Here is a 72,089-nt window from a genome sequence, read left to right as displayed (position 1 = left end):
GGACTGTTGGGGCCGGGGATGATGTCATTGGGGTTGCAGCCTGGTGTGACATGTTGCCGCTCTTGTGTTAAGGAATGGAATTTTGCAGAGTCCTGGCTTCCCTGCACTTTACAGTTCTGGTTACATGCCGCAGTTTCTTCGCCCGCCCCCCCTTGGTCTTTTGCCAGCACTCCTTCGTGCCGCTGGTTAGTCTCTCTTTCGGCCTCAGGGTCCTCCTTCCGGCTGTGTTCCAAGGGGGTGGATCTACATCTTTGCGCCCTTTCTCGGGGAAGAAGATGCTGATGTTTTTCGTGCCAAAAGATGGCGGCAAAAATGGCGACCTCTGAAAATTTTGCAGTGGAGCACCGCTGACAGTCCAGAATAAGGCGCACTACCTCCAGGTAAGTGGATGGGTAAGTATCCTGTTCGTGATGCCACAAGTTGTGTCGCCCAGGGATAGGGGGTACTCAGATCTGGGCCAAGGGGTCACTTCTGTAGGTATCACGGTGGCGTGACCCGGTCTGTGATCCCAGGCTCCACAACAAAAAGGGGATTATGTAAGGGAAATTTGTAAGTCTATGATCCGTGACGCCACTCGTGGTGTGCGGTGAGGTAATGGAACACCGCCGCTGTCGGTCAGAGGATCCCGGGGATGGTGATGGGCAGCAAGGTGGTGATTTTCCCTCCATGGGTAGGGTGTTAATGTCCCGGGACCCCGGTGTAATAGATTGGGGAGTGACGTGTGCAGTCCACATCTTGGACCGGGTGGTGCAGGAGTACTCATAGTATAAGGCAATAACTGACACGAGTCTAACAATTAACCGAGCTGCTGGTAACTGGTGCCCACGGCTGCCCACGGTGAGGACGGGTCCCACACCCGTGTGTGTAATTCAGGTGTTTTTCTCCTGCCTGACCTCTGTGTCTGCTCCGAGCACAGGTCCGGACAGGGTCCCGACAGTCGGCACCAGAGGGCCACTACCCTGTCCCGGTCCACTTAGGTTCCCTACAAGCGTCTGGCCTATTCCTGAGGCCCTTGCTGCCGCTCCTCCTAGCTCCACAATGGAGCTCCTTCCAGACTTCTCTCCTCCTGCAGACTGACCACAGCTCAAACTCTGCTCTGCCCTTCCTAAGCTCCTTTCCCCCCTCCCATTTTCCTGGGGAGGGGGTGAGTAGGGCCTGATTGGCTGGTGTGTATCTGTGTGGGAAACTCCCCAAGGGAAAGTGAGATCTGCACCAAAAAGATGGATGCAGACCTCTGTGACACCCTGCTTTTGCTAGGACGGCACACACACACACACACAAACACACACCCCTGTTCCAATGTATGCGCTTGCCTTTTAGCCTACACTGCTGACGGGTGTGTTCCACCCTGGAGCACATCATCCAGGGCACCTGAGTATGGGCATGGTAGCATGGGTTTTCTGGTGAGTGATAAGGCGTGCGTTCCAGCCTGGTATGCTTGTGTATTCCAACTGCACACACCTGCCTGGGGGTTGAAAGAAAAACCACAAGATGCGTTGCACTAAGGAGCGCATCTTCTCATGCGTCTACATCTATGTACCATGGCGATGGCTTACCTACTGAGCAATTATATTTGCGTTCCAGGTTCGAACACATACACAGCATATGCGCAAGTGTCAACATCCAGGTTATGTAAGCAGCCAATGTCACGCTGTTTAAATTATAATGAGAGAGCTTGGGCACCAAAACTGCCATTTTTGAATACCTCTATTGTTTAATCCTATTATTCCTATCTCTTGTATGGGATATATACACATCTATGGGACATTGTAGCCTCTTTTTCTTATAGCGATATGATGCCCTTGTATCCATATATGCTATTCCAATTGGGAGGTAATATACAGCTCACAAAGGTATCCATATACATATACCTTTTAGCCTCCTGATGAACAGCCATATGGAGAAACACATTAAGGCAGAAACTGGATATGCTATTTATCTTTGGGCAAAGAGTTATAAGCTAAGTACTTTACCTTTTCTTCCCTCTATCGACGCCCCTATATTATGGGATACGTACTTCTCCTCCACAGCTGAGAATTAAAGTAGGAAGATACAATTAGTAGGAATATATACTGTATATCAAATGTTTTTTGAATTATTGGAAAACATATATCCTGCAGTGATCTATACATTAATAGAATACCCATTTTTCTAACACATCACTTCCCCTCTATCCTCCTGATTACAATAGGGATTTTTTAGGAACGGTGAGGGTGAGCCAATGAGGAGTGGAGGCACCATATCACTTTCTAGGGTGCCAACCTATGTGACCAGGCAGGAACGGTGATCAGGCTATTATTCCTGGGGTCAGACAGGTCACTGTTGGTAGTCTGGCTGTATCTTGAGTGGATTAATATCCTTTTTTTTCTTACTTTTGCATAAGCACATGCACTTTATCACAGGTTTTGTGTGGGATGTGATTTTTAATAATAAAGATTGTTTGAAAACAAACCGACTTCAGAAAAACAGTGCAAAGATATAACAATCCCAAAGCCTAAAAAGCAAAGTAATTTATGAAGATGCAATGTAGGCTAAATTTATTGGAAAAAACTAAATTATAGAAAATTGGTGTCCAATAGGAAAATTCTGTTTGCAGATTTAGATTTAAGATAAAAAATGCTATATGGACAACCATCCGCACTCATTTAACATCTTTGTTGATTAGTGAAATGGGTGAGAAAGAAAGGAAGGAAATCTACTCCATGGACAGGCAAGCGTATTTAGGTAAGTATAACATATTGATGCTAATATGAATTGTTAACTTTATGCCCCATGTGTTATACTTACCTAAATAAAGAAGCTTGGATGTCCGTGGAGCTGGATTTCCTTCCTTTCTTTCACATCCATTATTTTCACTAATGTATCTTCAGGTGTAAAAATAACCCTTGAATTAGGTTTGAAAAACATTGACCTCTTTTCAATAGTTTCGTTGAGACTAGATCAAACCAGTAAGTTCATTCACGAGAGAGCATAAAATCCGAAGAGTTAGAATATTAGGTGGTCTTGGATGACATAAGAACAGCCATGTGGAAGGTGTTTTATACCGTATGTCTCCGATTTACACGAGTTACCTGGAGTGTTAATACTAGTTATGTCATCTTGTAAGCCTCTCACAGTTTTGCTGATTTCTCGGCACATCGTTCGGCACATCTACACTTCAGAATGACATCTATATGATAGATCGAAAACACAGATATCTGTTATAACAGGTTTAAAGCATGGATATGTAGATTAATGTTACATTTACCAGTACTTTGACATCATTTTGAGTTAAAGGGGCTACCTGGGACTATTTCTTATTTTACTATTATTTTTGCATTTGAGACTCAGAACTAACAGGCAGGTAGTTGTCAACTACCTTCTTGTTCTCCCCGAAGCCCATCTCTGCCGGCTCATGGCTTCTGCTAATGTCACTATGACAGAGCAGTGTCTTCTCTTCTACTCTGCTCTGTTGATGAGAGTTTTTGCCAATGTCATGCTGATTGTTAAGCTATGTGCGCACGCTGCGTAGTTTTTTTGAGGCTGCGTTTTTGTGCGTTTTTTGCCTCAAAAAAACTCATAAAAATTCACCTGCTGCAAAAACGCATCTGTAAAAATGCATGCGTTTTTGCCGAGTTTCGGTGTGTTTTTGGCTACGTTTTGCTGCGTTTTTGATCACTGCGTTTTGCTGCGTTTTCCCAATGCATTGCATGGGTGAAAAATGCAGTAAAACGCAGAAAAGAATTGACATGACCATTTTTTTTTCAGCTCAAAAACGCAGTTAAAAAAAACCGTTGAGTGTGGACACCAAAAATGAAAACTCATAAGCTTTGCTGGGGAAGCAAAGTCATGCAGTTTTGAGCCCAAAAACACACAAAAACACGCAAAAACGCCGAGAAAAACGGGCTTTGCGCACAAAGCCTAAGCCAACTCCCAGCTGCATAGCTGCAGGGACATGGCTGTCAATCAGTATGATGTCTGCGGTGACGCCATGTTGACAAAACAGACATGAAGAGGCACTGGTGGACACTCACAGAAGAGGGCTTGTTCTGCCTTATGGCAGCCTGATAATAGTCATTCATTGCAATTTCTGTTACAAGAAATGACTTGTGCAAGAACAATATATGGGCCCTATTCAGCCCAATAATTCATCAGAATGCACAATTCCACTTGCTTTGGCGGTAGAAATGGGCCCCATTACCTCTTGGGCCCCTGTGTGGCTACACAGATTGCACCAATGATATGTCAGACCCTTGGAAGAGGAATAGCTGCTGTGTTGACGAGTGGTGGATTGAAAGATCAGAATCCCCGGCTGAGCCGGCATAGATCATTCCCGTGTAGAACCGGCAGGGTGTTATTAACTACCTGTCTGCTAGATTTTAACCCCCTACACAAAAATAATAAAAGTCCTGGATGACCAGTTTGTTAGTGAAAACTGGTAAAATTTAATCCGGTTACAAACAGAGCAAACTTCAGAAGCAATTATGTAATCCACATAATGATATTGTTATTAACTTAAATTAGCATGGAGCATATTTGTGTGAACACAGCTATAATAATTGCCTGTTTTAGTTATGGCTTTAAATAACAAAAATGTACAGATTAATCAATGTGTTATTTTCTCTTTTATAGAAAATCAGATATCAAAATAAGGTAGCAACGTCGAATGCTTTGGTTTTTTTTTTTTGGATAGATCTATTTTCCGTTATATATATATATATATATATATATATATATATATATATATATATACTGTATATAACTTCTAGGAAGCAGTTTACAGTATATTTCTTAGCAAATTTTCCAATAGGCACCTACCCTCCACACTTAAAGCAGTAGGTGTTAACCATATAGATGCCAATATTTAAAAAGACATCTCGTGAGAACTGAACTTTAATGTTAAGGTGGGTATCCAGAAAATATCATCATTGGGATAGTTGTTGTCAATGCTTTATATTTCTTTTGGTTTTTTTTTCTTCTCTGAATTTAATCAAAGTAGTAGCCATGAGTCATTTAACATACACGGCCGAAACCTGTGATCCTTGGTTATTGATGTCAGCTGGATAACTATGTATATTTTTATTGAACTGGAATGGGTATTGGCTTTTTTAATAAGAAAATGGACTTTGTTGACTCCCTGTGGCTGGTATACTATAGTTTTAAAATGAGTGTCAAAACCAGAAAGAACACTCAACCGATATATTCTGTGCATCATAGATGAAAAGTATCACATGTGTCCTACAGAATAGGAAAACCAAAGGTCAGAGAGGAACCATGTATATGTAAAGGCCACTTTACACGCAATGACATTGCTAACGAGATATCGCTGGGGTCACGGAATTCGTTAGCGACGTCGTTGCGTGTGACACGTATGAGCGACCACTAACGATCAAAAATACTCACCTAATCGTTGATTGTTGACACGTCGTTCATTTTCAAAATATCGTTGCTGTTGCAGGACACAGGTTGTTCGTCGTTCCTGAGGCAGCACACATCGCTACGTGTTACACCCGGGAACGATGAACAACAACATACCTGCATCCTCCGGCAACGAGGTAGGTGTGTCGTTAATGCGGCTGGTCTCCGCTCCTCCGCTTCTATTGGCGGGCCGCTGTGTGACGTCGCTGTGACGGCACACGAACCTCGTCCCTTAACAAAGAGGTTGTTCGCCGCCCACATCGACGTCGCTAGGAAGGTCAGTATGTGTGACGCGTCCTAGTGATATTGTTCACCACGGGTAGCGATTTGCCTGTGACGCTCAAACGACGGGGGCGGGTGCGCTCACTAGCGACATCGCTAGCGATGTCACAGCGTGTAAAGCACCCTTAAGAGTTGTGACATAGCATTTTAATGTATCACAATGGGTCTTAGAACTTTGCACCTAAATTGCATTATACAAGGTATATTTAACATTAAAGGGGGGTTTCTCAATATTTTCAGGAGCTCACCCCCCAATACCTCCAGGTTTTCTGATTGTTGGTAGGTGGTGGGAATCTGTCATTAGGTTTTTGCTATGTAATCTGAGAGAACAAGATTTAGTGGCTGAGACCTTGATTCCAGCAATTAGTCACTCATTAAAATGTGTGGCTGTTTCAATATAATCAGTGTTTTATCAGCAGAAACGTATTATTTCAGAACTAGGTGTCTCATGCCTCAAAGTCAACTTTTCTGTGTAACCCCTCCTCCACCACTGATGAGCAGCTTTCTGCATATGAACAGTATACACAGAACCTGCTAATTAGTGATGGAGGCAGGATTATACAGGGCTCCACATTCTGAGCATTGCTAGATCTGCAACAGAGAAAACAGTGATTTTATCAAAATACCAGAATAGACACCAGTAAGTGATACATCACTGGAATCAGATTCTCAGCCCCTATCATGCTGATTTCAGATTACATATCAAAAACCTGGGTTGAATACTACCGTAATTACCTGGTGGTTATGAACACAATGAGGATGAAAATGTAGAATTTGTGAAAATGACAAGAGGAGGAGAGAACAACTTTTGATGTTTCCCCTTTATGTAGGAGCCTGTAAACCAAAGTAAGTAGATTAGTCTGTGTTGACAGTAAGATCCACAGTGTGGTGCTTCCTAAAGGGGGGGGGGGAGAGAGGAGCGAAACCTACCAGTACTGGTCTTTTGAGTGCCTGTGTATTTGCTTTTGGAGGCCTGATACATTAGCGATATTTAGGAAAATGTCCTAGAAATATTAGTAGATTGAAATTAGTACTAATAGATAAACCACAGGAATACAAGTGTTAATGGTGGTGATAGAAAAATACCTGATGATATGAATGCTGTCTGTTGGATATAATATGTGTGCTGGTTTCAGCAACTACATAGGATAGAGATTGGAGTATCACCTGGTGAAAATGGTATAAGGTATTGAAAGAGTATGAATGGAAATGATGTAATCACATGAAATAACCATATGGAAATAAGGGACAGTATAAAAATTGGTAATAGTATTGTATAATAAGTGTAAATACCTGATAGGGTGTTTGGTGAATGTAAAGAGATAAATAGAGAGGATGCTCGTATGATTACTGAGACTGGATAATTTAACTGGTGCCACCTATTGAAGATAGACAATACAGGTCAGATTTGAAAATGGTTAGTACAACCTAGACTAGTGCTGTTAATAAAACTAGGTGATGAATTCAACGTTACCTGACAATAAAACTAGGTGGCGATTTCAAAATTACCTGTCTGTGAGCACTGAGTTCAGCTGTAGAAAATTTAGGCTAAATGGTGAGGATGTAGGAGCTCAGGTGTTAACCTGTAACTGACAGTGTTATGGTTAAATATACGTTAGAATTGAGGGTCAATAGTTAGTATACCTAGAAAATTGCTGTAAATAGAACTAGGTGGTGATTGAGAAAAAAAAAAAATTACCACTCAAGGAGCACTGAGTTCAGCTGTTGAAAATTCAGGTTTCCTGATGAAGATGTAGAAGCTCAAGGGCTAACCTGCAACCTGACTAGTGGTTATGTTAGGTAATGGTAAACAGAGGGTGATCCTAGTCAAAGATAGTGAGGTCAGATAGCTGGCTGTATGAGTCAGCTAAGGTATAGTGAAAAATTGTCACAGTCGGGCTGTCAGCAGGCGGCTTGCTAGGGGCAGTAATTGTCTTACCTAACTGGCTGGGATGTCCGTGGAAGGTGGGCCATCAGGAGTATCGGAGCTGCGTGAAGCGCGGCGTACCAGGCCGCCAAGCAGAAGTGGGTGGGAGGTCCTGGCCGGAAACTCTCCTGTCCAACTACCGTGAGCTCAGGGATAAGTGACGTCACTGTGGATAGTGGGAGGTTTAGCAAGCGTGCACAGATACAAGGGTACTTATTCCGACGCGTTTCAAAGGACTGCAATCCTTCTTCCTCAGGGATAGTCCCAGAGTGTAAAATGGCTGTTTTATATATCCACCCAAAGTAGAAAAAAAAGGGAAACTTTATGTGTAAGTTTAAAGTTTTGGGAGAAAAAAAATAAAACTTTATGTGTAAGTTTTCCTATAAGAAAAAATTGAAACTCAGACAATTGAATCCACAACTTGTAGCAATGTCCCATCCTGGTCCCCTATTGTGCATTTCCAGCGGATGTTCCTGCATTGTCGCGATGGTTACCGGATACACATACCTGCGGACTACAAGAACCAGGTTAGAGGCCGCTGAGGGAATGGAGGGTAGGTGAGCATAATATGTTTGTGTGTGTTTGTTTGGACTGCAAAAGTGCGTCAGAGCGCGGTGAAAGTACAGAACCGGAAGTGCGTAAGTGTGTGCGGTATTTGCTCATACAGCAAAGATTGCTCTTAAACTGAGTTACAAATTTGTCCAGTCCAACACAGGCAATGTTGTTGGCCAGAGCAATTTGAGGCTCAAGTATCTGCAGGATTGCCATGGCGCTGGTGATGGCCACAGAAGTGATGCTCTTCACACTTTTCTCTGCAATGTCACATACAGACTTCAGGTAGGGATGGTTGTCTTTAGTGGTCACATAGGTGGAGGACACCATGTCATATGTAGAGCTCACAAATGGGAGGTTTATCAACCTTACCACCACATTCTGTTGCTGCTGTTCCACCGTCTCAGCCATGTCACTAGGGAAATACCTGCTACAAACCGAAGCCACCACTGAGTTACAAATTTACAGCAAGCTTTGCTCATATAGCGAAATACTCGCACACCAAGTTACTCGTAAATCGAGGTTCCACTGTATATTCTAATATCTATGCAAGCGTTGACTATATGAAATTTAGACTACAGGGGGGGCATTTATATGGATACACCTAAATAAAATGGGAATGGTTGGTGATATCAACTTCCTGTTTGTGGCTCATTAGTATATGGGAGAGGGGAAACTTTTCAAGATGGGTGGTGACCATGGCGGCCATTTTGAAGTTAGGCATTTTTGATCCAACTTTATTTTTTCCAATGGGAAGAGGATCATGTAACGCATCAAACGTATTGAGAACTTCACAAGAAAAACAATGGTGTGCTTGGTTTTAACGTAACTTTATTTGTTCATTAGTTATTTACAATTTTATGACCACTTATAAAATCTGTTCAAAGTGCTGTCCATTGTGTTCGATTGTCAATGCAACCCTCTTCTCCTACTCTTGACAATTGATAGCAACACCGTAGAAGAAATGCTAGCACAGGCTTCCAGTATCTGCTGTTTCAGATGCTGCTCATCTAGTTTCTTCATAGTGAAGCGACCGATGGGAGGGCCGCGGGTGTGTGTGTATGCTCTATTCCAACAAAATCCCCATACTCAGATTTTACCGGTAGTAACATTTCTTTACTAGGAAACATGTTTATAATACAATCAACTGAGCTATCTGCACACATGGGTATAGGAAGCCCCTGGACTTTCACTCCTTCCGGGTATGCAGCAAGAAAAAAACAACAACAAAAAATGGCGGCAACTTTCCCTAACTTTCCCTACAAACACGTACCAGTCTATCCCGAAAGAAGATGTCGCTCCCACGTCGCAGGCCTGGGGTCTCGCGGTGATGGGTCCCGGTGCAGCGCTGGAGAGATGAAGCTCCTCGGTCTTTTCTTTTCTTTTATCTTCCCCAGCTGGTGACGGATTATAAGTAGTCTTTTGGTCCCGGAGCACGCCGGGCAGAAGAAGGCAGGTCACAGTCCCTGCAATTACACTCAGATGGCGGTGCTCGGTAGTCCGGTTAACTCCCTGAGGAAAACAAAGTTCTGCAGACTGGGAGTGACAGAAACTGCTTTCCCCGGGTGATTTCTTCCTGACTTTTGCGGCAAAACGAGCCCTCTCTTCAGGGAGACCACACGCAGGACTCTCCTCACTGAGCTCCGGAGCTGAACACCACTTTCCCGCGTCTTCTCTTCTGGTTTTTCACACACCAGCTCCTGTGGGGAATTTCCCAGCTCTGTGTTTGTCGTTGTACAGTACGACGCTGCCCCCTTGTGGGCAATTGCTGGAACAGTATTCAAAGCCATTTCTACAGAAGGGATACAGTCGGACTTGTTGACCCCATTACATACCCCCCCACTTAAAGGTTGGCAGTCCCTGTCAACTACCGTCGGTTCCCAGGCAGCGATGACTGCAGACGTTACAGGGGTTGGTTGAGAAGTGGGCCATACGTACTGGTCCCTGTAAGACCGCCCGGGCGGGATCCCAGCAGTGGTGCGGTCAGTGCGCCTCAAGGGTCGGTTGTTCCCCTCCCTGTCACTGTCTCTACGCCCCACTCCAGTCAGCACCCCGGGGAAAGAACTGGGTTGTGTAGGGAGGTCACTGATCTCAGAGTCAAGGTGATCACTGTGCCGGGAAACGTCCGTGTCGTCAGTCGTATTGGTAGTGTCATCCCCTCCGGGTACTGTGGTAGGGGAGTCAGGCTGGGATCGGCAGGGCCGCAACATATTTCGGTGCACAGTGCGGATGCTGTGATTGTCTTCACCCCGCACTCGGTATACATGCCCGTTGGGGTAGGGGCGTTCGATTACCCGGTAAACCTCAGTCTCCCACTTGGCTCGAAGTTTCCCTTGGGGCTTCTTGATACGGAGCAGGACTGGCTGTCCCAACTTCAACGGTTGCTCTTGCACGGGGAGTGGATCAGCATGTATCTGGCCCCGGATTTGTTTGCTCACCAGTCGGTGTACCGTCTCCATCTTCTGTCGGTGAGCATTTAGCCAGGAGGGGTAGTTATGGCAGACGTCAACTCCAGGGCGAAATAGGTTCAGGTCATGGACCCCTTTTCCGGGGCGACCAAAGAGAAGGGTGTGTGGAGTGTAGCCAGTCACAGAGTGGACCTGGTTGTTATAGGCCCATACTAAATCAGGAAGGAATTGAGGCCATTGGTCTTTCTTATCATCGGCCAAGGTGCGGATCAGCTGGAGTAGGGTCCGGTTGAAGCGTTCACATGCACCGTTCCCTTGTGGGTGATAAGGAGTGGTCCTCGACTTCTGGATCCCATACATCTGGTGCAGCTCTTCGATGACTCGGCCCTCGAAACAAGCCCCCTGGTCGGAGTGCAACCTCTCCGGGCACCCGTAGACATGGATGAACTGTCGTCAGATGGCCCGAGCAGCCGATTCAGCCGTCTGGTCTTTGGTAGCGACAGCGACAGCGAATTTTGTGAAGTGATCCACCATGACTAAACAATACTGATAGCCACTGCTCGCCGTCCCAACCAGCAGATAATCCACCATCAACAGCTCAAGGGGTCTGGATGTTTTAATTGTCTGAACAGGTGCACGCTGCTCAGAGGACTTGTGTAGTTCACAGGTGCGACAGGTCTGGCAGACGTCTTCAACCAGCTTGCGGAGCCCCGGACAATAGATGGACTGTTGAACCCACCGAAAAGTCTTGTCCATTCCGAAGTGTCCATTCCTTTTGTGGGCCTGGACCACCATCTCACGGGCCAATTGTTCAGGCACTACCACTTGTGCGCATTCTTCCAGCATGTGTGACAAGAGAACCTTCCGGTATAGCACTCCTTCTCTCAGAATCAGCCGGTCCCACTGGCTGAGCAGGGTCAAGGTCCCGGTAGACAGTCGCGCCCGTATATCGGCGGGAGGCTTCTGCTGCCGTTTCACCCATTGTTTGAGTAGAGCCCAATCGGGGTTCTGGTCCTGAATCCTGCACCACTCCTGGGGTGGCAAGGCGACTCCCACCGGAGTTCCAGCTTCGCCCACAACGAGCTGGCGGTGATCCACCATCTGTTGGGCGAGCTTTGCAAAGTCAGGTGTCTCGTCCCCTTCTAATTCTTCATCCTGGTCTCGGTTGAGTAAGGGGTATGACACTCTAGACAGGCTGTCCGCATTTTGGTTCTCAGCGCCAGCCCGATACTTGATCTTGTAATTGAACTTGGAGAGCCGAGCCATCCAACGCTGCTCCATGACTCCGAGCTTCGCATTTTCTAGATGGGCCAACGGGTTGTTATCGGTCAGGACTAGTACTTCGGTCCCCGTGAGATACCCTGCAAATTTCTCCGCCATAGCCCACGTTAGGGCCAACAGCTCCAGCCGGAACGAGCTATAATTGGTGGGGTTCTTCTCGCCCTCATGTAGGGACCGACTGGCATAGGCTATGACCCGTTCCTTGCCGTCTTGGACCTGTGAAAGTACTGCCCCTAGACCCTGTAAACTGGCATCGGTGTGTAGTTGGAAGGGCAGGTTGTAGTCCGCATATGCCAGGATGGGGGGAGACGTTAAGGCACCCTTTAGGGCTTGGAAGGAGTCTTCCTGGCTGGATCCCCAGCGGATGAGTCGTCCTCTGGGGCTGTTGGTGGTCCCTCGAAGCAGATCCTGCAAGGGTGCAGCAAGCCGGGCGAAGTTTTTGACGAACCGGCGGTAGTAGCCGGCCAACCCCAGGAAAGCCCTGACCTCCTTGACGTTTGTGGGCTGCGGCCAATCCCGTACGGCGGCTATCTTCTCTGAAGATGGCTGGACGCCTTCGGCTGAGATCCGGTGACCCAGGTAATTGATCTCGGGCTGCAGAAGACGGCACTTGTTGGGTTTCAACTTCAGGCCATGTTCCCTCAACCTACTGAACACACGGCCCAGCTGCTGCAGGTGTTCTTCAAATGTGGCCGAATAGACTACAATGTCGTCCAGATAGATGAGGGTGAAGTCGAAGTTGAAGTCTCCCAAGCAGCGCTCCATCAGCCGCTGGAAAGTCCCCGGCGCGTTGTTCAGACCAAAGGGCATCCGGTCAAACTCGTACAGGCCCATGGGTAAGATGAAAGCAGTCTTCTCTCTATCTTTCTCATGCATAGGTACCTGCCAATATCCGCTGGCCAGATCCAACGAGGAGAAGTATTTGGCTTTCTTCAGGGCTGTCAGGGATTCTTCGATCCTTGGCAGAGGGTACGAGTCCCGGATGGTGCAAGCATTCAAGCGGCGGTAGTCCACACAGAATCTCAGGGATCCGTCCTTCTTCTTGACTAACACTACCGGCGCCGCCCAGGGGCTCTGGCTTTCCCGTACCACTCCCGCGTGTAGCATGGAATTCAGGAGATTTTTCACTTCTTGGTATTGCTGGGGAGGAATTTGGCGGTACCTTTCACGGATAGGAGCAGTGTCACCGGTGGGGATCTCGTGTTTGATACTGGTGGTGCACCCAAAATCGGTGTCGTGCCGGGCAAAGGACGCCTGATGCTCTTGGAGTAGCTCTTCCACCTGAGACACCTCCCGTTTGGAGTATTGGGATACGTCCAACTGACACTTCTCTCGGAGTTCTCGCCCCACGTTGGTGTCACCCGCGACAGCGGCCATGGTAGAGACCGTCACTGTCCAATCTCCCTCTGTAGACGGTACAAACTGGAGGGGGCTCATAGGGGTCACCTCTTCGGTTAGAGCGTAGACTCGGCCGAGCTGTGTCCCGGCTTCTAGGTCAACGCTCACATTAGCCGTGTTGCCCAGCCTGACAGGAATTCTTCCCTTTCTCACTACTGCTAGAGTTCGAGCGACTAGTGGGTTCAGCTTCCCCTCCCTCGGGGAGCGCGGCTCAATCAGCACCTCCACGCCTTCAAACTGTCTCATGGTGCCAAGGGGTAGTGAGATAACTGTCTCTTTTCCAGCTGGTAAGGTGATCCTAGTATGGCGGGGTACGGTGACCGTGACCAGCGGCAGCTGTTCTTCGGTCATTCGCTGGAGGTTGCAGGTCCGGACCACTTGTTGAAAGGCACGGCAGGTGGCCTTATGTGCGGTCACTCCTTGCCAGTACTTGGGCCCCTTCTTGGTAAACAGCACCAGATTCAGGTCCTTCAAGATGTTCATCCCAATAATCATGGGCGTTTCTGGTTCAAAGCCTTCCCTGACCACAATTATCCCTCTCTTCCCGAGATCTTGGCCACAGATTTCGGTGTTCATCCAGGCAACTCCCGACACCGGAATGGGTAGATTATTGGCTGCTTTGATCTTGATGGCGGTATCAGGGTCATAGGCAACTCGCGGTTTTAGACATTCTTCGTAGAACTGCTCGGAGATAGTGGATACCTGAGACCCAGTATCCATTAACCCTTGTACGGCGATCCCTTCCAGTAATACTTCTAGGGTGGGGCTATTTGATGCAAGTTTGTTCCGTGGCTGGCTCTGTTTTCCTACACCCCTCTCTTTGGCATCCCCTGTCGAGTGAGCCTCTTTGACAGGGGCGTCTAGTTTAAAGGCGGCCTCTGTTGTGGGACCTGACTTGCTGGTTCTGGTAGATCGGACTGTGGAGGAGCTTGAAAGTTCTGAGGGCAACGGTTGGCTCTATGGCGGGGATCGCCGCATGTCCAGCATCTTCCCATCGGCCGGCTGGGTTGTTGTCTCGCTTGCCGGCCCGCCTGTTGATCTAAGGTGAGCTGTAACACCTGTTTCTGCAACTCTGCCACCATCTGTTTCAGTTCCTCCGTGTTGCTGTTCGGCGTCCCGATATCAGATATGGACCTGCAAGCCGCGGTATATGTCTGTGTCTCCACGACAGGCCCCCTTGAACGTTCTATAGCTTCTTGTTTGGCCTCAGCGAACGTAAAGGCCGGATTTATCCGGAGTAGATCTTGCAATGAGCGGTTAAGGTACGGGTCTCTCAATCCGGTCACAAACTGATCTCTCAACACCAGGTCACGGGTACCCGTACTAGCTATCTGTTCTTCTTTTCTACAGGCTTGTTCTAGTAGCACTTGAAGGGCATTGGCATATTGAGGGATGTCCTCCGACTCGAGTTGTGTCCGCCGGAAAAACATATAGCGCAATGTTCCCGCATATGTGGTCGGTCCATAGGTGTTCTCCAGCACCCGCACTAAGTCATCCAACGTACGCTGGCCCCTAACCGTCTCCAGCCTGACTGTCGTCCACGCTTCCCCTTCTAGTGTTAGCATGGCCATTTCTGCTAAGGTCTTAGGGTCAGTGTTATACATTTCCCCCACTATCTTAAGTTGTTCAGTCCATTCCGTTACAGGATAGTTCCGTCCGTCAAACTTCCTCACCTGATTGACTATAGACGGCGGGGGAGCTGTCTGGTTATAAGTTACTACCGGGGGATGATTTTGTTGGTCACACATCCTGCCGACTACGCCACATGAAGCGACCGATGGGAGGGCCGCGGGTGTGTGTGTATGCTCTATTCCAACAAAATCCCCATACTCAGATTTTACCGGTAGTAACATTTCTTTACTAGGAAACATGTTTATAATACAATCAACTGAGCTATCTGCACACATGGGTATAGGAAGCCCCTGGACTTTCACTCCTTCCGGGTATGCAGCAAGAAAAAAACAACAACAAAAAATGGCGGCAACTTTCCCTAACTTTCCCTACAAACACGTACCAGTCTATCCCGAAAGAAGATGTCGCTCCCACGTCGCAGGCCTGGGGTCTCGCGGTGATGGGTCCCGGTGCAGCGCTGGAGAGATGAAGCTCCTCGGTCTTTTCTTTTCTTTTATCTTCCCCAGCTGGTGACGGATTATAAGTAGTCTTTTGGTCCCGGAGCACGCCGGGCAGAAGAAGGCAGGTCACAGTCCCTGCAATTACACTCAGATGGCGGTGCTCGGTAGTCCGGTTAACTCCCTGAGGAAAACAAAGTTCTGCAGACTGGGAGTGACAGAAACTGCTTTCCCCGGGTGATTTCTTCCTGACTTTTGCGGCAAAACGAGCCCTCTCTTCAGGGAGACCACACGCAGGACTCTCCTCACTGAGCTCCGGAGCTGAACACCACTTTCCCGCGTCTTCTCTTCTGGTTTTTCACACACCAGCTCCTGTGGGGAATTTCCCAGCTCTGTGTTTGTCGTTGTACAGTACGACGCTGCCCCCTTGTGGGCAATTGCTGGAACAGTATTCAAAGCCATTTCTACAGAAGGGATACAGTCGGACTTGTTGACCCCATTACAATAGCATAGACAATTGCCTTCAGATGACCCCCAAAGATAAAAGTCTAAGGGGGTCAGATCGGGAGACCTTCAAAGTGGCCCACAATGACCAAACCACTTTCTAGGACATTGTTCACGTAGGAATGCTTGGACTTGACACCCATAATGTGATGGTGCACATCATGAAGATTTTTTTTCCATCACTTGAAACAAAACAGTAACAATGCAGTAACATGACAAGAATCTGCATAAATAATCTTATGTTGAGTAGTTGCAAATCACATTTATGTATGACTCAAAATGATTGTCTATAAAATTAAGGTAGTCTCACTTTCAAAGATGTAATGGATGGTGAGATATGGAGCTTGAAAGTCAAAAAACTCAAAACATTGTTATTCTTTTGCTTGTATATGTAAACAATGAATATATGAGATTTAAACTGCATTACTACTATATAGAAAATACTTATAAAATGAAGGTACTTAGCGCCACAATTAGCCAATTCAAGTGTGCCTACCAGCCACTACAAGGTAAACCATTCTCTGATGGGAACCTTAAAGAGAACCAACCAGCAGGATGTTCATATATACAGTAAAGCCAGTGCTATACTTTACTTGCACATATTTCTGAAGTAAAACATCCAATCTCAGAACAAAAGGTATGGTTACATTCAGCATCCTAGCGCCAGTATAGCACTGGCTTTACTTTATATATAACAATCCTGCTGGTTGGTTCTCTTAAACTATTGATGGGTGAACTCGAACTGTAAAGGGATGTCCGTGTTACTGTTTGGGTTCGGCCTCCTGGATAATTATAGAAATATAAGAAAAGGAAAAAGAAAGAAAATAAGGAATAAAGCAGGACCAACACCTACCAACCTTCCTCTCGGCTGTAACACTACTTCTGAGGTGATCATTAGCTTTCATACATACTCAATGCTTTTCCAACCTCGACATCTGTGATTGCTTGTAGTCAGACTGAGCACTCACCCTGTGTAACAGTGTCTGTTATTGGTTGGAATCACACATGTGAACCTATAGTGGTGTAAAAATAGATGAAAAAAAAAAATGGTGCAAGGTACCCATATATTGTGATACCCAGCGCAGATAAAGCATATGGCTACAGGATGCAGCCTCCAGCCGTGTACTTATCTCGACAATGTATCAAAAGAGGCACCCTAAGTAAATGGCATGCAGTCCCGCCAATTTTGTTACCCAGTCATAATAAAGCCGACAGCTGGGGGCTGGTATTCTCAGGCTGGGGAAGAGGGAGGAAGTTGGACCCCTCACATGTACAAATGGTAAACAATTCCTTCTTTATTTGAAAAATTTAAAACCACATGAACAGACCAAACGCAGGGTCAAAAAAGAACATGGAAAGCTTGACGTGTTTCGGACTGGAGTATTAAAAACAAAAAAAGTCCTTAGTCATCAGTGGTCCGATGTTCACACTGGCCTTCATTAAATAGTAATGAGAATGTAAGTTGAGGCTAAAGAGAGGCGTGGTCGAACACATTGGACACGAGGAAGGTGAAACACATTAAGGCCCCCTTCACACGTCCGTGAAAAACACGCACGTGTGTTACGGGCCGATTTTCGGGTCCGTGTCCCGTTTTTCTGTCCGTTTTTATGGTCCGTGTGGCACCTGTGTGAATTGCGTATGCTAGCCGTGTTTGTGTGTAGAACGTCCGTGTGTGCGTGTGGAATTAACGTGTATGTGTACGTGGAATGTCCGTGTGTGTGATGCACAATGTCGTTTATAAATGTCGGCTGACAGCAGACAGAGTTGCGCGATGAAAATGAACTCGGGTGAACTTCACCCGACTTTATCCTCATACCGCGGCTCTGTCTGTGTCTAGTACTGATTAGCGGTCACCTGTGAAGGATTCACCGATGACCGCTAATCCCCCGAGTGACTGAAGTTTCCCCCCCTCTCTCATACTCACCGTTCCTCGATCCCCGGCGCGGCGCTGCACGGCATTCACACTGCTGCGGCGGCTTTTACTATTTTGAAAAAGCCGGCCGCTCATTAAACAATCTCCTATTCCCTGCTTTCCCCGCCCACCGGCGCCTATGATTGGTTGCAGTGAGACACGCCCCCACACTGAGTGACAGGTGCCTCACTGCACCCAATCACAGCAGCCGGTGGGCGTGTCTATACTGTGCAGTAAAATAAATAAATAAATAATTAAAAAAAAACGGCGTGCGGTCCCCCCCAATTTTAATGCCAGCCAGATAAAGCCATACGGCTGAAGGCTGGTATTCTCAGGATGGGGAGCTCCACGTTATGGGGAGCCCCCCACCCTAACAGTATCAGTCAGCAGCCTCCCAGAATTGCCGCATACATTATATGCGACAGTTCTGGGGCTGTACCCGGCTCTTCCCGATTTGCCCTGGTGCTTTGGCAAATCGGGGTAATAAGGAGTTAATGGCAGCCCATAGCTGCCACTAAATCCTAGATTAATCATGTCAGGCGTCTCACCGAGATACCCTCCATGATTAATCTGTAAATTACAGTAAATAAACACACACACCAGAAAAAAATCCTTTATTAGAAATAAAAAACACACATATACCCTGGTTCACCACTTTAATCAGCCCCAAAAAGCCCTCCATGTCCGCTGGAATCCAGGATGCTCCAGCGTCGCATCCAGCGCTGCTGCATGGAGGTGATCGGAGCTGCAGCAGACACCGCCGCTCCGGTCACTTCCACGTAGCAAATGAGGTGAGTAGCGCGATCAGCTGAGCTGTCACTGAGGTTACCCGCTGTCACTGGATCCAGTAACAGCGGGTAACCTCAGTGACAGCTCAGCTGATCGCGCGGCTGTCTTCATTAGCTGCGTGGAGGTGACAGGAGCGGCTGTGTCTGCTGCAGCTCCGGTCACCTCCATGCAGCAGAGCTGGATGCGACGCTGGACCATCCTGGATGACGCCGGACATGGAGGGCTTTTTGGGGCTGATTAAAGTGGTGAACCAGTGGTGAACCTTTGTTTTTCCTCTCATTGAAAATATGATGTATGGATACTGTTGTAATGAAATATTACATTTATCTTCTTTGGAAAAAATTGTGAGCTCTTGTGGAGAAACTCATTGTAATCCCTGTTTTTTCTTTCATTTTTTCCATTGCGATATATATTTATCTTCAATTTTCTTTCTACAATTTGAAATGGTTCTTCATGTAACTATATGTTTTATTTCATTTTATTTTATGTAATTGCCTTATTTGACACTGTTTTTTGTTTCACAGTCCTTGATACAGACCATAAGTTTTGGTCGAAACGTTGGACTTGTACACATACCAATTTTTTGATATCCTCACAAGAGCAATAAAATTATTCAAACGAAATATCATCTTTGGAAATTACTTTATTGAGTGTGCCGGATTCTTTACATTTACTGGACTTATATTTTCCGAGCACCTTAAACCTCTCTTTTTCTAGTGAGCCAGGCATCTCTAACACTATATCACTAGAAATAAAAACACCAAACGGACACGGACTATAGGTAGATGCATACGTGTTTACTAACGTGTGTGCACATATCCATAGACTTTCATTGTGTCCACGTGTGCGTGCTCCGTGCAGATAACGGACATGCATCCGTGCAAAACGCAAACACATACGGATCACGGACACGCACACACGGACATAATGAAATAACGCACGTGTGACCACAATCATAGATTAACATTGGTGCACGTTTGGCCTTGTCTCCGGTATATACGGAAACGGACCAAACACGCACGTGTATCACGGACGTGTGAAGGGGGCCTTAGGTTGATTGGAAAGCATATATATGTAGTAACAGGTGTACAAAAATCCCCGCAAGACAACTGCTCAGGAGGAATGTGTTTTGGTTAGAAAATCCAAAGCCAGACTCTCTTCCACTGCAGCAGAGCTCCAAAAGGCCTGGTCACCTCAAGTCCCTGTGTCAACTAGAATAGTTTGTAGGATTCTGTCTCGAAATGGCCTCCATGGTCGAATCAGTGCCCAGAAGCCAGCACTAAACAAAAGGCAATTAAAAAACCTTGTGGCATTTGACAAGTCCCACAGCCTCCTAAACAGATGGATGCTGAAAAAGTGGCAGAAGGTGGATTTCTCTGATGAATCTTCAGTTGAATTACATCACAGCCACCACAAATACTGCAGGAGAGCTACTGGAGGCCGTATGGGTTAAGTTTGATTTTGGAAAGATCATGGTCTGGGGTTACATTCAGTATGGGGGTGTGCGAACATTTGCAAGGTGGAAGGCAATATTATTAGCCTAAAATATCAAGAAGTATTAGCTACCTCTTACATTCCCAACCATAAAAGGGGTCAACTTCTGCAGCAGGATGGTGCTCTATCTCATACATCCATCTCTACAACAAAGTTCCTTCTGGCAAAGAAGATCAAGATGTTCAAGGACTGGCCAGCCCAGTCAACAGACATGAACATCATTTAGCATGTTTGGGGTAGTATGAAAGAGGAAGCTTGGAAGACAAAACCAAAGAATCTAGATGAACTCTGGGAGGCATGTAAGACTGCATTCTTTGCTATTCCTGATGACTTCATCAATAAATTGTTTGAATCATTATTGAACCGCATGGATGCAGTCCTTCAAGCTCATGGAAGTCACACAAAATATTAAATATGGCTCTAATAGCACCACAACGTCATTCACCAATGTTATACAACATATCTTTGTATTAGAAGCTAATTATTTGCTTGAATTTCACATTACTTTCTGTGGGCGACAAAACTTTTGTCTTGCCAAAATCTGACCTTTCTGTGTTCATTAAATGATCAATATTTCAGCTTTGCAGCAACTTGATTTTTATAACCTAATCCAAATTTGGGAGGGTTTCAGCTTTCAAAAGAGTAATTTATGAAACCAATGGATGAATTTAAAGTCAGGTTATCATACATATATATATGTATATATATATATATATATATACTGTATATATATATATATATCTCTCAATCCATAAAAATCCCAACCGTGCAACAAGGAGACCAGAATAAATATTCACAAGGTGCAAATGTCACAATAATGTTATCATGGGCTCTGCCCTGGCTGTCTAGACCCCTAGGTGGGCATTTCCTAACCACCTGGTCCCGCCCACTGGTGTGCCTGTCTTGCTCTGAGGGGGGTGGCTAGGGTTTCAGGTCGGCTTGTATGTAACCCTGTGAGGGATGGTGTTATGCAGGGGCCTTTATGGGTGACTACCTGGTTTTGCCAGGGCATCACAGGTGATACCCAGAAACAAGCATGAACTGGATGTTTCAGAATACAAATGAAATTGCTGTATGCCATTGTAGTGCTCAATAACTTGTGCCCAAATTGTGATTCTGGAGACACGCATCTTGTAAATTAAGTGGACTCTTAGGGGTACTTTACACGATACGACATCGCTAGCATCGGCTAGCGATGCCGAGCGCGATAGTACTGGATGGTTTTGCCAGGGCGTCACATTTGTTTTCCACTTTCTTGTTTTTTTCTGCTTTAATACTAATGCTTGATTCCTATTTTGTCTGTGTGGAGTTCTTGGTGGAATAGGATCATTCCCTGCTGGGAGTGTCTGTATACTTAGCTCCATGATTCTGCAAGGTATTGTGTTTGTCATGCTTAGCATTAATTCAGTCCCTCATCTGTATAAGTGTTTTTGGATCCCAGTAACATTTGAGTGTTGATTTAGTTGGGGAGAGGTTGTGTGACCTCAGGATTTTTCCATATCAGAAGTGCTGGTATTTATTAGGGGTTTTTTATGGTTGCAGACAGTGCTCCTTCCTATCCTTTTCTATAAAGATAGTTTGGGCCTCACCTTTGCTGAATCTGTCTTTTCTGGCTTTGTATTGTGTTTTTCTATATCACCGTAGCCTTTACATGTGGGGGGCTATCTATCTATCTTTGGGGACTGCTCTGAGGCAGATTAGCTTTCTTATATTTCTATCTGTGAGAATATTTAGTTCTCTGGCGGTGTCGAGATGACTAGGTCATCGTAGGCTCGTCCCACGGCTACTTCTAGTTGTGTCAGGACTAAGTCTGTAATCCGTTAAGGTTCCAGCCACTCTGTTACTATCTGGGATTCTGCATTTGTTTGATCCTCCTCGGTCCTTGAATCATAACATTGACACTTATATAAATATAAGAAAATTCTGACTGCTATGACTATGAATGAACAGTCCAGGGCATCTGCTGAATGACCCTTACCGCCAAATGGGTGTGGCTATGGGGTGTGGCTAGGGGGTGTGGCTAGGCATCTGCCTAAAAATTTGTTGGGGTGTGCATAGCGCGCCGCAGAGTTTGTCCCTTTTCCCTTTCTTCAAAAGTTGGGAGGTATGATCATACTACTGTCACATGGATCACATCAGTGTGTAGTCCGTGTGACAGCCATGCTTCCAGCAGAAAATGAATATTTCTCCGTGTGGAGCACATGGACATGCATGTTCTTCACACGGACACACGGTCCATGTCAAAACATTGATTTTAATGAGTCTACATATGTCCATGTTGCCAGTACATGTGAAAAGGGCAGTCACACATACCAGACACATGTAAAGGAGGCCTAAGAAGGAGTGGGAATTTTTTTTGCCAGCAACAAGGAGTCCAAAAGGAAAGAACACCACAAGTCTTCTGTTCTTTTATTTGTCCATTTATTTTCACAAGAGGTGCTTTTGAGCTTTTCTCCCATTGAATTAATGCCTCATTATTTTTTTACACAAAGTTGAGGAAAATCTGAGCCTTGCAGGCCGCAGTCACTGCTCCCTATCTGGTTAAGTTCAATCCACGAGTAATTAGTGCCACGGGGAGCATAATAACTAATAGGCGCATCCGCCTGTGAAATGAAAATGCTGAGAGGCTGACTGCTCTCAAAATGAACAAAGCCTGGCAGGGCCACCACCAGGAGTTTCAGGGCCCCATACTGGCAAAATTTTTGGGCCCCCTTAAGACTCTGTCCAGGTTCCACCCTAGCCTCACCTCCACTTAGCCCCACCTCCACTCCTCAAACCTTCCACAGTCCACTGTCCACGCTGGAAAAACTCTACTTCTGTATTCCATTACCTCCCCCAAAGTGATCTGAGTAGTCATCATGTGAGCAAGCATTCATATGGCATTTTCATACTTATTCATGTGATGACGAGCTGCTCTTCCTAATTCTCTCAATGTTCAGTGAAAAAGAGAGAAGCAAGAAAATCATTAACAATGATTTTTCCAGCATGATTGAAAACATGTCACAAGGAAAAAGTGATAAGTAAGTGGCTTGGTGAACAAGACATTGAAATACTAAAGTAGCAAACATTATGAAAACAAAATTTGTGTCAGTCTCAAAACTTTTGGCCATGACTGTAAGCCAAAACATACAGATGCTCAGTGTGAAGAGCAACACAAGGTGACTAGGGGAATGGTATGGAAGGAAGGCTCACCAGAGTGTGTACCCTAAGCTCCCTATCGTCCTTATATGGGTCCTTGTCCCCATCGCTGTTATGTCTAGGCCCTCGCTTGCCCTGAACTCACCCTAGCTAGTGAGAAGGCTGGAGAGAGTACACAAGGTAGGATAGACATACAGAAAGAAAAAGACACAAAAAGGAAAAAACTTCAAGTTTCTTTAATGGATAGAAACACCATAGCTGCAATAGTCATGTCTCCTCAGCTTTTTCCAGAATTAGGTTATTTCCAAAGTGGTCAGCAATAGAATGAGAATTTATAACCAGCATCAGACTTGTACTTGTTATAGTGAAGGGGAGAGGTAAAAAAGAGCTGCACCTGAGATTAAGGCACCAAAGAACAACAAGATGTGAAAGAGTCCATAACTCCTGCAGCACTAAAATAAAATAAATACATTCAAACAGTGTCGGACTGGCTACCAGAGGAATCTCCAGTAATGCCAGGCCTGGATTCAGTTACCTGCATTGCACTCCGGAGCTCTCACCTGAGCTCCGGAGTGCAGCCTAGACTGCACCGCGAGCGCCGAGTGATTGATTCCCGGCGATTGCGGTTCAGTTCATGACAGCTGCAGACATGCCAGTCTGATCTCCGATGCTCTCACCTGAACTCCGGATTGCAGCCCGGCCTGTCCGCAGCTGTTATGAACTGAACCGCAATCACTGGGGAATCAATCACTCGGCGCTCGCGGTGCAGGCATGCAAACTCTGAGATCAGACCAGCTCAGAGCTCCGGAGTGCAAAGCAGGTAACTGAATCCAGGCCTGGCATTACAGGAGATTCCTCCGGTAGCCAGTTCGACGCTGCATTGAAATACTAGTTGCGGACCTTCAAACAATAAGACGTTGTGACCTTCTGGTCCAAGACTTGGAAAAGATCTCCCCAGAACTGCATAAACTCATGACAAGGACTGTACAGACAGGTGTACGATTGGCACGTAGCCTACAACTCAATAAATAAATGGTGCCGGAAAACCCCTATAAATTATACAAATTTTACATAGTACAAATTGTTTGCTTCTAACTTTTAATACAACACACAACTGTATGAACTAGTATGTATATTAATTTTCTGTATTTACAAGAATAAAACATGTTTCACCAATAAATCTTGGGATTAAGGCAGTTAAGTAACATTCAGGTCATTCTTTTATCAATAATTTAAGACGATAATATGAGGACCTTTAATTTTCATTACATTTGTGTTAATGTTAAAGTGGTATTAATTGAAAGAGACTTTCTTCCATTTTTAATGCAACTCAAATTGTCTATTATACAACCATTTTTGGAGACAACACTTTACTTCTGAAGGAAGCCGATATTCACATCATGCGCCACAGCAGGAACATAATTGTTTATTCACTTAGTTAAGGCTCTATGTAGCATTTTTCCTGTTGTCCACCCTCAAGACCATGACGTGAAAGCATTGTGAAGGAGCTACTCACCTGTCGCTTTTAAAAGAGACAAATTTTAAACTACGTTAAAGATAAAATGAAGCATTACTTTTAGAACAAATTAATTAGCTTTAAATATAAAATTGTTGTATTTAGGTGGAAAATTCCCTTTAAGTACATAAAAGCTCACTTGTCCACTTTTTTTTATCAATAAGAAGTCGCCACAAAAAATATATCTGTAAATCAAAGCCATACTCTCCACTTGTTGTGCTCTTATAAACAACAGCATGCACGTATAAAAGAAAATAATTAAGTATTTTCCTCTTTCTGCTGAAGTAAAATTACAGTAGCCATTTAGAAAATGTACGTGTCTGCAATTTAAGTGAACTATTACCATCTGTATTATTTCCGCACAAGACTCTCAAAAGCTTTATGTTCAATCATATAAAGATTATTTGTCCTTATATAGTGCATTTAATGGAGAGCAATCTTACTATGTTTTTCTCTTTTTTTCCATTGTAAAAGTTGTTTAATTCAAGGTTGTTGTGTCTTAAAGAACTGTAAGCTCACAAGGTATAGTATCTTTCTATCAAATAGTATCACTTATTAGCATATGTTTTGTATATTGAGTTCATTTTTAAGGGTTAGGGTTGATTGAAAGGAGGTTTCAATATTTTGTTCTAAGCAAAGTTCATCATCAAAGCCAAATTGTATAGCCTTAGGAGTTGGACCCAAAGAGGTTTTACAGTTGTGTAAAACAAAATACTGCCTCGATGACTGTAAGCAAATGGCTGTACGCAGAATAAAGCATAATTTTCTCCTGGTAAGTAGACTACGCAGAATCTAAAACCTATATAATTCCACATTAACCTTATATCTGCAGATAAATAGCATTTACAGAAATCACAGGCTCCCTTCAAGGGCAGGTCCTAACTTCCATGACTACCTACTTTTGCTGCCTGTATTTAAAGGTGTACGTGCTCGGGGAAGTAGCCATGGGCGAGGGACTCAGTTTTCTCACCCTGTCATGCTACAGAAAAAGGTATTAGATCTATAAGGATATGGAGCCATAGATTCACAAAATAATAAGATAAAAATATGTACTTTATTGAACAAATATGTAAAAAGACAAACAATAAATACAAAGTTAAAGTGCATGGTGCGGAGTACGAACTAGATAGAGCGCCACTAGCCAAAGTACAAAGGGGGAGGAATATATCTCCAAAGAGCATAAACTCAGTGCTTCTCTTAAAATGTCAAATGCAGTTTACTGATTAAGCCCAAGCGAAACGCGCGTAGGGGTTACTTGGGTGCCATTCGCCATCAGGGAACACGATGCGTGAGTTCTGAGATGTATTTTTATATAATATATGTTCTTAATCAGCGAACTGCATTTGACATTTTAAGTGAAGCACTGAGTATATGCATGCCCGATTGGAGGTATATTCCTCCCCCTTTGTACTTTGGCTAGTGGAGCTCTATCTAGTTCGCACTCCGCACTATACAATTTCACTCTGTATGTATTGTTTGTCCTTTTGCATATTTGTTCAATAAGGTATATATTTTTTATCTTATTATTTTGGGAAGCTATGGCTCCATATACTTAAAGATCTAATGCTTTCATGAAAGCTTTTCACAGCCCACTAGATATCAGTGAGGATCCTAGTCCCTGACCCACACTGGGAGGTGCTGGGCTAAATTCTGCATGTTTTCAGATGTATTGCCTACAGAAAAGGGTTGTTGAGTGTTTGTGTAAGCTTTACCTTGTCGCAGTGGTACTTCTTGGCCGCATACTGGCTCTTTATCTTTTGATGCACACTGTGCGATACTGCATTCAAAGTCATTAAAGGGAATCTGTCACCAGATTTTGCCACCTGATCTGAGAGCAGCATAACGTAAGGGCAGAGATACTGATTCAGGTGATGTGTCACTTCCAGGGCTGCTTAGTGTAGTTTTGATAAAATCACTAATTAATCAGCAGTAAATTATAATTAGAGGACTATTTGGCATGCTGCCAGGTAGTCCAGCATATTCATGAGCTCGGTATAGCTGCTAGATCTGCAGCAGGGAAAACATTGATTTTATCAAAATCACAGCACACAGCTCAGTAAGTGACACATTGCTGGAATCAGGGTCTCTGTCTCTACATTATGCTGCTCTAAGATGGGGTAGCAAAAGCCTGGTGACAAATTCCCTTTAAGGACAAGTCCACAATCATTATAAAACGGCACGCACTTTACTGGCAACATGTTCCAAACAGCGTTCCACTTTGCTTGTGTACCGCCCCCACGTCAGCAGCCGGTCCTGCTCGGATCCGGACCCGTGGTGGCTCGAGGGGCATCCGGACCCAGGGGTCGTGCGGCCACTCGAATAAAAGAGGGGTGTTTACAGGGGATGGTGTATTGAATAGTTTGTGATGCCACCCGTGGTGTGTGGTAAAGTGGAGTACCACCGCTGCAGCTGTGAGTACCCAGTGGTGATGGAGTGGGCAGCCACTGTTTAACCCCTCCACGGGTAGGGGGGATGCCCCAGGACTCGGTGATGGTGGTGGGTCGTGCCGTTGGGGAGGTAGGGGTCACTTGCATACTCACTCAGTCCATAAAGCTGACACCGATAACTTAGTAAACCAAAGTTCTGGACAACACTGACGCTGAGGGGGAGCACGTTTGGGTCCCGTTTCTGCTGGTGTTTCCTGTTGATCTCTGACCTTTCCCTTGGCACCTTGTTTTCTTCTAGTTGGCCCCTATAGCTTGAAACTAGTCGGGTCCCGCTCCCCAGTGTGGCTAACTGAGGGAGCTTCTTCTCAGGGTTCACGCTTGGCATTTTCTGGACCGTTTTAGTGGAAAGTCCTATCCCTCTTGTTGCACTAGTACCCCGATTTTAGAGCAGGTGGAGAGCGGATCTTGAAGGCTCCTTTCTCGTCGGGTGAATTGTCAAGTTGCCTGAAGCTACTCCCTGACCTAGGGTCCACGTACCCCGTCGTGCCCTGGCCCCAGCCCGGTGATGGTATAAGGCAGCCGGCTGTTCTCCACAACAATACCGTGCCCCTTGTCATGATCCCCTGCGACCGGGGTTCCAGCTCCTACCAGGCCCAGACCAACATCTGCTACCTTGTACTTCCAAGGAGCCCGGCTCCTGACCTCCTCTCTCCTTCACCTCCAACACTACACTCCAACAACTTCACTTTCAAACTCCAAACTCCAACTCCCTGACACTCCTGACCAACCCCCCAAGTGGGCGACCCTATTCCACTCAGGACGTCCACTGGTGTGTCTGGTGGGTGTGGTGCAGAGTGTTCCTAGGATTTTGATTAGCTGGTTTTGGCAACACCATTGGTTAGGGACCCCTAACCAAGGAGGAGGTGGATATTGCACAGGAGGGCAGATTGCACAATACCCTGTGATGACCTGATAGGCCAGGGCGTCACACTTGCGACATGTTTCAAACTTTGTTCTTTACAATCCATTAACATTTATTCCATTACAGATGCAGACATGCTCACGCCGGCTACCAGGGAGAGAGGGGGGACTTTGTCTCATCTCAGTCCCACGAGTATCTAACCTCATGGGTCAATATGTATTGCTGTGGTTAGAGAACCCAGCATGGCTCTGTTACTTCCTTGGGGTCACTCCCACAGTCTGTTGCTCTCTGCCAGTGGCCTTCAGCCTGGTGGCGTCTTTTATCACTCACTAAAAAGGTCCCCCCTTAACAAACTGATCTACTACTATCAGCATCTTTTCACATGCCTGCATCCTGGGGAGTTCTCTCTTGTATATCAATATGCCTCCAGGGAAATTAGCCCACAATCGGATTCCGGTCACCTCTGCTTCCTCCTGCCCATAAAGCTGATGGGTTGCCATGACAGCTGTTGGTCTACTGAAGACTCCCATTCCTGTCATTACGATTTCCCTGTGAAAGCCTTGTCCCTATGTCTATGACCCCGTACTCTAGAGGTGAAGAAAAAGTTAGAGTTTTTTGTTCCTATAAAACTACTAAAAAATAATGAAAAACAATATAAAAAATTACATTTTTTTGAGTCTCTCAGGGTCTGGATCCCACAAACTACAGCACAGTAGGGAGCTAACATTGTTAGCCACAGGCTTTGCTGACATCATTGGGTGGATTTTGTATATTTGAAGCTGTATTGCAGCCTTTGAACCCAGAGGGAGATTATACTGGTACATAGAAATACACTTGTATGTACAGATGCATACCTCCCAACTTTTCAAGAAAGGAAAGAGGGAGAAATTTGCCGCGGCAAATTTTGACCACGCCCCTAGCCACACCCATTTGGCAGTAAGGGTCATTCAGCAGATGTCCCGGACTGTTCATTCATATTTATAGCAGTCAGAATTTTTTTATATTTCTGTGTCACTATATGACATGTTGCTTATTTGTGCCTATCAATCCGTGTTCACACGTTGCATAAATTCTGTTTCTTTTTGTTTCTGTTTGCACCAAACTACACAATAACTATCTTCTCTGTTTTTTCCATTTTTACTGCATTTTTCTGCCTTTTCTCCATTATTTAATGCGTTTTTGGTTCAGATGTGAATCTGCGTTTTTAAGTGTTTTTATTGTACAGAGAAGCTTTTTCCTGCATTTTTTTAAGCTCCACATAGAAACCTCCAGAGAACACCCCCCCCCCCCCCCCGAAAATCGCAGAATTCAGCGGCGTCTTTTCATGGAATCTGTCAGGGCCAGGTGGACGGGCAGACCCAGGAGGTGGATCCACTGGGCCGAACTCCTTGATGGTGGTAAGGGGTCCGGTAGCTGGAGCACTATAGGCAGCAGAACAGTCCGTGCACACGAGTATAACGGAGAAGTCTCTGGGACCACGGAGTCACTGATGGTAGTCCGGGTGACGCAGCTCAGGTTCGGAAGCCGAGAAGATGTCAGGCGGGGTCCGGAACCTTTGGAGCGAGATGACGGGTCACCGCAGGGATCCGAGATGGTACGGACTGTCAGGATGGCAGATAGGCAGCGTTCGGGGTTCGGGATTCGGCAGGACCGGATGGCGAGGCAGGCACGGCTCTACAAGAGAGATAGGTGAGTATATCACAGAGACACAAGGAGACCTGACTCCTAGCTCAAGAAACACGAAGATCAGGCCCCGCCCACTTGGACATTAAACCCCTTTATACCCTGTACCTGTTTGCATCATTTCCTGTTAATGGACGCTGGCCCTTTAAGAAAGGGTCAATGACCGCGCGCGCGCCCTAATGCGCATGCGCGCGGCCCGAGTGCCAGAAGCCAGAGCAGGAAGCTGCGAGGAGGAAGCAGCAGGGCCGGGCTGGGGCTGAGAAGCCGACGGGCGCCGGGAGCGGGGACCAGGACGCCGGGGACGCGCCGGCAATGGATGCTGGAGAGCGGGGAGCGGCGGTGACCAGACCGAGGAACCGGGAAGCGAGGCAGGGGAGCCGGGGAGCGTGACAGGTGAGCCGGAGGGCAGCGCAGGGGACCCGGGGAGCGTGACAGTACCCCCCCCCATGCCCCCCTCCCCGCAACCGGGACAGGAAGGCACGGATCAGCGGAGTACCCACATTCTCCCGGGGCTCCCAGGACCTATCCTCAGGACCATACCCTGCCCAGTCCACCAGGAAGAACTGTCGACCCCGTACGGTCTTCATGGCCACGATATCCCTTACCGCATAGATGTCGTCATCGGCAATAGGAGGAGGAGCTGAACTGGCAGCAGCGGAGAAGGGACCAAGGACAACCGGCTTGAGCAGGGAGACGTGGAATGAGTTGGGTATCCTCATCGTGGCCGGGAGCTGTAGCTTGTAGGAGACCTCATTGATCTTGTTGAGAACTTTAAACGGCCCGATGTAGCGAGGACCCAGCTTGTAGGATGGTATCTTCAATCAGACGTACTTGGAAGCAAGCCAGACTAGATCTCCAGGGGAGAAACACGGAGGGTCCAGACGTCTCTTGTCTGCGTGTCTCTTCATCCGCAGGGAAGCACGCCCAAGGGACGCCTTGACAGAGTCCCAAATGGTTGCAAAGTCACGGGCTACAGTATCAGCAGGAGGGACATCCGAAGAAGGGGATACAGGCAATGGGACGAAGGACTGAAGTCCGTAAACGACATGGAAGGGAGAGCTGGAGGACGACTCACTGATGTGGTGGTTATGGGAGAATTCAGCCCAAGGAAGAAGCGTGGACCAGTCGTCGTGATGGGCGTTGACATAGTGACGTAAGAAGGAGGTCAAGATTTGATTGACCCTTTCCACTTGGCCATTGGACTGAGGATGGTAGGCAGAAGAAAAGTCCAGAGTCACTCCCAGATGTTTGCAGAGAGCCCTCCAGAAGCGGGAGGTGAACTGAGTTCCTCTGTCGGATACGATGTGTGATGGAAAGCAATGCAAGCGGAAGATGTGATGTATATAGGCGTCCGCGAGTTCCTGAGCAGAGGGCAGTCCAGCCATAGGGACGAAATGAGCCATTTTAGAGAACCGATCCACCACGACCCATATGACTGTGTGTCCGGAGGACAATGGCAAGTCCGTAATAAAGTCCATCGCTATGTGTTGCCACGGAACTGAGGGTATCGGCAGAGGCAGAAGACGGCCATATGGCAGGTGTTTGGGCATCTTGTTCCTGGCACAAGAGGAGCAGGCAGAGACAAAAGCAGCGACGTCCATGCGAAGGGATGGCCACCAGTAATGACGTACAATCGCACCCCATGTTCTCTTCTGACCAGCATGACCGGCTGTTTTCGAGGCATGACCCCAGTGTAACACTTTTTGCCTGTCAGTCTCAGAGACATAGGTCTTCCCGGGCGGTATCTGGGCCAGGGTGACAGGGGCCACCGGAATGATTTTGCTAGGACAGATGATGGGTTGGGTAGTCTCCTCCTCCTGCTCCATGGGCATGAAAGACCTGGACAAGGCATCAGCGCGTACATTCTTGTCCGCGGGTCGGAAATGGAGCTGGAAATCAAACCTGGCAAAGAATAAGGACCACCTGGCTTGCTGTGGGTTCAGTCGCTGAGCGGACCGCAGGTATTCCAGGTTCTTGTGGTCCGTGTAAATAATCACGGGGTACACTGCTCCTTCCAGAAGGTAGCGCCATTCCTCCAGAGCCAGTTTGACTGCCAATAGCTCTCGGTCACCGATGGTGTAGTTGCGTTCAGGCGCTGAGAAGCTCTTGGAGAAGAAACCGCAAGTCACCATCTTCCCGGAGGAGGACTTCTGCATGAGCACTGCTCCGGCTCCCGAGGAGGAGGCATCCACCTCCAAGGTGAACTGGCGGTTTAACTCCGGACGGTGGAGTACAGGAGAGGAGGCAAATGCCCGCTTCAGAGAGCCAAACGCGGCGTCGGCCGCAGGTGACCAGTCCTTTGGATTAGCCTCCTTCTTGGTCAAAGCGGAGAGAGGAGCAGTCAGAGCAGAGAAGTGAGGGATGAACTGGCGGTAGTAGTTGGCGAATCCCAGGAAGCATTGGATTGCCTTCAGTCCAGAAGGAGGAGGCCAGTTGAGAATGGAGGAGACCTTCTTTGGATCCATCTGCAGTCCGGTATCGGAGATGATGTACCCCAGGAAGGGGAGAGAAGACTGCTCAAAGACACACTTCTCGTACTTGGCGTACAGACGATTCTCTCTCAGTCTTTGTAGAACCAGCTGTACGTTCTCTCTGTGGGTCTGGAGGTCCGGAGAGAAGACAAGGATGTCATCCAGATACACTACCACACAGACGTAGAGAAGGTCCCGGAAAACGTCGTTCACCAGTTCTTGAAAGACGGCTGGGGCGTTACACAGGCCGAAGGGCATCACGCAGTATTCATAGTGCCCATCGCGAGTATTGAACGCGGTCTTCCATTCGTCCCCAGAGCGGATGCGTACCAGATTGTAAGCACCCCGAAGATCCAGCTTGGTGAACACACGAGCTCCTCTAAGCCGGTCAAACAATTCGGGGATGAGCGGCAGGGGGTACTTGTTTTTTACGGTGATTTGATTCAATCCCCGGTAGTCTATGCATGGGCGTAAGTCGCCCTCTTTCTTCTTGACGAAGAAGAAGCCTGCTCCAGCAGGAGAGGAGGATCTCCGAATGAATCCCCTTGCCAGGCTCTCTGTGATGTAAGTAGACATGGCCCTTGTTTCGGCTGGAGACAATGGATATATCCGTCCTCGAGGTGGTGTTGTTCCCGGGAGCAGGTCGATGGCACAATCGTAAGGACGATGTGGCGGAAGTACCTCAGATTCCTTTTTATCAAAGACGTCTGCGAAGGACCAATAGGCCGAGGGCAGTCCCGGTAGGTTCTCTGGAACCGGAGGTCGTCGGATGGGTTGTATGGTCTTCAGACACTTCTCATGGCACGAAGAGCCCCATCGGGTGATTTCGCCAGTGCCCCAGCTGACTGATGGTTCGTGTGTCCGCAACCAGGGAAGTCCCAGCAGGATTTGATGGGACATGTGTGGGAGGACGTAGAGAGCGATGTTCTCGGTGTGCAGGGCACCGATACGCAGTTCGACCGGCCTGGTAATCCAGGAGATGGTGTCAGAGAGGGGTCTCCCATCCACAGAGGCAATCACTAGGGGCTTGTCGAGTGGAGTAACAGGCACCTGGTACTTGTCCACCGTGGCCTGCTGGATGAAATTGCCTGCTGCCCCGGAATCGAGGTATGCCTCAGCCGTGAACCGCGTCTCTCCCGTTGTCACTTGCACAGTCCACGTAACCGGGTCTGAGAGAGTCCCAGCACCTAGGGTGGCCTCTCCTACCAACCCTAGGCTTTGGAGTTTCCCAGCCTCTCTGGACAGGAGCGTAGCAGGTGTGTGCCCTCTCCGCAGTAAAAGCAGAGACCCTTGGCGAGCCGCTCTGCTCGACGTTGTTCAGACTGCCGCACTCGGTCGATCTGCATGGGCTCGTGGACGGGGGCCCCAGCTGTCGATGACTGAAGTACGGAGGGCTTCTGCGGAGGAGAGGAATGCCGTACCGGACGTCTCTCACGGGACACTTCCTTGGATCGCTCCTGAAAGCGAATGTCCACTCGAGTCGCTAGGGCAATCAGGGCATCCAGGGTGGTCGGTACGTCACGACCCGCCAGCTCATCTTTAATTCGCCCCGAGAGTCCTTCCCAGAAGGCGGCGGTTAGGGCCTCGTTGTTCCACCCGAGTTCCGAAGCCAAGGTGCGAAACCGGATTGCGAATTGACCCACCGTCAGAGTCCCCTGACGTAACCGGAGAAGAGATGAAGCAGACGCGGAGGCGCGTCCGGGCTCATCAAAGGTGCCACGGAATGCCTGCAGGAACTCCTGGATGTTCGTGGTCACAGGATCCCCCTTCTCCCACAAGGGGTTCATCCACGCCAGTGCCTCACCCTCTAGATGGGACATGATGAAGGCGACCTTGGCTTGGTCGGAGGCAAACAAATGCGGCAGCTGCGTGAAATGGAGGGAGCATTGGTTTAAGAATCCCCTGCAGGTCTTGGGGTCTCCGGCGTACCGGGGTGGTGAGGCCAAACGAAGTCTGGAAGTATCCGAAGAAGCCGCCACGGGAGCTGGAGCCGTGGATTGACTAGTGGAAGCCCAGGATGTTGAAGACGTAACTGCCGCTTGTAGCGTGTTCAGGCGGGCGTCCACAGAAGACATGAATTGCAGCATGCGGGTCTGAGTCTCACGCTGGCGTTGGAGTTCCTCCTGTACGGCTGCTAGTGCTGCAGCGGGATCCATGGCCTGATCTTACTGTCAGGGCCAGGTGGACGGGCAGACCCAGGAGGTGGATCCAATGGGCCGAACTCCTTGATGGTGGTAAGGGGTCCGGTAGCTGGAGCACTATAGGCAGCAGAACAGTCCGTGCACACGAGTATAACGGAGAAGTCCCTGGGACCACGGAGTCACTGATGGTAGTCCGGGTGACGCAGCTCAGGTTCGGAAGCCGAGAAGATGTCAGGCGGGGTCCGGAACCTTTGGAGCGAGATGACGGGTCACCGCAGGGATCCGAGATGGTACGGACTGTCAGGATGGCAGATAGGCAGCGTTCGGGGTTCGGGATTCGGCAGGACCGGATGGCGAGGCAGGCACGGCTCTACAAGAGAGATAGGTGAGTATATCACAGAGACACAAGGAGACCTGACTCCTAGCTCAAGAAACACGAAGATCAGGCCCCGCCCACTTGGACATTAAACCCCTTTATACCCTGTACCTGTTTGCATCATTTCCTGTTAATGGACGCTGGCCCTTTAAGAAAGGGTCAATGACCGCGCGCGCGCCCTAATGCGCATGCGCGCGGCCCGAGTGCCAGAAGCCAGAGCAGGAAGCTGCGAGGAGGAAGCAGCAGGGCCGGGCTGGGGCTGAGAAGCCGACGGGCGCCGGGAGCGGGGACCAGGACGCCGGGGACGCGCCGGCAATGGATGCTGGAGAGCGGGGAGCGGCGGTGACCGGACCGAGGAACCGGGAAGCGAGGCAGGGGAGCCGGGGAGCGTGACAGGTGAGCCGGAGGGCAGCGCAGGGGACCCGGGGAGCGTGACAGAATCACATCCACTTTACTTGTACAATTAAACACAGCAGAATAAATGTGCAAAGAAACAGCAGAAAAAAATGCAGCATTTACAATACATGTGAATATGGACTAATTGTCCAAGCAAAGTGGATGAGACGTCCTGAAATCTCCGCTCCTGGTGCATGGAAAGACGCCGCTGTACTGTGCGTATTTGGTGTTTCTTTCTTTATAAGCTTCAGGATTCACATCAGCAACAAACATGCATCAATTAAGGGGGACAATGTATAAAAAATACTGCAAACACGCAATAATCAGAGAACATTGTTATTGCACTCTTGGCGCGGACACCTGCAGAAAAAATGCAGCATTTACGCTATGTGTGAACACGGCCTCAGTGATCCATTTTTATTACATTTTTTATGGGTTTTAATAAAGAAAAATAATAAATTGCGCCTTTTTTTTCCCACCATTTACCGATCCCCATAAATAATCTGTTCGCTGTGTTGTTCAGGTCATTATGATTACAGGGACACCAAATATGTCCATGTTATTTGCTGATTTGTGATGTTTATTATTTTATAAAAAAGTGTAATCAAATTACATTATTCTATTTTTTTTAATTATTTTTAGTAACTTTATTAGAAGAAAAAAAAAAATCCTCTTTTCCTCTCCCTCTAGAATACAGGACATAGAGATGCTGCTCTGTACAATGTAGCTGTGTCCTGTGTAATCTGCTGTGTAAGAGGCTGCATTGTAGGTTCATTTATGTGAAATCCTCCCTCTGACATCATCAATCCTAGTGGCTCAACAGCTAGAGCAGCTAGAAAAGGTAGGAGGCTGCTGGACACAAGTTTTGAACGTTGCTGGTTTGAATCCAAGGTGGTGAAGATAAAAAAAAAATTGTATTTGTATTTTTTTCCTCATTTCTTTATAGTAGTTTTATTGGAACAAATGAATCTGACTCTTTCACCTACATTGAGATACAGTATTTGTCTATCTACCTATCTATCCCTCTATCTATCTATGATTCTATCTATCTATCTATGATTCTATCTCTCTATCTCTCTATCTATATATCTATCTATCTATCTATGATTCTATCTATCTATGATTCTATCTATCTATGATTCTATCTATCTAACTATGATTCTATCTCTCTATTTATGATTCTATCTATGCATCTATCTATGATTCTATCTATGATTCTATCTATCTATCTATGATTCTATCTATCTATGATTCTATCTATCTATCTATGATTCTATGATTATATCTCTATCTATCTATTATCTGTCGTGTATCTATATATCCCTCTATCATCCATCCATCCCACTATCATCCATTCATCCCTCTATCCCTCCCTCTATCTCTCCATTCATCCCTCCATTCATCCCTCTATCCCTCCCTCTATCCCTCCATTCATCCATCCATCCCTCCCTCTATCCCTCCATTCATCCCTCCATTCATCCCTCTATCATCCATCATCCCTCCCTCCATTCATCCCTCCATTCATCCCTCCCTCTATCCCTCCATTCATCCCTCCATTCATCCCTCTATGATCCATCCATCCCTCCCTCTATCCCTCCATTCGTCCCTCCATTCATCCCTCTATCATCCATCCATCCCTCCCTCTATCCTTCCATTCATCCCTCTATCATCCATCCATCCCTCCCTCTATCCCTCCATTCATCCCTCCATTCATCCCTCTATCATCCATCATCCCTCCCTCCATTCATCCCTCTATTCATCCCTCTCTCTATCCCTCCATTCATCCCTCCATTCATCCCTCTATCATCCATCCATCCCTCCCTCTATCCCTCCCTCTATCCCTCCATTCGTCCCTCCATTCATCCCTCTATCATCCATCCATCCCTCTATCCTTCCATTCATCCCTCTATCATCCATCCATCCCTCCCTCTATCCCTCCATTCATCCCTCTATCCCTCCATTCATCCCTCTATCATCCATCCATCCCTCCATTCATCCCTCTATTATCCATCCATCCCTGCCTCTATCCCTCCATTCATCCCTCTATCCCTCCATTCATCCCTCCCTCTATCCCTCCATTCATCCCTCCATTCATCCCTCTATCCCTCCATTCATCCCTCCATTCATCCCTCTATCCCTCCCTCTATCCCTCCATTCATCCCTCCATTCATCCCTCTATCATCCATCCATCCCTCCCTCTATCCCTCCATTCATCCCTCCATTAATCCCTCTATCCCTCCATTCATCCCTCCATTCATCCCTCTATCCCTCCATTCATCCCTCCCTCTATCCCTCCATTCATCCCTCCATTCACCCCTCTATCATCCATCCATCCCTCCCTCTATCCCTCCTTTCATCCCTCTATCCCTCCATTCATCCCTCCTTCTATGCCTCCATTCATCCCTCCATTCATCCCTCTATCATCTATCCATCCCTCCCTCTATCCCTCCATTCATCCCTCCATTCATCCCTCTATCATCCATCATCCCTCCCTCCATTCATCCCTCCATTCATCCCTCCCTCTATCCCTCCATTCATCCCTCCATTCATCCCTCTATCATCCATCCATCCATCCCTCCCTCTATCCCTCCCTCTATCCCTCCATTCGTCCCTCCATTCATCCCTCCCTCTATCCCTCCATTCATCCCTCTATCATCCATCCATCCCTCCCTCTATCCCTCCTTTCATCCCTCTATTCCTCCATTCATCCCTCCTTCTATGCCTCCATTCATCCCTCCATTCATCCCTCTATCATCCATCCATCCCTCCCTCTATCCCTCCATTCATCCCTCCATTCATCCCTCTATCATCCATCCCTCCCTCTATCCCTCCATTCATCCCTCTATTCATCCCTCCATTCATCCCTCCATTCATCTCTATATCCCTCCATTCATCCCTCCATTCATCCCTCTATCATCCATCCATCCATCCCTCCCTCTATCCCTCCATTCATCCCTCTATCATCCATCCCTCTATCCCGTCCTCTATCCCTCCATTCATCCCTCCATTCATCCCTCTATCATCCATCCATCCCTCCCTCTATCCCTCCATTCATCCCTCCATCCATCCCTCTCTCTATCCCTTGATTCATCCCTCCATTCATTCCTCTATCATCCATCCATCCCTCCCTCCCTCCATTCATTCATCCCTCCATCCATCCCTCCCTCTATCCCTCCATTCATCCCTCCATTCATTCCTCTATCATCCATCCATCCCTCCCTCTATCCCTCCATTCATCCCTCCATCCATCCCTCTCTCTATCCCTTGATTCATCCCTCCATTCATTCCTCTATCATCCATCCATCCCTCCCTCCCTCCATTCATTCATCCCTCCATCCATCCCTCCCTCTATCCCTCCATTCATCCCTCCATTCATTCCTCTATCATCAATCCATCCCTCCCTCCCTCTATCCCTCCCTCTATACCTATAATAATAATAATACCTCCATTCATCCCTCCATTCATCCCTCTATCATCCATCCCTCCCTCTATCCCTCCATTCATCCCTCTATCATCCATCCCTCCCTCTATCCCTCTATCATCCATCCATCCCTCCCTCTATCCCTCCATTCATCCCTCTATCATCCATACCTCTCTCTATCCCTCTATCATCCATCCATCCCTCCCTCTATCCCTCCATTCATCCCTCTATCATCCATCCCTCCCTCTATCTCTCCATTCATCCCTCTATCATCCATCCCTCCCTCTATCCCTCTATCATCCATCCATCCCTCCCTCTATCCCTCCATTCATCCCTCTATCATCCATCCCTCCCTCTATCCCTCTATCATCCATCCATCCCTCCCTCTATCCCTCCATTCATCCATCCCTCCATCGATCTTTGCAGCTGAATAACCTGCTTCTGGTGTTTGCAGTATAGAGGTCAAGATAACAAAATCTTCCTGTTGGTTTCAATAGAGGCAGTAGCTCAGTGGTAAAGCTGCTGCTTTTGAAACAATGAACTCACAGTTCCACGAGTTTAAGTCCCAGCTGCCCCAAAAGTCCAGAGCAGATGATACTTTAATTTAATTTATTCACTCCACTGAGGGGAGGAGCCAGGACATCAGCTGTGAGCCGCGGGAGTGTGGGACAGCCCTCTAAAATCGTGGCAGTCCCGCAGAATCCGGGACGGTTGGGAGGTATGCAGATGTATCTCTATATTTCTATAGAGAGATGGGTGAACCCGTGGAAATCGGTTCGGCAAGACCAGGCAGACTTTAGATAAAGTTTGGTTTGGGACCCGAACTTGACCTGAACCCAAATGGAAGTCACTAATTGGACAGTTGGGGTGTCCGCCCACATGCAGCCAGTCAAAAACAGAACACTTCTGGAAGAGGGTGGGAAAGGTTTTTTCATTTATTTTTTTTTGCACACTACATCTGATCATGCTATTGTTACCCCCAGTACAAGCCATTCAAACACTGCAAGCGGCTTTTACTGGGCTGGGAACCGAGCATACCCAAACACAGCGATGCTCACGTGAGTGGTTTGCATACATAAAGCACCCAAACTCTGCTTTTTTTTGTGAAGTCTGTGTTTTGTGCAAACACCGAACCTTGGGTTTGCTCATCTCTATCCCTGTATTCTTGAGTGACAATAAAAGATTTTTTTGCACCCATAAAATTGCTAAAAATAATAAACAATTACAATTATGTAATTTTTAATGCACTTTATTAAAAAAGAATAAACATAACATATCTGTAAATAACAGACATATTTGTTTACCTGTAACTGTAACGATCAAATTATGGAGATCGGTAAATGGTGTAAAAAATGTTTGATTATATTTCTCAATTAAACAAAAAAAAAAAAGTGTAATGAAAAGATAACGTTGAGTCCTGATTCACATGAACCCAGATAATGGTGACAACCAAGGAATCAAAGAAGTACTTCACCATGATCTGGGTTCATGCTTATCTTATATGGGTATTTCCTCTGATGTTCCCTGTCTATTCCGTTGACGGTCTTTTGTATTTTCTATACGCCATTTTGGTGTCCCTGTTTAGGAAGGCTCGTGCCTGTGGCATTCATCTATTTATTAAGGCTTTGACAGCTAGCATTATGTTTTTTCCTTTTTGGAGACTATAGCTAGCATGTGAAAATTTGGGAACACTGTGATTTTTTTCTCTTGTTTATTTATCCTGTCTTTTCCTCATTTCTTTAGGATGTCTATTTTTCCATTTATTCCTTTTATTGCACATTTCATTTCTTGGACTTTTTGTCATCTGTTTTTTGTTTCCTACTCTTCACTTTCTGTTTTTGAATTTCAGGTAATAATTAGGGATGATCGAATATCTCAGATATTCGGCTTCACGAATATCTGACGAATAGGTCGCTACTATGCGAATATTCGATGCGCAATGAAAGTCTATGGGAAGCCAGAATAGTTCCGAATAGTTGTTATTCGGGTTTCCCATAGACTTACATTGCACATCGAATTTTCGCGAATAGTTGAATAGCGGCGACCTATTCGGCAAATATTCGCGAAGCCAAATATTTGAGGTATTCGATCATCCCTAGTAATAATATCTTCCTGCCCTCTCTGGGCAGCACTGTTCCAGTATCTCTCTTGTTCAACAAGTGTTTCTCCTTGGATGGAAGTATTTTAAGTGGCACCAAAAATATTTTTTGTGTCCTGTTATCATCTGTAATTCATCTTCAGCATATGTTATGTAGATATATTATTTATTTTCTACCTGTATTCTGGACTCCTTCTTTGATCCTTCCTTCTTTATATTCACCTGGACATTGTGAAATATATATTTATTACATCTGTACATTGGAGTAATTGTATTTTTGTCCTGACAACCTTGGACTTTGTTTGTGACCTCCTCTTTTTTATGTTTTTTTTTTATAACAAATGTTCAAATACAGATTTTTTTTTTCTTTTATTACATGTTTTTCGTCTCATACTCATTTTCACTTTAGGTTATTTTTCCATTTTCAGGATCAATTGTCTAGCTTGGTGAATGCTCCACCTAGTTCTTCGCCACCTGCAGTGGTTGTAATAGATAACTGTACCTTCAGACATGCAATTGATCTCTCCTGAACCTGTTTGGAAGAGAAAAAACAATTTAGAGCATTCAGGGAGAGCTGTAAGCTATTTGTTATCCTGCAACCCTGGTCTTCAAGGGAAGAATTCCAGTGGGTGGGACTAGCCATGTCTCTACTGAGAGGGAGCTTTCAGACCTGAGTGTTTTCATTGTCCTCATAAGCTCCAAAACAGTGTTCTGTCAATGCCTTTTTTGACTCTTTAAGTTGAAATTATGACCAACCAGACAGGATCCAGGTTGCTGACGAAAACATCATTGTCACGCACACGGGTGTGGATCCATTGGGCCACAGGCCAGGCTTACCTCAGAGGGTCATAGCTAAGTGCCCACAGGGTATTCACCAGAGCCTCTGATGGTGAGGTTAGACTTGGCTGCCAGTAGACACCAGGTATCACTCCAGGGCAGTCCCTGGTAGTAGCAGCTGAACCCAGGGGTTGGGAGCAAGGGAACAGACAGGTATAGGGACAGGTCAGGACAGGAGAGACAGGCAGAATGGGTGTGTGTATAGGAGCACTGGCAGGTAACAGGTCGAGTGTGGAACACAGGCTGGACACTGGACGGCTTCAGGTTCAAAGCAAGGACACTAGACAGGGCCTGGCACGTAGTAGTGGTCAGGTTTCTGGAACAGGATAAGGGCACAGGATACAGGCTGATCTGCAGAGGAACACTAACACTCCAGGAACATTGTTGCAAAGGCATCTCCCAAAAGGGAAGGATGCCTTAAATACTTAATGCCTCTCAACCATAAGGCCCTGTCACACACACACAGAGATAGATCTGTGGTTGCAGTGAAATTGTGGACAATCAGTGCCAGGTTTGAGGCTGTGTACAAATGGAACAATATGTCCATGATTTCACTGCAACCACAAATCTGCCAAAGATTTATCTCTGAGTGTGACGGGGCCCATAGGCTGGATGCATGTCCTACATGAGCACATTGCCCCTTTACGAGGCAGGAGATACTCATGAGAGCAATCTAAGCATGCTCCCAGGAGACCTGCACAGCTGTGCCGTCCCCGGGAGCAGGAAGCAGTGGCGAGAAAAGAGGCAGACACTACAGCAGGGTGGCTTGTAAGGTGAGAGTGGCAGCATCTCTGTCAGGTGGAGGCCGTGGTGCAGTGCAGAGGTGTCGGTACTGGTGTTACAATCACTATATTATTAAGTGCAAAAACTTTACTTATATATCAAAGAGCCAATGCCATGGCTATGAGGCCCCTTAAAGAGAATGTGTCAGCAGGTTTTTGCAATGTACTCTGAGGGCAGAATGGGGTAAGGGATGAGACACTGATTTCAAAGATGTGTCACATATTAGGCTATGTAATGTTGTTTCAATACAACAAGTACTTTATCAGCAGGATATTAGCACTACCCAAACTAGGTCTCACGTACTAGACCAACCAGTAGTAAGTAGTAGTTTACTGTCACTATACAATGTACACAGAAAGCTGTGGTATGAGCGGGGTTCGCTTTCTGAGCTGTGCTACATGTAAGAATTCTGATTGTGTCACAACTACTGCACGCAGTAAACAAAGATAGACAGTATATTTCAGATGCTCTCAGATGAGACAGCAAACCCTGGTGGCAGATTCCCTTTAATAACTTATTCGATATTGGTCTTGTTTAGATTTTAATTAATACTAATGCCGGCGTCACATGGTACGATCTATCGTGCGATCGCATGAGCGATCGTACCCGCCCCTGTCATTTGTGCGTCACGGGCAATTAGTTGCCTGTGGCGCACAAAGTCGTTAACCCCCTGCCACCACACGCACTTACCTCCCGGACGACGTCACTGTGGGCGGCGAACATCCTCTTTCTGAAGGGGGAGGGACGTTTGGCGTCACAGCGACGTCACACAGCGGTCGGCCAATAGTAGCGGAGGGGCGGAGATGAGCGGACATAACATCCCGCCCACCTCTTTCCTTCCGCATTGCCGGCAGCCGCAGGTAAGTTGTGTTCGTCGTTCCCGGGGTGTCACATGGAGCGATGTGTGCTGCCTCGGGAACGATGAACAACCAGAGCACAGAATGAGGACTGACATTTTGAAAATGAACGACATGTCAACGAGCAACGATAAGGTGAGTATTTTTGCTCGTTCACAGTCGTTCGGAGGTGTCACACGGTACAACATCTCTAATGATGCCGGATGTGCGTCACGAATTCAGTGACCCCGACAAAATATCGCCCGATATATCGTACCGTGTGACACCGGCATTAGAACCACAGCTGCTACAATGTTAACACACAAGAAAGTAGAAAGGATAGAAATAAAAATATAGAAAAATATAAAAATAGAGGATATACCAGTATGTACCAAGCGCTCATAGTCCAGGTTGTTAGTAGCAGAGGTGAAGTTGCAAAGAGCGTGATGGCGTTCAGGCCCGTGGTACAAGGGGGCATACTGACAGTAGCTCCTTTACTTTCAAGGATGCACATTCAACTGAAATGTATTGCGAACTATCGGCCTCTGCATCGGCTACAGAGGAGGATGATGCGCGTAGTGGCAGCAGTGGAAGGCAAGAGGAATATTTGTTTTTTTAATGCATTGGAGAACAGCTGTAGAACAGGGGGCATTTATATGAGGATAGCCTCAGGATGGGGAACAAATATTATACCCGGATGGAGGACATATATACATGGAAGGGGCCCAGGATGAAGTGCCCCTTCCTCATTAGTACATGATGGGGAACATTATTACATAATGAATAGGAGGGGAGCAACACATATGCTTTTATATAGGATTAGAACACTACAAGGGCCCACGTACATCTGACCAACATGCAGGAAACCAAGCATTTTTTTCTCCACTAACAATCCAATCATACCACATTTAAATTTTGACCATTGACAACACACAGGCCCATTCAGTTAAAGGGAACCTGTCACCTACTCAACTGCAAGTGGTCTGGTCCAATGGTCTTCATCTGGCTCCTCCTCTATCCTTGCATTCGTTGTAGTCCTTCTTGCTTTGTGTGAATGATGTGTCTTACGTCATCCATACAGTGTCCTCCACTGTACACTTCTCTCTGACCTGCTGAGGGCAGATCAAAGTACTGTAATGCGCAGGTGCAGTGAAAGATCAAACACCGCTCACACTTGCGCACTACAATACTTTGATCTTCCCTCATCAGGAAGGAGAGAAGTGCTTGTGTGCAGTAGCACAATGGAGGACTCTGAGTGGATGACATAGGACACATCAGCCAAACGAAGTAAGAAGTAGGACGGCGATAGCAAGGATAGAGGAGGCGCCAGGTCAATATCAGCAACACTCTACGGCCCGGACTGCCCCGCAGAGGAGTAGGTGGCAGGTTCCCTTTAAATGTATCTATTCAGACATCTGTTAAAATTATGGAATTGAACACAAGATCCATGAAAATCAGAGCATGTTCTATTTTGATCCATCTTTGAGAATCAGAATAGAATATACTCAAAGGGTCTGTGTTCTCTCCAATAAAAAAAAAATGAGCAACACTAGGTCATTTCACTCAGATTTCTGAATGTAACCTTAATACAAAAGAAAAAAAAACAATAAACAAAAAGAAATATGCTATTATACCATGAGTGATTATGTTGGGAGTAGTTTTGAGAAGAGGGATAGAGTGAATCTCTCACATTACTTCCTCAGGCTCAATGATTGGCTCTTCTAGAGCAATTTACTAAAGATAATTGTACCTATTAGCTTAGGTTTAATAGGACATGGATAGATGCCCTTATGTAAATAGAACTAATCCTCATAACATCTTACCCTTTAAGCTCAAAAGGAAACCCGACTCGTACCATGTATTATAATAATGGAGTGCAGTAGCACTGTAGATAAGGCAGCATAAGTTCAGAATGAAGAGCTTATGACTTTACAAGATCATTTACACATGCCTTTTTAACCCCTTCAGCCCCCGGGCACTTTCCATTTTTGTGTTTTTGTTTTTTGCTCCCCTTTTTCCGAGAGCCGTAACTTTTTTACTTTTCCATTAATCTTGCCATATAAGGGCTTGTTTTTTGCGGGACAAGTTGTACTTTTAAATGAAACCATAAGTTTTACCTTATAGTCTACTGGAAAATGGCAAAAAAATTCCAAGTGCGGAAAAATTGCAAAAAAAGTGTGATCGTACAATAGTTTTTGGGATATTTTATTCACTGTGTTCACTATATGGTAAAACTGATGTATCTATGTGATGCTTGAGGTCAGTGCGAGTTTGTAGACACCAAACATGTATAGGTTTACTTGTATCTAAGGGGTTAATAAAATTCACAAGCTTGTCCAAAAAAAGTGGTGCACGTTTTGCGCCATTTTCCAAAACCCATAGCGTTCTCATTTTCAGGATCTCAGACTCAGTGATGGCTAATTTTTTGCATCTCGACCTGACATTTTTAACGGTACCATTTTTGCGCAGATGCTACGTTTTGATCGCCTGTTATTGCATTTTGCGCAAAATTTGCGGCGACCAAAAAACGTAATTTTGGCGTTTGGAATTTTTTTGCCGCTATGCCATTTACTGATCAGATTTATTGATTTTATATTTTGATAGATCGGGTATTTCTGAACGCGGCGATACCGAATATGTGTATATTTTTTTTTTTTAACCCTTTACTTTTCAATGGGGTGAAAGGGGGGTGATTTGAACTTTTAGGTTTTTTTTATTTTTTTTTATTTTTTAAAACTTTTTTTTAACTTTTTTTTTTATTTTACTAGTCCCCCTAGGGGGCTATAGCGATCAGCAATCCGATCGCTCTTATCTATCTGCTGATCACAGCTATACAGCTGTAAACAGCAGATACAGTCACTTCCTGTTTCCCCCTGCTCCGAACCAGGTGAAAACGAAAGTGAAACTTCGTAGCTGCAGGCGTCATCACAAGACCCTGTGCTACGATGGCAACCACCGAAAGTCACGTGATCATGTCACGTGACTTCCGGTGGGGGTGGGGTAAGTAACTGTCATGGCAGCGCCCATATACATATCGCTGCCAGATTTTGGCAGCGAAATGTAAGGGGTTAATGGCCGCTGGTGGAAGCGATTCCACACGCGGCTAGCAGGCACACATGTCAGCTGTTGAAAACAGCTGATATGTGCGCGGATCGCCACCGCCTGCCCACGGCAGGGGGCGGGGATTAATGGCACACGATCCATGATGTACTCAGTACGTCATGGGTCGAATATTTTCTGCAGCACAAAAGAAGCATTTTTTTCATATAATTGACTTGATTCTTTAACCTAGTATTCAATTCCATTCATATTATCCTAGTAAAAAAATCTCTGCTGGTATAATATTTTACTTCTGCTTGGATAATTGTCAAGCACAAGAAGTTTATTGCCAGAATTCTAGAGCATTTCACCTTACAAATCTTAACCCCTTCAGCCCCAGGGCGTTTTCTATTTTTGCTGTTTTTTTTGCTCCCATTCTTCCGAGAGACGTAACTTTTTTATTTTTCTGTCAATCTTGCCATATAAGGGCTTTATTTTTGTGGGACAAGTTGTACTTTTAAATGAATCCATAAGTTTTACCATATAGTGTACTGGAAAACAGGAAAAAAAATTCCAAGTGTGGAAAAACTGCAAAAAATGTGTGATCGCACAATAGTTTTTGGGATATTTTATTCACCGTGTTCTCTATATGGTAAAACTGATGTGTGGGTATCATGCCTGAGGTCGGTGCAAGTTTGTAGACACCAAACATGTATAGGTTTACTTGTATCTAAGGGGTTAAAAAATTCACAAGTTTGTACAATAAAAGTGGCGCACGTTTTGCGCCCTTTTCCGAAACCCGTAGCGTTCTAATTTTTTGGGATCCATGGCTCAGTGATGACTTATTTTTTGCATCTCGAGTTGATGTTTCTAATGGTACCATTTTTGCGCAGATGCTACGTTTTGATCACCTGTTATTTAATTTTCCGCAAAACTTGCAGCGACAAAAAACGTAATTTTGGCGTTTTGGAATTTTTTTGCCGCTACGCCGTTTACTGATCAGATGAATTGATTTTACAGTTTGATAGATCGAGTGTTTTTGAACGCGGCTATACCAAATATGTGTATATTTTTTATTTTTTTAACCCTTTAATTTTCAATGGGGCGAAAGGGGGGTGATTTGAACTTTTAGGTTTTTTTTTCTTTTTTAAAACTTCTTTTTTTACTTTTTTTTTTACTAGTCCCCCTAGCGGGCTATATAGATTTACAATCCGATCGCTCTGCCCTATCTGTAGATCTCAGCTACAGAGCCGAGATCTGCAGATACGCTGCTTTACTCTCCGTGCTGGCACTATGCTGGCATTGAGAGGAAGTGACTCATGTTAGCTACAGGTGTCATCACATGACCCTGTGCTACCATGGCAACCACCGAAAGTCACATGATCACTCATGTCACTTCTGGTGGGGGCAGCGGTAAGTGAAAGTAATGGCCGCGCGCATATACATCTCGCTGACAGACCTTGGCAGCAAGATGTAAGTGGTTAAATGTTGCGGGTGGAATGCAATTCCACTCGTAACATGCAGGCACAGATGTCAGCTGTTGTAAACAGCTGATATGTGCGTGGATCGCCACGACCTGCCCACTGCAGGGGGCGGTATTAACCTCACACGATCCATGACGGATATATCTGTCATTGGTCGTGAAGGGGTTAATGTTCCATTTTACTTATTTCACATTTAACAAAATTGCATATAGCAGGAATTAAAGTCTCTCTTGTCATTTTATCTCTACAGTTGAAATCAGAAGTTTCCATAAAAAAACAGATATGCATGTTTTTCTCACTATCATTCATGAAATCAAAATAAACCTTTCCTGTTTTAGGTCAATTAGGAACCAAAATTATTCAGATTTGCCAAATGCCAGAATAATGAGAGAGAGAATGTTTTAAGGTATTTTTGTTACTCTCTGCAAAGTCAAAAAGTTACATACATTTCATTAGTATTTGATACCATTGTCCTTAAACTGTATGGCGAGCTTTGCACGTTGCGACATCTCAAGCCGATGCTGCGATGTCGCACGCGATCATCCCCGCCCCCGTCGCAGGTACAATATCTTGTGATAGCTTCACATGCACTAACCTGCCCTGCGACCGTCGCTCTGGCCGGCGACCCGCCTCCTTCCTAAGGGGGCGGGTTGTGCGGCGTCATAGCAACGTCACACGGCAGGCGGCCAATAGCGGCGGAGGGGCGGAGATGAGCAGGATGTAAACATCCCGCCCACCTCCTTCCTTCCGCATAGCCGCCGGCGGCAGGTAAGCTGATGTTCCTCGCTCCTGCGGCGTTACACACAGCGATGTGTGCTGCCGCAGGAGCGAGGAACTACATCGTACCTGTCGCTGCAGCATAATTATGAAAAAGTCGGAGCCTGCAACGATGATACGATAACGACGCTTTTGCGTTCGTTAATCGTATCATCTAGCATTTACACACTACGATCTCGAAAGTGACGCCGAATGTGCGTCACTTTCGATTTGACCCCACCGACATCGCACGTGCGATGTCGCAACGTACAAAGCCGCCCTAAGACTTGGGTCAAACATTTTGGATATCCTTCCACAAGCGTCTCACATTAGTTGGTAGGAATTTGGGCCCATTCCTCCTGACAGAACTGGTGTAAATGAGGCATGTTTGTAGGTTGCCTTGATCGCACCTGCGTTTTCAGCTTTGCCCTAAATTTTCAATAGGATTGAGATCAGGGCTTTGTGATGGCCACTCCAAAACATTGACTTTGCTATCCTTAAGCCACTTTGTATCCAGATTGGCAATATGCTTCTGGTCATTGTTCATTCCTGGCTGATATCTTGAGATGTTGCTTCAGTTTTGCCACATTTTCTTCTTTTCTCATGATGCCATCAATTTTGTGAAGTGCACCAGCTCCTCCTGCGGCAAAACAACCTCACAACATGATGCTGCTGTGGCACCCCTGAGGCTCTGGTTGCCACAGGGTACTGCAACTGAGTTAATGAGCAGTATCTATCTGGGGTAAGTGACAGGTGGTTTTCCGGTGCTCACACCAGCCACGTTTCACATGCAGTTAGGTGCCTTCCCCACGGGGGTTCGACTGGGGTGGGAAGGGAGAGTTAGCCATATAGTAGTATGGGACTTCCCAGTTACCAGGACAACCAGTGAGGGTGTGTGCCGCATGGGGTATAAGAGGAGTTAGCCATGACACATAGAGAGCTTTGCCTGGAGGGACGTCCCATGAGACCAGACTGGGTGCCGGAAAAACCGGACATTTACACTGACAGCGGTAACCACCTGAATCTTACACCAGATAACCAGAGGCTTACCAGCAGTGAACCAGTACGCTCTCGGGCAATCTCCTAACCAGTGAGTAAAACACCTGAACTGGAGCTCTTGCCTCGGTTCCATTATTTACCGGCGACGCCGTCCCGCACTTTGGCGACTACAACCACCATCATCCTCCCCTGGGGCCTAGCTCTACTTGCGGAGAGCCATCACACCTAAGCTGCCTAATACCACCAGCCCCAGAAGTGAGAGACTTTGCAGCGGTGGCTTCTCCAATATAGCCGCATACTGCAAGTGGCATCACGAAAAACATTTTATTTTATTTTTTTCTCTTGTACAAAACCCCGCTTTTAGGCAACCCCCAGGGTCACGGAACCGGGCAACGGCCACCCAGTGACATATCCCAGCAATATATAGCTTGGGACCGAGTACCCCAAAGCCCTGAGGTGAGTCAGCTTTTTCGCGTCATAAACAGGATTGGACTGTGTTTGTGAATGCAGTTGTGAGACTGCCCACCATTTTGTGTGACCAAAAACAACTGCGCCACACAGAGAATGGTAGTGGAAAGGGCGCGAAAAGGAACCCCATCCCCTAGGAGTGTTAAACAATGTGAAAACAAAACTGATGCAGGGTACCAGAGCCCTGCAGCAGACTGCATCCGGGAAGGAGAGGAGATTGGCCGCTACAGGAGAGAGGAGAAGTGCACCAGGTCAATCTGAAAGGTGGACTGCTTGGAGGCTGGAAGAAGAGGTCTGTCGGCTGTGCTGTATCATGCGGACACAGCAGCCCCAGGAGATAGAGAAGTGGGGAGCCGGTATGATGGAGATGGTGGCGACCATGCGGGCCCATGAGAACTGGATGCCGCTTGCCCGGATCACACCAACCTGTCTGCCGAGATCCACTCTCAAACAGGTCGCATCACCGCCAGACCCGGACAGACCAGACCAGGCTGCATCACTGCCTGACCCGGCTGAGAAGGACCAGGTTGCAGCCCTCCAGCACTTCCAGTTGCCAAGAAAAATTAAAGTCATGTATGCTCCATAAGTGATTTTGTTTTGAAGGTTGCAATTGGACTTGAATACCAGAGTATTGAAATGTTAAAACGTTGATATTGCCTCCCAAAAGGGAAGTGTTTACAATTATTGAGCATAAGAAAATTTTCCGGTAAGCACTGAGTTTTTGTATTTGTAGCCCGGGAGTGCTGCCATTTGCTGTCGGGGTATGTGGCACCCCTGAGGCTCTGGGCGCCACAGGGTACTGCAACTGAGTTTAAGGAGCTGTATCTATCTGGGGTAAGTGACAGGTGGTTTGCCGGTGCTCACACCAGCCACGTTTCACATGCAGTTAGGTGCCTTCCGCACAGGGGGGTTCGACTGGGGGGGCAGGGAGAGATAGCCATATAGTAGTATGGGACTTCCCGGTTACCAGGACAACCAGTGGGGGTGTGTGCCGCATGGGGTATAAGAGGAGTTAGCCATGACACATAGAGAGCTTTGCCTGGAGGAATGTCCCATGAGACCAGACTGGGTGTCGGACAGACAGGACATTTACACTGACAGCGGTAACCACCTGGATCTTGCACCAGATAACCAGAGACTTACCAACAGTGAACCAGTACACTCTAGGGCAATCTCCTAACCAGTGAGTAAAACACCTGAACTGGAGCTCTTGCCTTGTTTCCATTATTTACCATCGACGCCGTCCTGCGCTTTGGTGACTACAACCACCATCATCCTCCCCTGGGGCCTAGCTCTACTTGCGGAGAGCCATCACACCTAAGCTGCCTAATACCACCAGCCCCAGCAGTGAGAGACTTTGCATCGGTGGCTTATCCCATATAGCCGCATCCCGCAAGTGGCATCATGAAAAAACGTTTTATTTTATTTTATTCCCTTGTACAAAACCCCCTTTTAAGCAACCCCCAGGGTCACGGAACCGGGCCATGGCCACCTAGTGACATATCCCAGCAATAGAGATGAGTGATGTTCGAAGCAAACCGTTCGCCAATTTCAAATTCGAGATGTTTTGGGCGGTGTTCGAGTCGTTTGATGAACTCGAATGATTTGCTTCACGTTCGACCGTTTGAGTCACCATTCGATAACGGTTCGATCACCAGAAGCGTGGCTTTTCACAGTAAGGCTATGTGCGCACGTTGTGTATTTGCATGCGCCCTCCGTCCCCAGCACAATTCCTCTCTATTTCCTACTCACCGATCAGCTGCACGGCTGTCACAAAGCTCCAATGTCTTTTCCTCTTTTGAAAATGGCTGCCGCTCATTATTCAATCTGGTATTCCCTGCTTCCCCGCCCACTGGCGCCTATGATTGGTTTCAGTCAGACACACTCCCACGCTGAGTGACAGCTGTCTCACTGAAACCAATCCCAGCCACCGGCGGGTGGGTCTATATCGTGCAGTAAAATAAATAAATAATTAAAAAAAAAAACCTGCGGTCCCCCCCAATTTTGATACCAGCCAAGATAAAGCCACACGGCTGGAGGCTGGTATTGTCAGGATGGGGAGCGCCATGTTATGGGTAGCCCAACACCCTAACAATATCAGCCAGCAGCCGCCCGGAATTGCTGCATTCATTAGATGCGACAGTTCCGGGACTCTACCGGGCTCATCCCGAATTGCCCTGGTGCGGTGGCAATCGGGGTAAAAAGTCCGAGGTTAATCATGACAGGCGTCTCCCCGAGATACCTTCCATGATTAACCTGTAAGTGAAAGTAAATAAACACACACAACGAAAAATCCTTTATTTGGAATAAAAGACAAACCCCCCCTCATTTACCACTTTATTAATCCTCAAACACCCCTCCAGGTCCGGCGTAATCCACAGGAGGTCCACACGACGCTTTCAGCTCTGCTACATGAAGCTGACAGGGAGCGCCATAGAACACGACCGCTCTGTGTCAGCTCCACGTAGCAACTGAAGTGAGCCATGCTGTCACCGGAGACTTCACTCAGGTAGTGCCTGCGTGTGTGCGAGGATGATGATGTGTGCAGTAGTGCCGAGGTGTGTGTGGTGATGATGATGGGTGCGGTAGTGTCGGGGTGTGTGCGGTGTTGATGAGTGCGGTAGTGTCGGGGGGTGTGCGGGGATGATGATGGGGCGGTAGGGTCTGCGTGTCTCTCTCTCTCTTCACTCTCTCTTCTCTCTCTCTCTATTCTCTCTCCTCTCTCTCCTCTCTCTTCTCTCTCTTTCTCCTCTCTTCTCTCTAACTTTTCTCCTCTCTTCACTCTCTCTTCTGTCTCTCTTTCTCTTCTCTCTCTTCTCTCTCCTCTCTCTCCTCTCTTCTCTCCTCTCTTCTCTCTCTCCTCTCTCTCTTCTCTCTCCTCTCTCTTCTCTCTTCACTCTCTCTTCTCTCTCTCCTCTCTCTCCCCTCTCTCTTCTCTCTCTTTTCTCTCTCTTCTATCTTTCTCCTCTCTCTCTTCTCTCTTTTCTCTCTCTCTCCTCTCTCTCCTCTCTCTCTTTTCTCTCCTCTCTCTTCTCTCTCTCTTCTCTCTCTTCTCTCTCTTCTCTCTCCTCTCTTCTCTCTCTCTCCTCTCTCCTCTCTCTCTTCTCTCTCTTCTCTCTCTCTCCTCTCTCACCTCTCTCTTTCTTCTCTCTTTCTCCTCACTTTCTCCTCTCTCTTCTCTCTTCTCTCTTTTTCTCTTCTCTCTCTTCTCTCTCTCTCTTCTCACTCTCTTCTCTCTCTTCTCTCTCTTCTCACTCTCTTCTCTCTTTCCTCTCTTCTCTCTCTTCTCTCTTTTCTTCTCTGTCTCCTCTCTCCGGTCTCTCCTCTCTCTCCCCTCTTTCTCTCCTTTCTCTTTCTCTCATCTCTCTACTCTTTCTTCTCTCTTTCTCCTCTGTCTCTCCTCTCTCTCTTTTCTCTCTCTTCTCTCTCTTTTTCTCTTCTCTCTCTCTTCTCTCTCTTCTCTCTCTTCTCTCTCTTTTCTCTCTCTTCTCTCTCTCTCTTCTCTCTCTCTCTCTCAGACCTGGCGATGATCAGCTGATGCGGTCACCTGACAGAATCAGCTGACACTATAAGTCGAGTGGTGAGGCCGGCTTTTTACTGCCCGGCTAAACTATGAGCTGATTCCGTCAGAGAGGAGTCTGCACAGAAGTGTGTATTTTTTTTTTTGCACTAATGCATCAGCTGATTGTATAAAAGCCATTTATACAATCAGCTGATGTGTCATGTGATTCAGACCCTTGAACCAGACACATCATCTGATCGCTTTGCCTTCCATAAAACCGATCAGATGATATTGGATCCGGATTGGATGGCGCGGGACCCTTTACCCAGGATTATTGCGGAGGGGGGTTCTTTATTTCAATAAAGATGGAGTCACTAATTGTATTGTGTTTTATTTTTAATAAAAATATTTTTCTGTGTGTTGTTTTTTTTATCTGTACTAGAAATTCATGGTGGCCATATCTAATATTGGCATGACACCATGAATTTCGGGCTTAGGGCCAGTTGATAATATACAGCTAGCCCTAACCCCATTATTACCCAGCAAGCCACCCATCACCAGGGCAGCTGGAAGAGTTGGATACAGCGCCACAAGATGGCGCTTCTATGAAAGCGCCATTTTCTGGGGCAGCTGCAGACTGCAATTCGCAGTGGGGGTGCCCAGAAAGCTTGGGCACCCTGCGCTGCGGATTCCAATCCCAAGCTGCCTAGTTGTACCTGGCTGGACACGAAAATTGGGCGAAGCCCACTTAATTTTTTTTTTTTAATTATTTCATGAAATTCGTGAAATAATTAAAAAAAAAAGGGCTTCCCTATATTTTTGGTTCCCAGACGGGTACAAATAGGCAGCTGTGGGTTTGGGTCAGCCTGTAGCTGCCTGCTTTATCTGGCTAGCATACAAAAATATGGCGAAGCCCACGTAATTTTTTGGGGGGCAAAAAACTCCTGCATACAGTCCTGAATGGAGTATGCATAGCCTTGTAGTTCTGCAGCTGCTGTCTAATGTCTGTCTGTATGGAGAAGAGCAGACAGCAGCTGCAGAACTACAAAGCTCAGCATCCTCCATCCAGGACTGTATGCTGGAGGGAGAGACAAGGGCAGCAGAACTTCAAGGCTCAGCATGCTCCATTCACTAGTGTATGCAGGAGAGCAGACAGCAGCTGCAGAACTACAATGCTCAGCATACTCCATCCAGGACTGTATGCAGGAGTTTTTTGCCCCCCCCCCCAAAAAAATGATGTGGGCTTCGCCATATTTTTGTATGCTAGCCAGGTACAGCAGGCAAGTACGGCTGCCCCCAACCCCCAGCTGCCTATTTGTACCCGGCTGGGAACTAAAAATATAGGGAAGCCCTTTTTTTAATTATTTCATGAATTTCATGAAATAATTAAAAAAAAAACCCCCAACATGGGCTTCGCACCATTTTTGTGTCCAGCCAGGTACGACTAGGCAGCTGGGGATTGGAATCCGCAGCACAGGTTGGCCCGAGCTTTCTGGGCCCCTCTGATGAGCATTGCAGTCTGCAGCCGCCTCAGAAAATGTCAGTTTTATAGAAGCGCCATCTTCTGGCGCTGTTTCCAACTCTTACAGCGATCCTGATGCCGGGTGGCTCGCTGGGTAATAAGGGGTTAATACTAGCTTTGTTTTACTAGCTAGTATTAAGTCAGAGAATCTTAATGTCAGGCAAGTTTGACCCGGCCATTAATAATCTCCAATAAAGGGTTACAAAAAAGACACCACACAGAGAAAAAATACTTTAATAGAAATAAATACACAGACACACTTAGAGACTCCATGTTTATTACTCCCTCTTATCCCTCCACGATCCTGGTCTTCTGTCTTCTTTCTCCTTCAACCCATGCAGCTGTGCTACATCAGACAGCACTGCATGGGAGGAAGAACGCTGCTGTTCCCGTGCAGTCTAATCACTCAATGAGTGAGCAGAGGCTGCGAGTTGGTAAGTGGTGACGTCACCGCTGCCACCGTTGCAATAGTAACTTGACAGGCGGGTTCCTATAGCAATGGTGATCTCCGATCACCTGATTCTCGGTGCTGCTATTCACCGGCTGTGGCATCCAGTCCCTACATGTGGACTGACTCTGTAAAGAGCGCCGACATGCAGGGACGGGGAGCCGACCATGTGCCAGAGCATCTCGCTGGTACACGGAGATGCTCAAACGAGCACCGCGTACCGTAGAGATGCACTGACAGGACCTAGCATGACGTCATAGCCATGTGACCAGTCTGTAGCCAATGAGATAATACACACATGACTGGTCACATGCTATGACGTCACGGAAGGTCCTATCATCAGTGCTGGTTACCGGGAGGGCACACCGATGATCGGAAGGAGAGGCGGCGGGAGACAGAGTCTGCAGGATGCGTCGCGGGGACCTGTAAGTATAATGGCAATGTTTATTAACTGTATTTGTATATGTATAATGTGTTTGTATGTTTTTGTATTTGCCTGCCATTATTTTCAATGGGGTTCGAAGGTGTTCGTCGAACGTTCGACGAACACATCCACCGTTCGACGAACCGAACTCGAACACTAGGGGGATGGCTCATCTCTACCCAGCAATATACAGCCCGGGATCGAGTACCCCAAAGCCCTGGGGTGCGTCACTGCCACTCCCGTGTTTCAAAGTTGGGATGGTGTTCTTAGGCTTCAAAGCTTCTCCTTTTTTCCTCCATGTGTAACGATGATCATTATAGCCAAACAGTTCAATTTTAGTTTTGTGAGTCCACAGGATCTCTCCAAAACTTAATGTTTTTGTTCTTTTGCATTTGCAAACATTAATCCAGCTTTTCTATGTTTCCTTTGGAGTAGTACCTTCTTCCTGGTAGAGTGTCCTTTCAGCTCATGTTGATGCAGTACTAGTTTCACTGTGGATAAAGACAAAATCTTAACCGCTTCTGCCAGCATTTTCACAAGGTCTTTTTCTTTGTTCTTAGTTTGATATGCACATGTCTGACCAAAGCACATTCATCTCTGGTACACAAAACCTGCCCCCTTCCTGAGCGGTATGATGGCTGAATATTCCCATGTTGTGTGTACTTGCGTATATTTGATTATACAATGAACAAGGCCTGGTATCTGGAAATTGCACCCAAGAATGAACCAGACTTGTGGAAGTCCACAACTCTGTTTCTGAGATTTTGGCTGATTTCTTTTGACTTTCTCTTTATGCTACACAAAGAAGCAGTGTGTTTCAGGTGTGCTTTAAAATACATACACAGGTGTGTGTCTAATTAACTCAGATGTTGCTTCAGAAGCTTCCAAAGACATGACATCATTATATGGGCTGTCCAGTATTGTTTAAAGGCATAGTACGCTTAGTGTATGTAACTTTTGACTGCAGAAAGTAATAAAAATGCCTTAAAACATTCTCTCTCTCTCTCTTTCTCTCATTATTTTGGCATTTGGCAAAAATAAATAATTTTGGTAATCCACAAAATCAGGAATGTCAGACTCATAATCTTGGAGGGGTGAGGTCCATAGGGGCTCTTTATCAGTGGGACCTGGTTCATTTGCTGTCCTGGGTTGTCTGTGTGGAGGCAAGAACAGCATGTACCTCCTCTTTGGGGAGAGTGGGACATTAGTTTTTTCACATTGGTGATGTGTGTATTAGATAACCAAATTCTGGTTTGTGATTGGTGTAAACTTATTTTTAATTAAATTTAGAATAGAAGAAATAAATAAAAAAAAAAAACAATTACTTAGCGCCCACAACTAAATTACGCTAACTTTAATTCTATGCAGTAGAAACAAATTGTAGTATAAGTACTACAATAATTTTCCACTAATATTCTGAAACTACAATTTCTAAATGGATGTCAATAAAAAAAATTACTGAGCACCCGCAACTATCTGACGCTAACTCTTTTAGTAAAAAATACTCTAGTATAAGCTAATTAGTACAGTATATTTTTACTGTCTCTAATCTAACCCATTGAACTAATTTTAATTATTTTTATTTGATTTTTTTTACACTTTGTGAAAAAAGAAAACAACAAAGCAACATCTGAATGCCAATCAGTGATGTGCGCCACTAATCAGCACTCAGTGGTTGCAGGATGCAAGCACAAAGAGGGGTAGAAATGGACAGAAAAAAAAATTCTAAGCCAAAGGGTGCCGATCACTGATGTGCATCACTGATCAGCGGCTGCAGGATGCATGCACAGAGGTTGTACAAAGGGAAGACAAAAATATCGACAGTAGAAAAAACATCTTGGCCAAAAGTGAGCATGGATGCTACTCAGAGAGGTGCATCACTGATCAGTGGCTCAGCGGCTGGAGGACGCATGCACGGAGGTGGTGGAAAAGAAAAATAATGCCAAAAATCAGTCAATCAAACACTGATCAGTGCTCAGTGGTAGAAAGAGTGTATGGGAAGAGTTAGGGAGAAAAGAGAAAGGGGGGAGAGAGAGATCATAATGGATTAGAAAAAAGCAGGAGACCTGAAAAGATCATGAACGGATGAGGAACGTCTTCTATCTTATATTCTTCAGGTCTTCAAACAGCAGTAGCCGAAGTGGTGGCACAGACTAAAATAGTCTGTGGCACCACAAGTCCCAGTAGACTGGCAGCACAATAACCACTCTGCATAATCTCAAAGCTACAATGATTTAGAGCAGAGCAGTCATTGAGTGGTCAAACTGCCGAAACCTTGAAACAGCCAATCACGTTGATCGTAGTTGGGTGGCGGGTTGTGCTCAGCGAAACCCCTACGTAATTCACTGATGGAATAAAGGTCTCTGTCTCTACAATATGTTGTTTTCAGGTTAAGTGGTAAAAAGCTAGTGACAGATTCTCTTTAAAGCCTCCCTTCACACGTCCTTGATTCCGGTATGAATGACGCCCGTTTCCATACTGGAGACACAGACACACGTAGACCGATTAAAATCATTTGTTCTGCGCACACATCCCTGTTTTCTCATGGATGTGTGTCCGTATACTCCACATGGTGACATGTCATTGTTTTTCCGGCAGCACAGGTGTCACACGGACCATTCACTGATGTGATCCGTGTGACAGCAGTGTGACATGTACCGGAGAACACATGTGTCTTTGATATAAAATGATTTTCTATACTCACCTATTTCCAGCCCTGCTGTCTTCAGTGCTGCTGTCACTTGCTTCCTAGCCTGCTCATTAAGCTCATTATCACTGCATCATGGACCCAGAAGCAGCAGTGCCGGAGGCAGCAGCACCATGGACAGATAAGCATAGAAGTTCCTGCTGTCTGTATGCTATCACATATATGGAACTCGCACACACATACGCACCTACACCACGGACCATGAAAAATGTGCGTTTTTATCATGGACATGTGAAGGTGACCTAATATTGATTGTTTTTTTCTGCATTGGTTCACTGTTTTGCAAAAGTAATTCTTTTTTTTATCGTCTTGGATATATATAATGTTGGTATGTTTATTTATATGTTATCATTCTTTTTAAAGAACATATATTTGTTGAAAATGATTTATTCTTTTAGGACTTTTTTCAACTGCATTTACTTTCAGACTTTGTAATGCATACTACAGTAATAACAGACTGGGCAGTTTTGACCGTGTGTTTTTAATAATAAATGAAAGATCTTTTCTATTCACATGAATATGAATGAAGTTTGTTCATTAATTCTATTTGTGGTTTTGTAGCCTATGGTTTCAAAGGTCCTTCAATTAAAGAGATATTCCCATCTCCAAGATCCTATCCCAATATGTAGTAGGTATAATAATCAAAATAATATTAGCAAATACCTCCAATTAGAAATGTAGTATAGTTCTCCTGATTCACTATGTCGCTTGCCTCATTTTCAGGGAACTGCAGGACCTTAGGTATCTATGGTTATGATCACGCATATAGTCAGTTAGTAATTTAATTGAAAGTGGTTGTAACCATAGATTCCTAAAGTCCTGTAATGCCCTGAACACGAGGTAAGCAACATAGTGAATCAGGAGATCTATACTACATTTCTAATTGCAGATATTTGTTAATATTCTTCTTATTATTACACCTACTATATTTTGGGATAGGATCCTTGAGATGGGAATACCCCTTTAAGGATTTTTCAGTTTATAAAAACTAGAATTTTTATTATGTCAGGTTTTTTTTTTATTTCATTATATGAGTTAAAAAGTTTTCAGTATTTATATTTTTATATTCCTATCAGGCATCATTCAGATGTCTTCAGTTTTACGCATATTTGTGATATAACTGTGTCATCAGTGTTTTTCACATATCGATAAATAATTTACAAAAAAATCAAAACTGGAAGGGTTTTCATGGATCCAGCACATTGGCACTTTTCATCTGTGCTGCAGGAAAAAAGACAACAAACAGACATGTCTCAGTGAGTTTTGCATGGATACGCGGAAACAGTGCCATAGGTAAGTGTTGGATATGTGAAAAACATGTACGCATACCTCCCAACTTTTCAAGAAAGGAAAGAGGGACACATTTTGACCACGCCCCTAGCCACACCCCTAGCCACACCCATTTGGCAGTAAGGGTCATTCAGCAGATGCCAAGGACTGTTCATTCATATTCATAGCAGTCAGAATTTTTTTATATTTCTGTGTCACTATATGACATGTTGCATATTTGTGCCTATCAATCCGTGTCCACACGTTGCATAAATTCTGTTTCTTTTTGTTTCTGTCTGCACCAAACTACACAATAACAATCTTCTCTGTTTTTTCCATTTTTGCTGCATTTTTTCTGCCTTTTCTCCATTATTTAATGCGTTTTTGGTTCAGATGTGAATCTGCGTTTTTAAGTGTTTTTATTGTACAGAGAAGCTTTTTCCTGCATTTTTTAAGCTCCACATAGAAACCTCCAGAGAAACACCCCCCCCCCCCCCGAAAACCGCAGAATTCAGCGGCGTCTTTTCATGGAACCACATCCACTTTACTTGGACAATTAAACACAGCAGAATAAATGTGCAAAAAAACAGCAGAAAAATATGCAGCATTTACACTACATGTGAATATGGACTAATTGTCCAAGCAAAGTGGATGAGACGTCCTGAAATCTCCGCTCCTGGTGCGTGGAAAGACGCCGCTGAACGGTGCGGATTTGGTGTTTCTTTCTTTATAAGCTTCAGGATTCACATCAGCAACAAACATGTATCAAATAAGGGGGACAATGTATAAAAAATACCGCAAACACGCAGTAATCAGAGAACATTGTTATTGCACTCGTGGCGCGGACACCTGCAGAAAAAATGCAGCATTTACGCTATGTGTGAACACGGCCTCAGTGATCCATTTTTATTACATTTTTTATGGGTTTTAATAAAGAAAAATAATAAATTGTGCCTTTTTTTTCCCGCCATTTACCGATCCCCATAAATAATCTGATCGCTGTGTTGTTCAGGTCATTACGATTACAGGGACACCAAATATGTCCATGTTATTTGCTGATTTGTGATGTTTATTATTTTATAAAAAAGTGCAATAAAATTACATTATTCTATTTTTTTTTATTATTTTTAGTAACTTTATTAGAAGAAAAAAAATCCTCTTTTCCGCTCCCTCTAGAATACAGGACATAGAGATGCTGCTCTGTACAATGTAGCTGTGTCCTGTGTAATCTGCTGTGTAAGAGGCTGCATTGTAGGTTCATTTATGTGAAATCCTCCCTCTGACATCATCAATACTAGTGGCTCAACAGCTAGAGCAGCTAGGAAAGCCAGGAGGTTGCTGGACACAAGTTTTGAACGTTGCTGGTTTGAATCCAAGGTGGTGAAGATAAAAAATAAATAAATAAATTGTATTTGTATTTTTTTCCTCATTTCTTTATAGTAGTTTTATGGGAACAAATGAATCTCACTCTTTCACCAACATTGAGATACAGTATTTATCTATCTATCTATCTCTCTCTATCCCTCTATCTATCTATCTATGATTCTATCTCTCTATCTATCTATCTATGATTCTATCTATCTATGATTCTATCTATCTATGATTCTATCTCTATCTATCTATTATCTGTCGTGTATCTATATATCCCTCTATCATCCATCCCTCTATCATCCATCCATCCCACTATCATCCATCCCTCCCTCTATCCTTCCCTCTATCTCTCCATTCATCCCTCCATTCATCCCTCCATTCATCCCTCTATCCCTCCCTCTATCCCTCCATTCATCCCTCCATTCATCCACCCATCCCTCCCTCTATCCCTCCATTCATCCCTCTATCATCCATCCATCCCTCCCTCTATCCCTCCATTCATCCCTCCCTCTATCCCTCCATTCATCCCTCTATCATCCATCCATCCCTCCCTCTATCCCTCCCTCTATCCCTCCATTCATCCCTCTATCATCCATCCATCCCTCTATCCCTCCATTCATCCCTCTATCATCCATGCATCCATCCCTCCCTCTATCCCTCCATTCATCCCTCTATCATCCATCCATCCCTCCCTCTATCCCTCCTTTCATCCCTCCTTCTATCCCTCCATTCATCCCTCCATTCATCCCTCTATCATCCATCCATCCCTCCCTCTATCCCTCCATTCATCCCTCTATCATCCATGCATCCATCCCTCTATCCCTCCATTCATCCCTCTATCATCCATCCATCCCTCCCTCTATCCCTCCATTCATCCCTCCATTCATCCCTCTATCATCCATCCATCCCTGCCTCTATCCCTCCATTCATCCCTCCCTCTATCCCTCCATTCATCCCTCTATCATCCATCCATCCCTGCCTCTATCCCTCCATTCATCCCTCCCTCTATCCCTCCATTCATCCCTCTATCATCCATCCATCCCTCCCTCTATCCCTCCATTCATCCCTCTATCATCCATCCATCCATCCCTCTATCCCTCCATTCATCCCTCTATCATCCATGCATCCATCCCTCCCTCTATCCCTCCATTCATCTATCCATTCATCCCTCTATCATCCATCCATCCATCCCTCCCTCTATCCCTCCTTTCATCCCTCTATCCCTCCATTCATCCCTCCTTCTATCCCTCTATTCATCCCTCCATTCATCCCTCTATCATCCATCCATCCCTCCCTCTATCCCTCCATTCATCCCTCTATCATCCATCCATCCCTCCCTCTATCCCTACTTTCATCCCTCTATCATCCATGCATCCATCCCTCCCTCTATCCCTCCATTCATCTATCCATTCATCCCTCTATCATCCATCCATCCCTCCCTCTATCCCTCCTTTCATCCCTCTATCCCTCCATTCATCCCTCCTTCTATCCCTCCATTCATCCCTCTATTCATCCCTCTATCATCCATCCATCCCTCCCTCTATCCCTCCATTCATCCCTCTATCATCCATCCATCCCTCCCTCTATCCCTACTTTCATCCCTCTATCCCTCCATTCATCCCTCTATCATCCATCCATCCCTCCCTCTATCCCTCCATTCATCCCTCTATCATCCATCCATCCATCCCTCTATCCCTCCATTCATCCCTCTATCATCCATGCATCCATCCCTCCCTCTATCCCTCCATTCATCTATCCATTCATCCCTCTATCATCCATCCATCCCTCCCTCTATCCCTCCTTTCACCCCTCTATCCCTCCATTCATCCCTCCTTCTATCCCTCCATTCATCCCTCCATTCATCCCTCTATCATCCATCCATCCCTCCCTCTATCCCTACTTTCATCCCTCTATCCCTCCATTCATCCCTCTATCATCCATCCATCCCTCCCTCTATCCCTCCATTCATCCCTCCATTCATCCCTCTATCATCCATCCATCCCTGCCTCTTTCCCTCCATTCATCCCTCCTTCTATCCCTCCATTCATCCCTCCATTCATCCCTCTATCATCCATCCCTCCCTCTATCCCTCCATTCATCCCTCTATCATCCATCCATCCATCCCTCTATCCCTCCATTCATCCCTCTATCATCCATGCATCCATCCCTCCCTCTATCCCTCCCTCCATTCATCCCTCTATCATCCATCCATCCCTCCCTCTATCCCTCCTTTCATCCTTCTATCCCTCCATTCATCCCTCCTTCTATCCCTCCATTCATCCCTCTATTCATCCCTCTATCATCCATCCCTCCCTCTATCCCTCCTTTCATCCCTCTATCCCTCCATTCATCCCTCTATCATCCATGCATCCCTCCCTCTATCCCTCTTTTCATCCCTCTATCCCTCCATTCATCCCTCCATTCATCCCTCTATCATCCATCCATCCATCCCTCTATCCCTCCATTCATCCCTCCATCCATCTTTGCAGCTGAATAATCTGCTTCTGGTGTCTCACCTGCAGTATAGAGGTCAAGATAACAAAATCTTCCTATTGCTTTCAATACAGGCAGTAGCTCAGTGGTAAAGCTGCTGCCTTTGAAACAATGAACTCACAGTTCCACGAGTTTGAGTCCCAGCCACCCCGAAAATCCAGAGCTGATGATAAATTAATTTAATTTATTCACTCCACTGAGGGGAGGAGCCGGGACATCAGCAGTGAGCCGTGGGAGTGCGGGACAGCCCTGATAAATCGTGCAAGTCCCGCAGAATCCGGGACGGTTGGGAGGTATGTGTACGTGTAACATCTGAGTGAGGCCCAAACCTGATTAAAATTTATTTTCAAAAGGATGATCATAAAACAAGATTAGATTAGATAATATAATTTCGAGGAGTGAAATTAAATTGTGAACTTTTATCTATACACACACATTTAAGAGTGGTCAACTGTTGCTGTCGTGTTCCTGCCTGTGAAGACACCAATTACATTTGTGTACTGTAATGTAAATAATGTATTGCATCAATATTGTGTCATGTGGATTGTAAATTAGTAATGTAACCTGTCATATGTTATGTATAATGTACAATGAAGGAAATAATTATTTGATCCCTTGTTGATTTTGTAAGTTTGCCCAGTGACAAAGTAATAAACCGTCTATACCAGGGGTGGGGAACCTCCGGCCTGCGGGCCATATGCGTCCCGCATTTAATTTTTGTGTGGCCCCCGGGCAGATTCCCAGGGACTGCAATGCTGGGGCAGCAGTCGCATATTGCTGGCTGCTGGCCCATTAAAACCCCGCACAGCACATTCAATGCTGAACGCTGCAATTCCTGTACCAAAGGACTACATCCCCATGCTGGCACTTTCTAGTGTGAGGATGTACTTTGTAGGCGGGGTAGGCGCGAGGTGCGCTCCAGTTCTGCAGAAAAAGCGATTGCCCTATCATCTCCCAGGTCTTACTGTGCCCGCAGCGGTCTCTGCCCCCGGTGGAAACAGCAGCGCTCCCTGTGTCCGGCGTCAGCAGCACTCCCTGTGCCTGGCGGCAGCAGCACCCTCTGTGTCCGACTTCAGCAGCACTCTCTGTGTCCGACTTCACCAGCACTCTCTGTGCCCAGCTTCAGCAGTGCTCTCTGTGTCTGGCTTCAGCAGCGCTGTCTGTGCCCGGCGGCAGCAGCGCTCTCTGTGCCCGACGGCATCAGCATTCTCTGAGCCTGGCTTCAGCTGCAGTCTCTGTGCCTGGTGGCAGCAGTGCTCCTTGTGCCCGGTGGCAGCAGCGCTCCCTGTGCCCGGCGGCAGCAGCGCTCTTGGTGCCCGGCTTCAGCAGCACTCTCTGTGCCAGGTCCCCATGCTTTATATTTCCTGGGCTTGTTACTGTGGTCTGGGCTGGTTCTCAGTGCCAGCGTTAGAGTGGGCAGACTGGGTCCCCATGCTCTGATGGGCCCCCAGCCTTTCCATCATAAATTGCAGTGATCGCACAGATCTCTGCAGTTTCTGCGGTTCTAGCAGGACCTGTGGTGACATCACAGTCATGTAATTCACCAAAGGTCCTTGCAGTGCGGGAGTCAGGTTCGGGTGCCCACTCTGGGTGGGCAAATGCCGGGGCCCTGGGACACCCGGGAAGGCCCACTCTTCAGTCCTGCAGGCCCCGGGCTGAGTTCCGGGGCCACAGTGCTTGGGCTGGCAGCCGCAGTATCCTGGATGCTGGATAGTGCGGTTGCTGGCACTTTAAGCCACACTGGCACCCAGCATTCACTGCTGAATGCTCTGTGCTCCTCCTTCAGTGAAGTTCATCTGTAGGAGGAGCTACCACGTGTCTGCTCCAGTCCCACAGATGAAGAGCCAGCATCCACCAGGCAGCACACTGAGCACAGTATGTCCTCCTGCACTGTATGGGGCCCCCCTCCACCTGAGCTGTAGGTTTCACCCCCTCCCCATCTGTGTGATGCTCCCCTCCCTGAGCTGTATGTGCCCCTCCCCTCCAGCTGTATGAGCCTCCTGAACTGTATGTGTGACGCCCTGGCCAGGCCAGGTAGTCACAAATAGGGCCCTGCATTACACCTATCCCTCATAGGTAACACACAGCCAAACATTTAAACCCTAGTCACCCCCCCTCAGGGCTTGATGGACACACCAGGGGGCGGAACCAGGCGGTTGGAAGACACCCACCGAGGAGTTCAGACTGCCTAAGGTGGGAAAGTAGCCAGATAAGGTTGAGAGTTCAAGTTGGAGAGGTGTGTGGGCTGGAGCTGTGTGCTGTGTGTGGAGAAAAAACAATTTGAGCATGTGACGGGGTAGGAGCCCTGGTACCTTTGGCTAGAAGGCAGACGGCGGTCTCCGTCTGCAGGAGCCGGGAAGACGGCTTGTTGGAACCGAGGTGGACCGGGAAAGGGTTTTAGCCTGCCGGTACCGACCCGGGGAACCGACTCGGAAACCGGAGCACAAAGGGGTGTACTCAGACCCTGAAGCTAGGTCCAGAAGCTACTGGGGGCTAGCTAATTAACTGATTGCAGCCAGGACTAGAGGTCCTCTCCCACCCAAAGTACCGACTGAAGGCAACAGCCCAACGAGGGGGATAAGCAGCCACCGCCACAGCTCAGAGATCCCACGGGCTCCTTAGGCAACCACAAGCCGGGAGCGGACTCCTGAAGTTACAAGCAAAGTTAGTCCACCATCCAACAAAGGTGCGAGAGAAAGACAGAGACCACCAGCCGGGTGGGGGGCCAGACTGCGGTCGGCAGCGGGCACCGACCACCATCACCTTGGTTTACCAGAGACTCGTGTGTTTACTAATAGTGAGTACAACAGCACCCTCCGGTCGCCCATCTCCCTGCACCGCCAAACATCTCCTCCCCAACGGGTCCCGGGGCCACCATCCCTGCCCATGGAGGGGTTAACAACTTGCTGCCAAACATCTCCCCCAGGTGCCCCGTAACTGCAGCAGTGGTGTCCACCTTCACCACATCCCGTGGGTGGCGTCACGAACTTAACACGCCTCCGGCCATACATCTATGTCTCCAAACCACAAACCCCTTTTAGTTTAAATGACCACGAGACCCCCGAGCCACCCACTGAAGGTCCGGATCCGAGCGGCTCGGCTGCCGAGCACAGGGCGATACATATGGGCCCCCACTCATACCTCCCAACCATCCCGGATTCTGCGAGACTACCCCGATTTTAGAGGTCTATCCCGCAGTCCTGCGGCTCCCAGCTGATGTCCTGGCTCCTCCCCTCAGTGAAGTGAATAAATTAAATTAAATGCTCATCAGCTCTAGATTATCAGGTCGCTGGGACTCAAACCATGATCTCATTGCTCCATAGGCAGCAGCTCTACCACTGAGCCACTGCCTGTATTGAAAAGCATAGGAAGATTTGGTAATCTTGACTTCTGTATTCAGTTGAGAAACCGTAAGCAGATTATTCAGCAGCAAAGATGGCTGGATGGATGGAGGAGGGATGGAGGGATGGTAGGAGGGATGGAGGGAGGGACCGAAGGAGGGAAGCATTGAAGGATGGAGGGAAGGAGGGAGGGATGAATGATAGAGGGATGGATGGATAATAGAGGGATATATAGATACATGATAGATAATAGATAGATGGATAGATAGATGGATAGATAAATGATTAGAGATGAGCGAACCAGTCCCGGTTCGGCTCGAGGTCGGCTCGCCGAACGGAGGTCCCGTTCGAGTTTGGTTCGTCGAACGTTCGACGAACCGAACTCGAACTGCATAGGAAACAATGGCAGGCAATCACAAACACATAAAAACACCTAGAAAACACCCTCAAAGGTGTTCAAAAGGTGACAAACAACTCACAACACAACACAAACACATGGGAAAGTGACAAGGACATATACTCATGCGAAAACAAAACAGCTGGACAAGGAAAAAGAGGAGGACACACAGATATATGAGTATATGCAAGGAAACATCGATTCCATTATTGTGCAACTTGAGCCCTGCTCATTTTAGGCTTCCAATCTGGATAAATTGCCTGAGCTCGCCACGTACGCCTTGGGGATCTTGTCGTGTCCTGCAGCCAGCGTTCTCTCGGAACCTGTCTTCAGTGCTGCTGGGGGTCTGCTGGCAGATAAGCACACGTGTCTGTCCACTGACAACGTGGACATGGCTCTCAGAGGACTTTTCTTCCCCTGGGTCAGCCAGGGGAGGCGAAAGGCACGCGTATTTTTGAGAGTGCTTCTTGCAAAGCATCTTTTTCATCTTGAAAATTGGGTCAACTGATGCCAGTCAAGTGGGGTGTGTGTGGCCCAGTTAGTGGCAACGAGGGAGACTGTGGTTGGAGTCCCCTCGCTGTGTTTCTAAAAGAACCAAGATGAACAAGTCATGGCTCTCAGAGGACTTTTCTTCCCCTGGGTCAGCCAGGGGACGGGAAAGGCACGCGTATTTTTGAGAGTGCTTCATGCAAAGCATCTTTTTCTTTTTCAAAAGGGGGCTCAACCGATGCCAGTCAAGTGGGGTGTGTGTGGCCCAGTTAGTGACAACGAGGGAGACTGTGGTTGGAGTCCCCTCGCTGTGTTTCTAAAAGAACCAAGATGAACAAGTCATGGCTCTAAGAGGACTTTTCTTCCCCTGGGTCAGCCAGGGGATGGGAAAGGCACGCGTATTTTTGAGAGTGCTTCATGCAAAGCATCTTTTTCTTTTTCAAAAGGGGGCTCAACCGATGCCAGTCAAGTGGGGTGTGTGTGGCCCAGTTAGTGGCAACGAGGGAGACTGTGGTTGGAGTCCCCTCGCTGTGTTTCTAAAAGAACCAAGATGAACAAGTCATGGCTCTAAGAGGACTTTTCTTCCCCTGGGTCAGCTAGGGGACGGGAAAGGCACGCGTATTTTTGAGAGTGCTTCATGCAAAGCATCTTTTTCTTTTTCAAAAGGGGGCTCAACCGATGCCAGTCAAGTGGGGTGTGTGTGGCCCAGTTAGTGGCAACGAGGGAGACTGTGGTTGGAGTCCCCTCGCTGTGTTTCTAAAAGAACCAAGATGAACAAGTCATGGCTCTCAGAGGATTTTTCTTCCCCTGGGTCAGCCAGGGGACGGGAAAGGCACGCGTATTTTTGAGAGTGCTTCATGCAAAGCATCTTTTTCTTTTTCAAAAGGGGGCTCAACCGATGCCAGTCAAGTGGGGTGTGTGTGGCCCAGTTAGTGACAACGAGGGAGACTGTGGTTGGAGTCCCCTCGCTGTGTTTCTAAAAGAACCAAGATGAACAAGTCATGGCTCTAAAAGGACTTTTCTTCCCCTGGGTCAGCCAGGGGACGGGAAAGGCACGCGTATTTTTGAGAGTGCTTCATGCAAAGCATCTTTTTCTTTTTCAAAAGGGGGCTCAACCGATGCCAGTCAAGTGGGGTGTGTGTGGCCCAGTTAGTGGCAACGAGGGAGACTGTGGTTGGAGTCCCCTCGCTGTGTTTCTAAAAGAACCAAGATGAACAAGTCATGGCTCTAAGAGGACTTTTCTTCCCCTGGGTCAGCCAGGGGACGGGAAAGGCACGCGTATTTTTGAGAGTGCTTCATGCAAAGCATCTTTTTCTTTTTCAAAAGGGGGCTCAACCGATGCCAGTCAAGTGGGGTGTGTGTGGCCCAGTTTGTGGCAACGAGGGAGACTGTGGTTGGAGTCCCCTCGCTGTGTTTCTAAAAGAACCAAGATGAACAAGTCATGGCTCTAAGAGGACTTTTCTTCCCCTGGGTCAGCCAGGGGACGGGAAAGGCACGCGTATTTTTGAGAGTGCTTCATGCAAAGCATCTTTTTCTTTTTCAAAAGGGGGCTCAACCGATGCCAGTCAAGTGGGGTGTGTGTGGCCCAGTTAGTGGCAACGAGGGAGACTGTGGTTGGAGTCCCCTCGCTGTGTTTCTAAAAGAACCAAGATGAACAAGTCATGGCTCTCAGAGGACTTTTCTTCCCCTGGGTCAGCCAGGGGACGGGAAAGGCATGCGTATTTTTGAGAGTGCTTCATGCAAAGCATCTTTTTCTTTTTCAAAAGGGGGCTCAACCGATGCCAGTCAAGTGGGGTGTGTGTGGCCCAGTTAGTGGCAACGAGGGAGACTGTGGTTGGAGTCCCCTCGCTGTGTTTCTAAAAGAACCAAGATGAACAAGTCATGGCTCTAAGAGGACTTTTCTTCCCCTGGGTCAGCCAGGGGACGGCAAAGGCACGCGTATTTTTGAGAGTACTTCATGCAAAGCATCTTTTTCTTTTTCAAAAGGGGGCTCAACCGATGCCAGTCAAGTGGGGTGTGTGTGGCCCAGTTAGTGGCAACGAGGGAGACTGTGGTTGGAGTCCCCTCGCTGTGTTTCTAAAAGAACCAAGATGAACAAGTCATGGCTCTAAGAGGACTTTTCTTCCCCTGGGTCAGCCAGGGGACGGGAAAGGCACGCGTATTTTTGAGAGTGCTTCATGCAAAGCATCTTTTTCTTTTTCAAAAGGGGTCTCAACCGATGCCAGTCAAGTGGGGTGTGTGTGGCCCAGTTAGTGGCAACGAGGGAGACTGTGGTTGGAGTCCCCTCGCTGTGTTTCTAAAAGAACCAAGATGAACAAGTCATGGCTCTAAGAGGACTTTTCTTCCCCTGGGTCAGCCAGGGGATGGGAAAGGCACGCGTATTTTTGAGAGTGCTTCATGCAAAGCATCTTTTTCTTTTTCAAAAGGGGGCTCAACCGATGCCAGTCAAGTGGGGTGTGTGTGGCCCAGTTAGTGGCAACGAGGGAGACTGTGGTTGGAGTCCCCTCGCTGTGTTTCTAAAAGAACCAAGATGAACAAGTCATGGCTCTAAGAGGACTTTTCTTCCCCTGGGTCAGCCAGGGGACGGGAAAGGCACGCGTATTTTTGAGAGTGCTTCATGCAAAGCATCTTTTTCTTTTTCAAAAGGGGGCTCAACCGATGCCAGTCAAGTGGGGTGTGTGTGGCCCAGTTAGTGGCAACGAGGGAGACTGTGGTTGGAGTCCCCTCGCTGTGTTTCTAAAAGAACCAAGATGAACAAGTCATGGCTCTAAGAGGACTTTTCTTCCCCTGGGTCAGCCAGGGGACGGGAAAGGCACGCGTATTTTTGAGAGTGCTTCATGCAAAGCATCTTTTTCTTTTTCAAAAGGGGAGTCAACCGATGCCAGTCAAGTGGGGTGTGTGTGGCCCAATTAGTGGCAACGAGGGAGACTGTGGTTGGAGTCCCCTCGCTGTGTTTTACATGCTTTTAGAAGGGCATGACATGGCTTAGAGGTTGACTTTCAGCATCTGGAAACTGTTGGCTACTAAAATGCTGCCTTTCCAACCTTTTTAACCGAGGATTTACGAGACCTTATGCCCATCGCAGTGCCCCAAGAGCCGATGTCCAGGCGCCACTCCTTCTCCAACAAAGGCGTGCACGCGCTACACCAGCATGTCGCACTAAACATCACTGATTCCTTGAGAAACTCTGTGTGACAGGGTGCATTTCACCACAGATAATTGGCCCAGTAAGCATGGACAGGGGCGTTACATGTCGCTGACTGGGCAATGGGTTACTGTGGGGAGAGATGGAGAAGGGTCTGCTGTACAAGTCTTGCCGTCCCCACGAGTTGTTTCAATCCTTCTTCTGTATGTAGAAGTTAATACACTGCTTCTGCCTCTTCAACCTCGTGTGGGTCCTCCACCTTGGCGCAAACCCTGTGTGGTCAGGCCACCCTTCCTTGTAACTGCGCACAAGGAATACCACACACCTCCTTACTATGCTGGCAGCAGAGCTCAATGCCATCAGGCGGTCAAAGGTTTACTTTGAAATGTATGGGAAATGTGAGTCACACCGCTGAGAAGTTGTGGACGGTTAGCTCTGGAGACCGAGTTTCATCAATGGTTGTCTCCACTCAACCAGCAGCCAGGGAAGGGCGGGTGCGACAATGATGCAAACATGGGTGCGGCCCTTCGCTGTGACATTGTGACACACGTGCCTTGTGTGGTTCACGTGTTGAACCTGGTTGTCCAGCAATTTTTAAAGCACTATCCTGGCCCACATGACCTTCTGCAGAGAGCACGGTGTAACGCCTTCCTTGATCCACACACTCAGATGGGCTGTAAATGATAGGCTAGAGGGAAGCCACTCACCAAGCAGGACCCATAGAACCCTGAAACCCTTTAACCCCTATACAGGGATTAGGAATTACACAGGGCCCAAGGTGATTAATACCTGTGGAAGGCTGCAGTTCCAGATAATAGTAGTCAGGCAGGGTCAAAACATTAATTGAGGAACAGGAACAGAATGGGACGGCCAGGACTTAATCAGAAAACAAGCAGAGGTGAAATGCGGATCGGCCAACAAGGTACATAAACAGCAAGCAGGAAAAGTAGTCAGGTAACAAGGACACAAAATCATAAAACTGAACTGGGGGTAAAAGCAGAGCTATGTCTGGCAGTGGTCTGCAGACAGGATGGGCATAAAAAAGGGTGTGGTGTCTTCCCATTGGTTGTAGCTGAATGATGGTACTTCATCTGTGAGATACCCACCAGCTACATTCAGCCAGAGATTCTGCATCTGTCAAGGTAAGGCAGCCTAGTGGGTGAGCATAACCTGCGTCCACCTGCGCCGCTGGCATCGACTCCTCTCCCATCATCAGC

The sequence above is a fragment of the Anomaloglossus baeobatrachus genome, chromosome 5 (genome assembly GCF_048569485.1).
Source record: "Anomaloglossus baeobatrachus isolate aAnoBae1 chromosome 5, aAnoBae1.hap1, whole genome shotgun sequence".
In the NCBI taxonomy this organism is placed as follows: Eukaryota; Metazoa; Chordata; class Amphibia; order Anura; family Aromobatidae; genus Anomaloglossus; species Anomaloglossus baeobatrachus.
The sequence above is the reverse complement of the archived record's forward strand: the minus strand, read 5'-3'. Positions refer to the sequence as shown.